The sequence below is a fragment of the Panthera onca genome, chromosome C1 (assembly GCF_046562875.1).
Source record: "Panthera onca isolate mPanOnc1 chromosome C1, mPanOnc1 haplotype 2, whole genome shotgun sequence".
NCBI classification, from domain to species: domain Eukaryota; kingdom Metazoa; phylum Chordata; class Mammalia; order Carnivora; family Felidae; genus Panthera; species Panthera onca.
In genome coordinates, this window is record NC_138346.1 from 29,995,892 (window position 1) to 30,067,980 (window position 72,089).

At 42.3% G+C, this 72,089-nt stretch overlaps 1 protein-coding gene across 4 annotated transcripts; it reads right to left on the reverse strand.

Moving 5' to 3' along the window:
* Positions 1–6,301: 6,301 nt before the first annotated feature.
* ZDBF2 (zinc finger DBF-type containing 2) lies at positions 6,302–38,194 on the reverse strand. Of its 4 annotated transcripts, XM_060623184.3 has the most exons (7): positions 37,888–38,194; positions 33,228–33,280; positions 32,181–32,258; positions 30,907–31,011; positions 25,362–25,489; positions 15,013–18,382; positions 6,302–14,391 (listed from the first exon to the last, which is right to left on the reverse strand). In XM_060623184.3, the coding sequence occupies exons 4-7, from the start codon at positions 30,964–30,966 to the stop codon at positions 11,005–11,007; spliced, it is 6,945 nt and encodes a 2,314-aa protein (XP_060479167.3). In that variant the 5' UTR covers positions 30,967–31,011; positions 32,181–32,258; positions 33,228–33,280; positions 37,888–38,194; the 3' UTR covers positions 6,302–11,004. The 4 variants fall into 4 exon arrangements, with proteins under 4 accessions (XP_060479167.3, XP_060479164.3, XP_060479165.3 ...); XM_060623181.3 differs by having other exon boundaries at positions 6,302–18,382; XM_060623182.3 differs by lacking the exon at positions 37,888–38,194 and adding an exon at positions 37,677–37,782 and having other exon boundaries at positions 6,302–18,382.
* Positions 38,195–72,089: the final 33,895 nt, after the last annotated feature.

Consider the following 72,089-nt stretch of genomic DNA (forward strand, 5'->3'; position numbering starts at 1 on the left):
CTTAAATGCCTTGAAGCAATAAGAATTGCAACCTTTCGTGAGAAGCTCTGTATGTAGGTATGTTGGGGCATGACCTCCACACTCAGGCGGTTTCTAATTCCGCCTTATGCGTCACTTTCTGCTTGCCCAGGGCCTCCAGCCAGCCAGAGGTGGGGGCCCTCACGGGTCTTTTCCAGGCATGCCCACAGACTTGCACGTTTGTAGGACCTTTTAGAGCCCCGGGAATGTATCAGAGCTTTTCAAATGGACACCTTGTTCCCCAGATCTGCCTTTTAAGTTTTGGCCAGACTCTTGTTTGCCCCAATTGGTATCACAGCTGCGATGTTAAACAATTGCCACTGGTTGTTTGCAACAAGGGCCCTGAGGAAGGAGCTTTTCTGGACCAAAAAAAAAAAAAAACCAGGACTACAAAGCAACTCCCCTCAAAGGGTTTTTCCAGGGAGCTGCAAGACAGGTCAAATAGGGTTAATGTTCTGGAGCTAGGACTTTTTGAGGATCTCAAGACACAGTCTGCCCCCTCCGATAGCTGTAAGGCTGCTGGTTTACACAACTACAGTGGAGCTGGGGAAAGGGTAATGGGAGCAGAACAGGTGAAAATGCCACAACCCACTGTTCCTCTGGACATGCAGCAGTTTTTCTTCCTGACTAAACATTCCGCATCTTATTGAAAGATTTTTGCTTAATTTGCAGAGTTCTGAAAGGCTGATTTTGACAAACTTTCTCAGTATTTTCATTGTTCTTACGGAAGGGAAGATTTGCAGAGGTCTTCACTCCATCACTCCAGAGGCCCCGGCCTCCATTAGAATAAATTAGGCGTAAGACGAAGAAGTTCAAGACTAGGTTGGTGGCCACAGGAGTGGAGATGATCAATGTGGGAGAAACTGTAAGTAAATATTTAATGCAACTTTGTGTTAGGATGCGGTGGCCAAGAACGAGGTGAGGGGACAAAGATGATGCCAAGCCTACTGTGTTATTCTCCCTGACTACAGGGTCATTCAAAGGCTGGGGTGATTCACAGGCAGTGTGGACTCTCGTCCCTCTTCCCATGCCCAAGATGAGCTCTCAGTGCCTCCAGTGTTCATCGTGCCCTTGCACCTCAAGCACATATCTCCTGAACAATTTCCACACAGTTTTACTGTGGTTCAGAAGGAAAAGAAAATTACTTTGGCATGAATACTGAGCCCTAAGTACTATATAGTGTAAACCATTCTCTATGTCCAAGAGAAAGGTCACATATGGAAGACTAAATCTGCTTTTCCATTGGACAGGGGTTGAGGAAGAATATCAGGCTTCATGATTATCCCTTAGCATAATTTAAGTCACAGAATCTGTACTAAAAGCACTTTAAGGACTTACCTTGCTAAATAAAAGATCTGTTGCCACAATATACCCGCACATAACTAAAAGGAATTTCTGCCCATAGTCTCACCGACGGCAGGTGAAATTAGCCGCCTCGTGACTGAAAAGGACGTAGAAAAAAGAATCTACCTATTCCTGAGAGTTTAAATTTACATAACTTAAGCCGCATCATTTGGAAGCAGTTATAATGAACATTATCTGAAAAGAAGTTAGTCATCCTTGATTAACGCCTAAAATGAAGTGGCCGTTTTTCTTCAAAATAAGCCTCATCGACATCTTTCATTTCACAGGAACTTCATAAATTTTCTACCTGAAAGAAATTATCTCCAAATAGAGGAATGTTCCTCTGAATTAGAGTAAGTGCCCTGCAGGGACCCATCCCTGGTGCCCTCCGTGTGGGCTTTGTTCAAAAGACTTCAGAGATGGTTGCTTTGTCTGTCTGTCTGCCTCTCTGTTTGTTTTTCAACGTTTATTTATTTTTGAGAGAGACAGCGTGAGCAGGGGAGGGGCAGAGAGAGAAGGGGACAGAGGATCTGACGCAGGCTCCGCCCTGACAGCAGCGAGCCCAATGTGGGGCTCAAACTCACAAACCTAAGTCGAAGTCCAACGCTCATCCGACTGAGCCACCCAGGTGCCCCAGAGATGGTTGCTTTGAAATACAGTAGCCCCCCCTTACCTGCAGGGGATATATTCCAAGACCTCTCATGGATGCCTAAAACCATGGATAGTACTGAATTATGTATATACCATGTTTTTTCCTACATATACACACCTACCATAAAGTTTAATTTATAAATTAGGCACAGTATGAAATTAACAACAGTAACTAATAACAAAATAAAACGATTATAACAATGCACTGTGATAAAAGTTATGTGAACGTGGTCTCTTTTAAAATATCTTATTGCGGGGCGCCTGGGTGGCTCAGTCGGTTAAGCATCTGACTTGGGGTCTGGTCATGATCTCACAGTTGGTGGATTTGAGCCCCGCGTTGATATCGGTGCTGACAGCTCCGAGCCTGGAGCCTGCTTTGGATTCTGTGTCTCCCTCGCTCTCTGCCCCTCCCCCACGCTCACTATCTCTCTCTCTCTCTCTCTCTCTGTCAAAAATAAAACATTAAACATTTTTTAATAAAGTAAAAATAAAATATTGTAACGTACTCACTCTCCCTGTTGATGTCAGATGATAAAACACCTACGTGATGAGACGCCGAATGGTGAATGACGTAAGCCTGGTGAAGTAGAGTTAGGCTACTATTGACCTTCTGCTGATTCGCCAGAAGGCGGCTCATCTCTCCCAGACCAAGGGGCGGGGGGGGGGGGGGGGGGGGGGGGGGTGGAATACTGAAACTGCGGAAAGCAAAACCGCGGATGAGAGTCAACTGCTGTAATCACTTAGTATATTCTTGCCACCTTTCTTTAAAAAATTTCTCCCTCCAGGGGCTCCTGGGTGGCTCAGTTGGTTGAGCATCTGACTGTTGATTTTGACTCTGGTCATGGTCCCAGGGTCATGAGATGGAGCCCTGTGTGGGGCCTGGTTGGGATTCTCTCTCTCTCTCTCTCTCTCTCTCTCTCTCTCTCTCTCTCCGTCTGCCCCTCTGCACCCGGTTCTGCTCACGTGTTCTCCCTCTCTAAAATAAAAAAATATATATATTTACTAATAAATTTTTAATAAAAAATAAAAAAATTTCTCCCTCAGGGCAAAGGAAGAGAGGAAGGGATATGGCTAAAATTGATGATCAAAGGAAACAAAAAGTATTAAAATTTAAGTTTCAATTCCTTTTTTTAAAAAAAGAGAAAGTGACTTGAAGGAAATCTAGCACTTTGTTAGTAATCTAGATGGAAGCAACATGGATGTTTATTAACTATTCTTGCTTTCTCCCTTATTTTATAAATCTCTCAATATAAACAACAATATAGATGATATACAGATATGCAAAAATTGCCCAGAAGGGACAGGACAGGTGAGCCAGTTGCCAAGTTGCAGGAATGCAGAAATGAAAGGCACATTCCTGCCCTCACAGCGTTATATTTGAGTGTTAGACTAAGAAAAGATCTGTTCACAATTATGTGACAGAGGCGAGCCAGGAAAGACCCCCTGGAGAAGGTAACACCAAAGCTATCATGAAGAATCAGGGTAGAGACCCATGTTGATGGGTCTCCATCCATCAACTAGTGAGTGGATAAATTAAATGTGACCTATCCATTCAATGGGATGTTACTTGGCAATAAAAAGAAATGAAGTACCAATTCCTGCTACAACACAGATGAACCTTGACAACATTATGCTAAATGAAAGAAGCCAGTCACAATAGGCCACACATTATATGAGTCTATTTGTATAAAATGGCCAGAATAAGACACCTGGGTGGCTCAGTTGGTTAAGCATCTGACTTAGGCTCAGGTCATGATCTCACAGTTTGTGACTTCAAGTCCTGCATCGGGTGGTCCCACTTCAGGTTGGGACCGCTTCTCTCTCTCTCCCCCTCTCTCTCCCTCTGCCCCTCATGGGATTCTCTCTCTCTCCCTCTCTCCCTCCCCCTCACTCACTTGCACCCTCTCTTTGTCTCTGAAAGAAAGAGAGAGAAAGAAAGAAAGAAAGAAAGAAAGAAAGAAAGAAAGAAAGAAAAGAAAGAAAGAGAAAGGAAGGAAGGAAGGAAGGAAGGAAGGAAGGAAGGAAGGAAGAAAAGAAAAGAAAAAGCCCAGAATAGGCAAATCCAGAGTCAGAAAGTAGATTAGTGACTGCCAGGGACTGGGATCAAGGGAGGCTGAGGGAGTGGAGGGCAACTGTTAGCTGGCATGGGGCTTCTTTTTAGTGTCAAATGCAAATTAATGACTGCTAGTGTGCATGGATTTCATTGATGAAAATGTTCTAAAATAGATTGTGATGTAACACCCGGGTAGCTCAGTCGGTTAAGTGTCTGACTTCGGCTCAGGTTGTGATCTCCCAATTCGTGAGTTCGAGCCCCCATATCGGGCTCTCTGGTGTCAGCACAGAGCCCGCTTCAGATCCTCTGTACCCCCTCCCTTTCCGCTCCTCCCCCACACATGCGCACACACTCTCTCAAAACTAACCAAATAAAAAATTGTGGTGATAGCTACACAACTCTGTGAATATACTAAAAACCATTGAATTGCACTCTAAATGGGTAATTTCTATGGTATAAGAATTCTATTTCAGTAAAACTGGTATATAAAACATAATAAAAATAAAATTTAAAAATGTTTTAAGCGTTAAGTCATTTAATCAGGTGATTCAAACACATTAAAAACGGCCCAACGGCGTCTAGGTGGCTCAGTCAGTTAAGCGTCCAACTTCGGCTCAGGTCAAGATCTCACGGCTGGTGGGTTCAAGCCCCGCATCAGGCTCTGTGCTGACAGCTCAGAGCCTGGAGCCTGCTTCGGATTCTATGTCTCTTTCTCTCTCTCTGCCCCTCCCCCACTCATGCTCATCTCTGTGTCTCAAAAATGAATAAACGTTAAAACAAATTTTTTAACTAGCCCAGCTTTCATCAACTTTTAAAGGGGACACCCCCCACACCTGTTGGGATGAGCACTGGGTGTTGTATGGAAACCAATTTGACAATAAATTTCATATATTTAAAAAACAATAAAAAAATAAATTACCAATATTGAAGAAAAAAAATAAAAATAAAGGGGCCACCCCATTATGGGGAATACTAAAATTTAGCTTTGTTTTCATTCTGCCACTTTTATTCTGCCTCACCTTCTGCCTCTTCACATGATCATCCAGCACAGTAGAAGAAATGTCCTAGCTCCAAATGCTACCTGGCCGTTGCCACTGATTATGCTGGGCAATATGGGGTTACTATTTGTTCTCAAAAGATTGTCACGCTTTGTCATGCAACTTTTTATATTCCGCTCGAGATGCTTTCTCTGTAGGAAGAAAAAGAACCTTGTAGCTGTGCTGGGTTATAAATGTCAAGTAGTACACCCAATATGAAAACGCAAAGATGATCACTTCTAAGGGTCAAGAGGTTTCTCTGACTCTATAGAGCCATCAGTGCTACTTCAAATACTCACCTAAACATATCCTAGAGGTAAGAAGGTCACTGTGTCAGACTGTAGTAAGAACCAGTTACTAGGCGACCACCATTTGGTACAGTGAAATAATCATGGTAGACAATAAGCATATTTTCAAGTGGGCATTCACCTAGTAAACTAGTTTCAGCTCAATGGACAACATAATATCATTTATTACCTGTGACCCTAATTACAACTCTCCAAAAAAATTAATAAACCCTCTATTTATCCAGTTCAAAAGAGCTGATGATAACTCAAGTATCTAATGTATATATGTATACTCATCCTTAAGAAGTCTTTTCTGTGCCCTGATAAGACAACTATCTAAGAGAGTCTATATAGAAACAATTCATCTTGATGGATCAAACCAACACAGGAGAGACTATTCGTAATAATGCAAACACAGGAAAGCAATCCTTCCAGAGAACGATGAGAAATGCTTTGCAAATGGTCTCTGTGCAGAAAGTTGAGGAAGTTTTCCATGCCAAATAGCAATGTCCTGTGTTATCTATACAGGTTTAACAATCTTTTGAAAGTTTAAGGATTACATCGCAGGTTCACTAACTTACCACTACTGAAATTCTTTCACTCGTATCAGCTAATAAACGTGAACAAGTAGAGGCTTGTGTAGTTGATGCTTAGATCCTTGGCACCCAATAGAGAGGACCGAGCACATAATAGAGGTTTAAGTAACATTTAAGTGTACACATAAGCTACTATCTTAAGCTATGATGAGTTAGATGATAAATACAACAAAAAAATTTTCAGTCACAACTGCTTCAAAGTTCAGTTGTGAAAAAATGTGTAACTATATGTTAATAACTCAACCTACCCACCATGAGAGCCCCCGTTTCAGATTATTAAAAAGTTATTCCTCTAAGATAAAGACAAAGACTGGATATTTTCAATCACCACTTTTATTCAAACTGACATCACATGGCTGCGGTTATGATACATTGAGAAGTCCACAGAATTTCTGCCCCCCCCCCCCACAAAAGCATTAACTATAAAGAAACACCAGACAAACTCAAACCGAGGGACATTCCACAAAGAAACTGGTTTGCACACTTCAAAATGTCAAGTTATTAAATACAAAGAAAGGCTGAGGAACTGCTCCATACAGAAGGAAACTCAACAGTCATGACAGTCTGTGATCCTGGATCAAATCCTGGACCTCTAGAGGACATTTTGGAACAATCGGGAAATTCCAAGTGAGGTCTATGAAGAAGAGGGGTATACCCATGTTGATTTCGATGGTATGTACTGGATCACATAGGAGAGGAATTTTAAAGAAGAATGACCAGTACCATCACCAACATTTCCTGGCTCTACAGCACGTGTAGGATAACGGGCACCTTGGATGGGATTCTCAGTTCGGTTACATTCAAGCAATCCACTGCGAAAAGACTGAGAACACAGGATAATGTGTTGACACTGAAAGTGAGAAGTCACAAAGCACAGTGGGAAGAATGCAAAGATAGGCAGTAAAGGGAGTTAGAGTCAAAGACAGAGGAAGTATAAAGCATTCAAGTATGGGATAAGGGCACTTAAAAAGGCAGATATCCAGTTGGTCTTGGAATTGGGGTGGTAATCGAGGGTAACAGGTATGAGAGTTATAAAGGAACAGCTAGCCTCAAGCCTAACAGCTTTTATCATATTTATCAGGAGACCAGCATTCTGTTACCAGCTTCATTAAAAACTAATTATAAATACTACTCAGCAATAAAAAAGAACAAAATACTGATACATGCTACAACATGAATGACCCTCAAACACACTATAGTAAATGAAGGAAGCCAGATACAAAGACCACATATTGTATGATGCCATTTATATGAAATGTCCAGAAAAGGCTAAACTATACAGACAGTAGATTAGTGGTGTCCTGGCACTGGGGATTGACTGTAATCCCCATGTGATTACATTAAATAACAACTCATTTGTAATCCCAAAATTGAGGCATAGAGCTATTTAGTGACAATCACAGTACCTAACTCATAAGGGCTCTTTGAAGATCAAATGAGATAATACAGTTTAAAAGCTTAGAACAGTGCCCGGCACTTGTAAGGGCTCAAGATGTACACGCGCACACACACACGTCCAGCTTAAAAACTTAGAAAATAAAATGCATGTAAGGAAAAACAACATGCATATAATAAATTATCAACGTAAATAAAGTAGAAGTTCATACTTTAAAGATTCAGCAACAAATGATAATTCACCCTAGACCTATTTCTTAATCAAAGTAAATAGTTCAAAATATTTGGGGAAAACTTTTTAAATATACATATAAAGTCTAAGAACAAAGGAAACTTACTATATTATTTCCCTAATATTTGGGGTCTAAATAAAGTTTCAGAAAATGTTGAGACTCTTCCTCAGCCACTCATTTTCTCAAGTTGACATTTTGATGTGTTAATTCCCTAATTATGTGATCTTTCAGTATGTTCCACATTTTATTTCTCCACATAAAAGTCCTTCATTGAATATGGACATCCATCACAGATTTTTACTTTAGTAATTTTTTATCACAAAAAGTAGGCTGTTGTTGTATCTTAACAATATGATCTGGGACCAAAAGACCCAGCAGTCAATACTATTGAGGCCAAAGGCCCCCACCTCAGTGACATACGTACGCTCGTCCACGTTTTTCTTGTCCTTTATAATATACGCTGTGATACTGGAGACACTACGGTTCTCTCTTCCCAGTAGATGTCAAATAATGATCTAGACACTGCCTCCTGAACTCAATCCTGTTCATTGACTCTTTCAATACAGGTATACAAAGTGAACAGTTGCTAACCCACTATGCCACCAGTCAAATAAATAGTTGTTTCATTTTAATCCTTTGAAATGACTACTCCATGAACATACCTGTATATCTTTGGTTAAACTATTTCCTCACCAGCATCAACATTTATATTCTCTTATTTATCATCTCTAAGACCATTTATAAAATGAACTTGTTTTTGTTACTCTCTGATTCCTTAAGTATTCCCAGAAAAACTTCCTAACATGAGGAGAAAGTAGAGACAAATTTCAATATTTGATAAATTTTATCTTGATAACTTTGAAAACAAATTTACTCTTTAAACTGCATTATAAAAAATACATTAGTCTTCACATTAGCTTTACATGGAAATATATACTTGCTTGAATATTTAAATATAGTTTCTCTTTACCAAAAAGTGTCACTCAGAGCCCTAATTACACAAATAATTTAAATGCACAAATGCAAAACACACTTCACACAATATTGTCCACATACTGTATAACTTGGGACAATTGTAATAAAAATCTATGCAAGATACTGAACAAGGACAAGAATAATAAAATATTCACTGTGGTTATAATTTAATTTTTTACTATTAAAAGAATTTAATGCATTCTTGAATACACAAAAAACATCCAACTGTTTCATCTAATCTGCAAATTAAGCAAAAATATTTTGACAAAGGGGCACATCTTACATCCTACCAAATTCTGAAAGTAATTCATTTCTAATTTAATTTAAATTATAATTTTTACAGTTTCAACTTTTCAAACTTGTCTAAAACAATGATTACAGGAACTTAGAAATATTTCCAAAATGTTAAAAAAAATAATCAGGACTGTATTATACTTTGATATTTTTAGTAGTATAAATTTTAAATATAAACCTTTTTTCTCTCAAAAAAACGGTATTTAGAAGAGTTTCCAATGTGAAAAAAGTAGTAAAATTTTTTAACTGCTTTTGATCATTTGAATTGTGAGAACTGTCCGCTCTGCATGATGTAATCACAATAGATATGACACCTCACAGTTATGGAGTACATCATTTCCATGTGATCTCTTGCTTTTTAACTTAAGCAAAAAGCATCCAGAATGCCTACTAGTAGTACTTAAGGAAACTACCGCGTCTAAGCTATAGGAGAAAAAGACACCAATACCCACAAATAGAATATTTTTACGTATTAGCTGCTTGTTTACTTCCTAATCAGTAGGACAGTTTGCTTTCCAAACGAAAATTGGAAGATTATTTTAAACTAGTGGCCCATAATGTTGTCTTAAGAAAGGGAATTAAAATAGGTTTGTATAGGAAGCAGGGTTGAAGTTGCTTTGCAACTAAAAATATAAACATTTGTCCATTTTTTTTTTTCAACAGAATAACTGTTTTAAATTTAGAAGTAAAGAAATTACAACAGAACACCATCATAACATACCCACAGGTTAAAAATGGCCCCTGAAATAAAACTACATTTAGACACCAACTGTTACACTATATTTCATTAATTCTAAAGTAACACATTTTTATCTCTGAAATCATGGTACACTGATCTAGTTTCAATTAAATATGGTTTGTACAATATAGTTGAAATTCGTGTTTCCTTTAACATTAATGATAGAATAGGATCCAGGATCCTTGTCTTAATAGGATAATTGGATGCATCTGTACCAACTGGACCAGTGTCTCTGAATAAAGGATCGAAACATATTCTGAGTATCTCAGACCCAAACTGCTTAACACCTTTTGTTTGAACTATTAAAATCAGATAGCAAGTTTAAGGAAAGTCAAACTAATGTACAAATAGGTAGTTTTTCCCTTGAAAAATTGGCCTCCGTGTAGGTCATCAGTTTCACTAGATCTTTTGAAATAGTAAGATTACAAATAGTTTGTTAATGACACTTAATGGTCTGCCCAAATTACCAAACCAATAATTTCAGTTCAAGCTGTTACAAAAAAAGATACGGTAGTGGCTGAAATATTTTGAAGAGGTAAGGCCATAAGATAACCCAGATTTTCATAATAAACCACCAACACTTCAGGTGAAGGGGAATAAAGGTGGTCGAAACCATTGATTACACTGGCAAGATCATTTTCCCATTAAGATCTAATAATGCTAAAGAAAAGCCTACAGACATTGTATATGTGCGTGTGTCCAAATAAGGAAAGTTAGAGACTTGCAGATCCAATTTAAATGAAGCAGGAGGAGTTTCTGTTTATGTATATAAAATCACTAGGCAGTTTTTAAAAACTCGATTAAAGATCATGGAATCTCATTTTCTTGAATGCTTTAAAAGATAAATTATATTTTGTTTCTGATTATTTAAATCAGCTCCATTCAAAAGTTGAGATAATTATAGTTTCTCCTTAATTATCCAGTTAGAATACGGTATTGACAATGCCACTCTGAAACACACAGAATGTAAGTACATGTTCATTTGTTCCAATTTTTAAAAAGTAAAAATAAGATAGCATTTAATGTTTGCCACATTCATTTTTGCAATATGATAACCTGCTGACATGAGATACAACCATAAAAAATAAATAAGAGGGACAGGATTTGAAGGAGAAAAAATGTATCCTCTGCTAAATTATGGATATAAATTAAAATGAAGCTCTTCTACAGCAAATGGACAAAGGATGTGTCTGAATCTTTTTTTTTTTTAAAAAAAAGGACCTTAAACACGAATTTTAAATGAATTACAAAAGTTCTGAAAAATAATGTCTGTAGCAAAATAGTTGAAGGTTAATTTTTCCACCAAAGCTGGGAAAGCTATGTGCACAAAATGTATTTCAAGTGAAGTACCGAATCCTCAGCTAGCCTGAACGGAAACGCTTCTAGGTGGCCTCATTAGCTGGCGATTTGTCTGACAGCCGAGTCCTCATCCTATCAGAGTACGGTACCTGAGAATATAAGCTTCTCAAAGCATATATTTTAACAGGTCTAAAAGGCTTTCTTCTTCTCTTCCTAGGGCGTTTTTTAGTACCATTCCGCTTTCTTCCTGCAGCGGGCCAAGAGTTCTGCACAGGTGGCTTGAGAGAACAGCTAGGGACTGCTCCCAACTGCCCCTCGGCAGCCGCCACGGACGGAACCGGCGGCCCCGAAGGAACCGAGGGAACCGGCGGCCCCGAGGGAACCGGGGGAACCGACGGCCCCGGCGGCCCCGAGGGAACCGGTGGCCCCGGTGGCCCCGGCGGCCCCGAGGGAGCCGGTGAGCCCAAAGGCATTTTCGCTGGTTTCTTCGCCTTCTTTGACTTAGTGACATCGCATTTTTTCTTAAGATGCAGTCGAATAAAGGCGCTCCTGGACTGATATTTGCGACGCAAAAAAGCAGAGTATTTTGAAATATACTTCCTAATTATATCACTTAGTTTGGTCCGAATCCAAATGGACGGTTTTTCGGAAGCGATTCTGGGTTTTTGGTGGAGAATAATTGGTTTATAAGCCTTCTGGGGGAAACCTGGCTTGCTAGTTTTCATCTTCCTTCTCTGAATCTTCTTTTTACCTTCCAGTATCTTCCGTGTGGCTGACTTGGGGGAGGTTCTGGCAGCATCGCCGCCTACAGGAGTTGACTGGAAATTACTTCCCGATGGAACTTGACTAGCACTCGAAGTCCCCGGTCTTGGCACACGTTCGGGAGAAATACGGGCCCCCGGATAGGCCATTAGCTCATCTCTTAGCGTCAAAATGCCTGTTGGATCAAAGCCTTCTGCAGGACCATCTTCATCTGAACTGGAGCTTAGGTCGCTCAAGTGAATTTGAAGCCAGTTATTTCTGTCAGATTCTGGAGGATTCGTTACAATTTTCTTATTCAATGGGTCATAGTAATCAAAGGACCTCCGCTTGTATTTGTACTGTATGCTAACATCTCGACTACTTCTGCCACCAAGGTACTTTTTAGCAAAGTTGAAGGATTCACCATTCTGAAACTTCATATTTGAAGAAATAACATAGACTAAGGCATTGGGTTGCAAAGGCTTCAAAACTTTAGTACATGTTTCAGGAAATTCAAGTGTTCCAATTTGCACTCTGTTTCTCATTTGTCTGTCTTTCTGTAAAAGTAAACGCTTCCTTGTTGGCGAGACTTCCTCTGGTCCACTTGCTTTCGTCGCTGACTCTTTTGTGAGATTGGTTTGAGTTCCATGGCTGACTTTTACAGCCTGGCATCGAGAAGCCACTCGCCAGGATTGTTCATAAGGCCTCTTTGCTGTAGGATGATGGCTAGGTTTATCTAAGGCCACTGAAAAGTCATCAGTATCTGAAATGCCACCTGCATTATCATCACCATCTGAAAAAACTTGAATTGCTGCAGTGTCCTGACTAACGTCAGCCCAGGTAATCTTTTTTTCTTTATTCAAATTTTTTTTTTTTACTTTCCTGGTCTCACAGTCGTCATCAAAGTAGCAGTGGAAACGACCTTCCTTGAATTCCTTCACCAGAGCGTTAATTTTCATGTCATCTTCTCTCATTATCTGAGACCATGTCTTGCCTACAAATGAAGGAGGGACATGAGGCAAGGCTTCGAGAACTGGTTCATCGGGATTGTCTTCTATGACCTCCTTTGCTTTTTCCCGGTTCCTTACAGAAGCAACCCTGAGAACAGGGCCTGAACGGGAATCGCCTTTTTTTCCTTTTAGGTCCGCAGACCTCTTCTTAAATCCTTCCTTTTTACTAACAGCTTGTTGAGGCTGGCCACTATCAGACTGAAGAGAGCGATCACACTGAAAACTCATCCCAGAACCGCATGGTTCGCAGCTCCTACTTTCTCGATCTGCATGTTTTAACTTCGGGTTTCCTTTACCAGCCCTTTGACGGCCTCCTGACCCAGGAGAGGCTTTGCGAGTCCCCGCAGACCCCCTCGATTCACAGTGCTTATCTTTTCGGCCAGTATTTTCGTCTTTCCTGTGACAAAAGTTGCTTCCTTTATCAGCTTTCTGAAGTTTGCTAGTCACAGGCTCAGAATTGTCTTCCCATTTAAAGTGTGTCTTAGGACTATGAGGTCTACAACTCTTAGCTTCTGAGTCAACAAATGTCACCATTTCTTTATCAGAGCCTTGCAATGGGTAAGTCACAGACCTATCTGGGGGATCGATTTGAAATTTTATTTCAGAACCATAAGACTCACAGCTGGCCTCTTGGAGAATAATATAGTCTTTCTTCTGGTTTACTACTTTGAAAGTCTCTTTGGGTTCATTTGTCATTGATGGAGGAGACGCTTCACAAACATATCCTACTTCGGAATCACAAGAGTCACAGCACTCACCTAGGTCAAAATCTTCCGTGTTTATACAATCGATTTCTTTGACAGTCATGTGAGGGGAGTCAATCACTGGCTGAAAAGGGATATCAGACTCAGCAATCACTTCACAATCACTATCACTGGTCACCAGGTCCACAAAGAGCATCTTCCGAAGATTTGCTTCTTTAACTGACACCTGAAGTTCGTTAACCACTATTTCAAGAGGAACATCAGAATCACACATCATTTCAGAATCACTAGGTTCACTGCTCTTTACTTCCATGCCAAGATGCCGTTCCTTCGGAAGATCTATTTCTTTGCACACCACTTGAGACTGGTCAACTTCTAACTGAAAATGAACACCAGAATCACATTTTATTTCAGAAACACTAGGTCCACAGCTCTTACTTTCTAGGTCAGTATGACCCCTCTTTTGCGAGTTTATTTCTTTGACAGTCAGAGGAGACTGATCAGCCACAAAGTGAACAGGAACATCAGAATCGTAACTTACTTCGAAGTCACCAAGTTTATAGCTCTTATCTTCCAGGTAAATACGGTCTTCCTTCCAAAGACTTACTTCTTTAACAGATTTTTGAAGCTGGTCAGCCACTGACTGCAGATGATCATCGGAAATAAAAGTTATTTCGGGACAAGAAACATTGCTCTTATCTTCCAAGTTGACATGTTCCCCTTCCAAAATGTGTGGCTGCTCAACTACTGACTGAAGAGGGATATCTGAAACATAAATTATTTCAGAATCGTTGGGTTCATAGCCCTTATCATCCAGACAGACATGCCCTTCCCTCAGAAGATTTATTTCTGCTGTAATAGCCTCTTGAATTTCATTGGCCACAGACTGGAGAGGTTCATTAGCATCAAAATTTATTTTAGAACCAATAGGTTCCACAATCTTCCCTTGCAAGTCAACGTGCTCCTTCCAAAGGTTGATCTCCTTAACGACTTCTTCAGTTTGGCCAGCCACTGACTGAAAAAGGATATCAGAATCATACACAATTTCAAAACCCTTGGATTCATCCCTCTTATCTTCCACATCACCTTCATCCCTCTTATCTTCCACATCACCTTCATCCCTCTTATCTTCCACATCACCTTCATCCCTCTTATCTTCCACATCAACTTCATCCTTCCAAAGGCTTATTTCTTTAACGGTTTTTCTAACCTGGTCAGCCACTGACTGAAGAGGATCCTCAGAATCAAAACTTATTTCAGAACCACCAGACCGACTGTGCTTCTCTTCTAGCTCAATATGGTCCTGATCCAAAATAGTTATTTGAGGTTGATCAACTATGGACTGAACCAAGAAATCAGAATCCAAACTCATTTCAGAACCACTACATTGGCTGTGCTTATCTTCCACATTCACATGACCTTCATTCTCAAGGTTTACTCGTTTAACAGCCACTTCAGGCTGATCAGCCACGGGCTGAAGAGAAACACCAGAACCATGGATTAATTTAGAACCACTAGTTTCAAACACTTTATTTTGCAGTCCAATATCCTCTTCCTTCCACAGGGTTGTTCTCCTAACCACTTCCTGAAATTGCCCAGTCAATGGCCGAAGAGGGTCACCATAATCAAACCTTACCTTACAATGACTAGATTCACTGTTTTTATCTTCCAGAAGAACGTTTCTTTCCTTCAAGAGGGTTGGCTGAGGTTGACCAATGACTGAATGAAGAGGGGCACCGATATCCACATTTATTGCAAAACCTCTCGATCCAGTACTTTCACCTTCCGGGTCAACACGGTCCTCCTTCAAAACAGCGATGTGAGGTGTTTCAGTCATTGACTGAGGAGGGACGTCAGCAAACATTATTCCAGAGCTACTGTATTTGTCACGCTTTTCTAGAACATGTTCTTCTTTCTGAACACTGATTTCTTCGACAGCTATCTGAGGTTCAGTCACTAAATAATGAGGTACATCAGAACCTGTTTCAGAACCACTAAATTTAGCACTTTTACTTTTGAATTTAACAAGCTTTTCTTTCTGAAGCCATATTTCTTTAACAGCTATTTCAGGCTTCTGAGTCACTGACTGATGAAGGTGGACACCAGAATCCAAACCTGTTTCATAAACACTTAATTCACTTTCCTTATCTTGTACGTTTATGTGTTCTTTCTGATGGCTTGTTTCTTTCACAGCTATGTTAGGATGATCAGTCACTAAATGAAAAGACATGTCAGGTTCAGCTATGTTAGGATGATCAGTCACTAAATGAAAAGACATGTCAGGTTTCAAACTGATTTCAGAAATACCAGGTCCATTACCTTTATTTTCTAAGTGCATGTGCTCTTCTTTCTGAAGGTTGACTTCTTGAAGGGGATCTTTAGAATGTCCAGTAATTGAATGAAAAATATAATCCAAGCTTAATTCAGAAACACTAGGTTCATTTACCTTACTTTCCAGGTAGATCTGCTCTTCTTTTTGAAGATTTAGCTTTTCCAAAGCTATTTCAGGAGAGTTAATCACTGAATGAGGAGGGACATAAAAATCCAGACTTATTTCAGAACCACTGGGTTCCACATTCTTCCTTCCCAAGTGGATATAGTCTTCTTTCTGAACGATTACTTCTTTAACAGCTAGTCCAGGTTGATTCATTCCCGACTGAACAGGTATGCCAGAGTCAAAAGTTACTTCAGAAACACAAGGCTTAGGAGTCTTATTTTCCAGAGGACTAGGTTCCTCCACATAAATAGCTACTTGAGACTGGTCACCTCCTGAGCGGGAAGCAGTATCAGAATCAAAAGTTATTCCAGAACTATTTGAACCACAGGGATCTTCCAAATTAATGTGCCTTTTTCTTATTTCTTCAATGTCCATCTCAGACTGCTCAGTACCTGACCTAGCAGGGGGATCAGATTCAAAAGTCAGCTCAGAACTGGAGCATCCATAGCTCTTAACTTCCATATCAAAATTTAACTCTTTCAGGCTTATTTCACCCAGAGCCCCTTGACGCTGATCACTAACCGATTGATAAAGAGAAGCATTAGAATCAAAACTCTGATCAGAATTGCTAGACTTAACACTCTTATCCTCCAGGTCAACAGGTACTTCTCGAAGGTTTACTTTTTTAACTATTACTCCTGATTGGCCAGCCATTAATCGAGCATCTGTGTGGAAACTCATTTCAGAACCATGAGAATCATAGTTCATATCCACAGGTTCATTCTTCTCTTCCAGAAGACTTATTTCTTCAACAGCCCTCTGAGATTCATCCATCACTGTGTCAAGAGAGACCACATAATCAAGATGTTCTTTAGCACTACTGGATGTATGGCTCTTATCTTTCAGATAGACACGTCTATCCTTTAGGTTTCTTTCTTTGACAACCAGTTGGGGATGGTCAACTACTGACTGAAGAGAAACATCATTATCAGTACTTGTTTCAGAACAACTAGATCCATAGTTCTTATCAACCAAGCCAATGTGAACCTTCTGAAGTTTTGCTTCTGTGACAGCCACTGGGAGTTGGTCACCCAGTGACTGAAGAGGCAAAGCAGAATCAGTACTTATTTCGGAGCTACTAGACCCATAGTTCTTATCAACCAAGTCAAGGTGTTCCTCCTTAGAAAGGTTTCCTTCTTTTGCAGGCTGTCGGGGGTAGTCATCGGCTGATTGAAGTAAGGCATCACAATCAAAATTAATCTCAGAATCACTAGATTCATAGCTTTCATCAACCAGGCTAATAGGCTTTGCCTTCTGAACACTTACACCTTTAACAATTACTTGAGTCCGGTTGGTAGCCAACTGAAGAGAGCCAGCACCATCAGAACTTATTTCAGAAACATAAGATTTATCGTTCTTACACTGCAGATCAGCATATACTTCCTCTGAAATATTTACTTCTGTGGCCGTCACTTTAGACTGGTCAGTCAGTGAATGAAAAGAACTGCAGTCAAAACTCATTTCAGAAGCTCTCGATTCATAGTTTTTATCTTCTTGGTCAACTTGCTCTTCCTTCCAAAGGTCTTGTGCAGCCTCTTCGGGCTGATTACACGCTGACTGAAGATAGCCACGAGCAAACTTTGTTTCAGAAATCACTGAGCTCTTCTGTTCCAAAAAGGCTGACTTATTAAAAACCAAATGCTTTTCCTCTTGGGTCTGATCCATACCCGAAAAGAATTTCTCACGGTGCTTTGCAGCAGCATCTTCAAAGAGTCCTTTATTAGAAGGCATACCAGTTTTATTCACATTGATTGCTTGGTTTACAGCCAATTTGGAAAGAGATTCAGATTTTAAAGAGCCTTCAGTACCCATAAATTCACGGACTTTAGCGCCAGTTGACAAAGTTTTACACTGAGACTTTACATCTTCCCGTATAATCAATTTATCTGAATTTGTACATAAAGATTTTCTGTCTGATTCTTTAGGTTTCTGATATGAAACTGAAGAAGTTTCTAGATTGGACGATAGCACAGAATTTCTAGAGCCCCTGTCTGGCTGTTCAAGGTATCTGTCAACTTTGTTTGGGTCACATTTTCTGACTGGACCCAAACTGGCTGCTGCTGGTGACCTAGTCGTTTTAGTTGTAACTGGTCTGTCATAGGAACTTCCAGGTAAACAACTAGCAGGAGCACTAGAAATCACCGAGGGACATATTAAGCTCTGTCTATTATTTGTAGCTTGACCAATACCAACTGGATTAAATTCTTTCACACCACTCCCAATTTTATGAACAAACTCCAAGGGCTGCTGCTGTCCCTTCTCCAGTTTTTGGATAACTGATGGTCTAACTGAAACCCCCTGTATGTATTCCTGAGATTTACTAGGTCTAGAATGTAACTCTTTACTAGGTTCAAAACCCTTGGTGGAGCTCTCTCCTTTGACACCAGCGGCATCATCAGTCATTTCTTCAGAAATACAATCATCAACAGGAACCACTTCAGAGGGTGACGCAGTAGGTGACACGGTAGGTGACGCAGTATTCGTAAGAAGTCTCTCATTTTGCATTGATCTAGAAACCAAGGAGAAAAATCCATAAATATATTCTAATAGAATGTTAAGGTAAAGGCATAATAAAGGTTATTTTCTTTGCGTCCTGGGCCCAGTTGTTAAGGGGACAAAGAATCAAGGCAATCCCATGAGGCTGTACACTATGTGTGTTTTCAGGTTAGGTAAATCAGTGCAGGAGATGGAGGGAGCTCCACCAATTGCTACTTAATAAACACAAATGGCAGGGCACCTGGGTGGCTCAGTTGGTTGAGTGTCCAACTCCTGGTTTCAGCTCAGGTCATGATCTCACAGTTCTTGAGTTCAAGCCCCAAGTCAGGTTCTGCACTGACAGCACAGAGCCTGCTCAGGACTCTCTTTCCCTCTCTCTCTTCCCCTTCCCCACCCGCAATCTCTCTCTCAAAATAAACTTTAAAAAAAAACTTTTTTTTTAATTAAAAAAGAATAAAATCAACACAGATGGCTCCTAAACATGAAAAGCTGTTCTTAAAAAAAAAAGCCATATATCAGAGCGGTAAACAGTAAAAAGTTTAACATCAGTCACTTCACCTTCCAGCCTCCGGTTTTCTCCTAGAGAAAGAATATAGTATTATTTTCCCCCAAGAAATTGTTTTGAGGAGTACATTAGTTTTGCTACGTAAAGAGCATTTTTTAAAAGACCCGGAAAATAGTAATCATTCACAAATGTTAGTTTGTGAATTCACAAATCTTAACACATTGTCGTTTCTTTTGAAGTGTTTATTTAAATTCCAGTTAGGTAACATAGAGTGTCATATATTAGTTTCAGGTGTACCATATAGTGATTCAAGAATTTTCATACATCACCCGGTGCTCATCACAAGTGCCCTCCTTAATCCCCATCACCTATTTCACTCATCCTCCCACTCACCTCCCCTCTGGTAACCATCCGTTCTCTATAGTTAAGAGTCTGTTTCTTGGCGAGTCTCTCCTCTCTTTTTCCCCTATGCTCATTTGTTTTGTCTCTTAAATTCCACATATGGTAAAATCATGCAGTATCTGTCTTTCGCTGACTGAATTATTTCGCTTAGCATAATACTCTCTAGCTCTATCCACATGGTTACAAATGGCAAGATTCTGTTCTGTTTCGTGGCTGAGCAGTATTCCGTTGTATATATATACCACATCTTCTTTACCAATTTATCAGTCAATGGATGTTTGGGCTGTTTCCGTAACTTGGCTATTGGAGATAATGCTCCAAACACAAAAATAAATTCAAAATGGATTAAAGACCTAAATGTAAGATATGAAACCATTAAAATCCTAAAGGAGAACACAGACAGTAACAACGTCTCTGACATCAGTAAGAACAACTTCTTCCTAGGTATGTTTCCAGAAAAATAAACTATTGGGACTTCACCCAAGAAAAGCTCCTACACAGTGAAGGAAACAATCAACAAAACCAAAAGGCAACCTACCACTCGGGGTGCCTCAGTGGCTCAGTCAGTTATGTGTCTGACTTCAGCCCAGGTCATGATCTCAAGGTGTGTGAGTTCAAGGTTTGTGAGCTCTGTGCTGACAGCTCAGAGCCTGGAGTCTGCTTCGGATTCTGTGTCTCCCTCTCTCCCTCTGCCCCTCCCACACTCATGTGGGCGCACGCGTGCTCTTTCTCAAAAATAACCAAACGTTAGAGAAAAGAAAAAGGCAACCTACCAAATGGGAGAAGATACTTGGAAATGACATATCTGATAAAGGATTAGTATCCAAAATATATAAAGAACTTCTACAACTCAACACACCAAAAACAATCCAATTGAAAAAAAAAAAAAGGACAGAAGACAGGAACAGACATTTTTCCAAAGACACATTACAGATGGTGAACAGACACACAAAAAGATACTTATTATCGGGGAAATACAAATCAAAAACCTACAATGAGATATCACCTCACACCTGTCAGAGTGGCTTAAAATCAACAACACAAGAAACAACATGTGTTGGCGAGGATGCAGAGAAAGGGGAACTCTCTTGCACCATTGGTGGGAATGCAAACTGGCGCAGCCACTCTGGAAAACAGTATGGAGAAAGTTAAAAACAGAACTACCCTATGATCTAGCAACTGCACTACTAGGTACTTACCCAAAGAATACAAAAGTACTAATTCAAAGGGCTACAAGCACCCCAGTGTTTATAGCAACACATTGTTTTGGCAAGGGTGTCATGACAGGGGCACTTTAATACACTGTTAGTAGAGGTATAGGTTAGTTTAATCTCTATGAACAATAATCTGGCAATGTCTATTAAAATTAAAAATGCCAAGAGAAGTCTAAGGAGGCATGACAAGTTAATGGAACATGGTTATCCTAGGAGGGATCTTGAAACAGAAAAAGACATTAGGTAAAAACTAAGAACACCGAATAAACTACAGAACTTAATGTATTAATACCGGTCCATTAATTGTAACAAGTGTACCATACCAGTGTAAGTTGTTAGTAACATGGAAACTAAATGGGGAGGGTATACAGGAACTCTGTGTACTACCTTCTCAAGTGTTCTGTTGATCTAAAACTGTCCTAAAATGTAGTCTATTAAAAATAAGTTTTTAAAAATACATTAACACCTAAAAGGTACCTTTATTAAATATTTTTCAATTTGCGAGATGCCTCAATCATCTAAGAGAAATGTATATACGTGTCAGTCACATGCAACTTTTTTTTAAAGCTTTTTTATTTTTCAGTAATCTCCACAACCAACGTGGGGCTCAAACGCACAAGCCCCAGATCAAGAGCCACATGCTCCACTGAATGAGCCAGCCAGGTGCCCCACAACTTCTTTTTAACATATCATAAATATCATGATTTCTTTCCCCTGAAAATTTACCATGATTAACACTAAAATAACACTTTTTTTGGCACTTGTAAAATTAAAAAGTTAACCCAGATATCAGAATCATATGACGGGGCCAAAAAATTCCAAAATTGTTCATACTTCTGAATTCTCATCAATAAAACTGCAGGAGAAATGCCACTTAACCCTAGTTTCTCAGAACCCCTGAAGACCATCCCCATGTATTTGTCTTAAAGACTGTCACGACAATCTGAAAATAAAATTAATCTTGTAACATTTGGCAAAGAAGAAGAAGGCAGTATCATAAAATCAAACAATTAGGCAAGATCCCAAAAGTCATAGGGTTCACCATCTAGATGCTTTGATTTACAACTGTATTTGCACATGCTTAAAATTAACAACTAAACCACAATCTACATTTCTACTCATTTTAAACTCATTTTACACCAAAAAGCCCTCTAAAAACCTAACTGTTAAAGATTCAAAACCCCTTTTACATAACTCTTGTGCTACGTTTCTGAAATCTATAAATAAAATTTTAAAACTATATATCAAATCTATGAAATGTGATCAAAATGGAAACCTCACACTTTTAAATCTTCCACTAATAAACGATTTGGTAGACACAAATGAGTTAAATGAGCAATTAATTCAGGAAGACAGAAAAAAATAACCAGGACACCTGGGTGGCACAGTTCAAGCCTCTCACTCTTGATCTTGGCTCAGGTCATGATCTCACGGTTTGTGAGTTCTAGCCCCACAAAGGGCTCCACACTGGGATTCTGTCTCTCCTCTCTGTCCCTCCCCCGCTTGTGCTCGCTCTTTCTCTATCAAAATAAATAAACAATAATAAAAAAAAACTTAAAAAAAAAAAACAAAAAAATAACCAAATTCCCCCCCACCTAGGAAATCTGAGGAAACAAGAAAAAGAAAAACCAATAAATAGAAAACAAAAACAAACCAAGAGCTGATTTTCAAGAAGGCTAAAATAATACAAAAACCTGCAATGTCTAGATAAGAGGGGAAGAGAGAAGAAACTTTAAAAAACAAACTCTGTAATTCAGAATGCTTGTAAACATAATATGTTACATGAGATTTAAAAACCTCAAGGTAAGAAAATGGAATTCAAAATCAGATATATAGATACAAAAATACAGGAATTTAGCTTACGTTACAGTTGACATTTTTTTGTTTTTAATCTGCACACCAAATGTGGGGCTCGAACTCACAACTGGAGATCAAGAGTCCTGTGCTCTACCAACTGAGCCAGCCAGGTGGCCCTAACGTGACATTTTATCAGTGGAGATAATATATGGTTATAAAAAATAATAATAATAAGCCCTACCTCATACCACGTATAAAAACAAATTCCAGGAAGATTAAAAATATTTAAAAGTAGTGGCGCCTGCGTGGCTCAGTCAGTTGAGCATCCAACTTCGGCTCAGGTCATGATCTCACGGTTTGTGAGTTTGAGCCCCTCATCAGGCTCCGTGCTGACGGCTCGGAGCCTGGAGCCTGCTTCAGATTCTGTGTCTCCCTCTCTCTCTGCCCCAACCCACTCGCATTCTATCTCTGTCTCTCTCAAAAATAAACATTAAAAAAAAATTTTTTTTAATATTTAAAAGTAGAAATAAGGACATGAAGGAAAAGTCATGAAAGAAGCCATAAAGGAAAAGTCCCCTTGTATCGAATTATGCCAAAATGTTTAATTTCTATATAGTAAAAGACAATACACACAGATGAAAGACACTGGACAGATTTTGAGAAAATAATCAACCTATTTAAGATACAAAGGACTATTATCTATAAATATTGCATCCAAATCCAAAATATACAAATAACTCAATAGGAAAACAGGCAAATCTACAAACAATTCATAAAATAAACATATGGCTAATAAACATATATAGAGAGATGATCTATTTTATTCGTAAGTAAATAAAGGCTAATTAAGGGACACATGGTTTTGGCCTGTTATGTTAGGAGGGTAAAAGTTGCCAATCCCAGTGTTGGCAAGAGTGATAAGAAATGAGCTTTCTCATAGACTACTATGAATATGTATATAATAGAAATTGCATATAAATTGGCATAGCCTTCTAGGAAGTGTCTCAAGATTTTTAAATTTACACACACACACACACACACACACACACACACACACACCTGGAGCAACAAAATAAATTAATAGTAAAGGATTAAAACCCACAAAAGACATATCCATGAGTTTATAATGATATAAACAGATAACTCAATAAATAAGTGAGACAACCAGAAAGCCCTTCTTTGTAGAGGTAGAATTCTGATTAATACATGTAATATCTGTTTCAGGGAAGAATCATCAATCAATGTTTAATACAAGCGAGTGGAAGTACAATGAGAAAGAGGATATTTATTTACATAGTCTCAAAGTCCTTGTCATTAATTATAATGGGGAAAACAGGAACATTACAGTAGAGAAGCCATCTTAAAATTAAGTGATCCAAGTTAACATCACCAGCCATGAGACATGGCAACATCATGGGTCTCTGGATACGTTGAGAAGGGCACATCAACTATAATTTGTTCTTCTCCCACACGCATAACCTAAGTTTAATCATGAGAAAATGTCAGCCATACCCCAATGTAGGGACATCATACAAAATAAGTGGCCAGCAGTGTCCAAGCCTTGAAAGCAAAAGACTAAGCAACTGTTCGTGATTCAGGGAGTCTAAGGAGATGGAACAACTAAATGCCATATGTGCTCCTGGACTGAATCCTGGTCCCAAAATAAAGGACATTAGAAAGACAACTGACAAAATCTGAGTAAGATTTTGTCTACAAATAGTATAGCACCGATGTAATTCCATGGATTTGATCACTGTGATGTGACTATTTTAGATTTAACATCTGAAGAAGTCAGGTGAAAGTTATACAAGAATTCCTTGTACCAGTTTTGCACTTTTTTGTAAGCCTGAAATAACTCCAAAATGAAAGGTTAAATAATAAAAAAAAATTATGTATTTTTTAAGGTCCAGAAACTTTAGCCCAGAAGTTCAAGTTCTAGAAATGCACACCACAGAAATAGCTGCATGTACAAATATGTGTGTTGAAGCACTGCTTATACAAGCTATAAACTGGAAATTTATACTCACCACAAGATCATCTTTCCAACAGCTAAAAAATAACATTTTTAAAAAATGTCCCGATTTAAACTTTTCATCATTCGCTAAATTCTAGGTTGTGATCTGCAAAGCATTCAAGTTTACCCTTTTTCTAGAAACTGCTGGTCACTATCTCAACAATTAATTCTGCACAGATGTGCTAATAATCTATTTTGCTTTCTCATATAGCTGTAGCTGCAAACTCACCACACTATTTAGTCCAATCTTCTACCAATGTTTTCCTTTAACTCTTAAATGTTACCAAAAAATTTATTTTTATTAAAATTTCAATCAAAATTGATACAAGCTCTCAAGATACTGACAGATCATTAAAAAGCCAATTCTACTTGAGGTCTCTTCTATTGAGTTAGCAAATAGTTCAATTAATGTGGAACAGACTTAGTTTTTACTTAGACCACCCTTACTCTCCATTACTGTCACCACGTTGTCTGTTACTAATCTTTTGAAAGTAAGCATTGGGTCGCCTGGGTGGCTCAGTCAGTTAAGCATCCAACTTCGGCTCAGGTCATGATCTCGCGGTTCGGTTCGTAGGTTCGAGCCCCACATCAGGCTCTATGCTGACAGCTCAGAGCCTGGAGCCTGCTTCAGATTCTGTATCTCCTTCCCTCTCTGCCCCTCCCCTGCTTGTGCTCAGTTTCTCTCACTCTCGCTTTTACTTTCTCTCTCAAAAATAAACACACGTTACAAAAAATTAAAAGCTATTTTTGTCCCCACCTTTTCCCCAGCTTACTCCTATGACATTCTTAATAGAACACCTTAATGATATAGAATTATTTATTGGCCTAAGACATTTATTTAGAGAAAAGTATGGTGTAGTCCATATCTTTTACAGTGAAATTGCTTATTTAAGCTAGGAAAAATTTTTAAAGAATTGCAAAGAGAAGTTACTAGATAAAAATCTCACTGTATGTTCCTTAATTAAAAGATTTACTTTAAGAAGTACTAGAAAGTTAACACAACCATCTACTGTAACATACAGTAACTGCGGACTAATATGGTCCCACTCAGCTACTTTACCTGCTTTCTTGAGAATGATATGGGTGGTGCCGGAGTACATCCTGCAAGAAACGTTCCATCAAACTAGTGGTACCCATCCGCTGTCGATTCTGTGTAGTCAAGTATCTGTGCTGAGCACTGGACATATGCTATTAAAAAAAAAAAAACTGAATAGTTTTACACAGGTAATACTCATTAGTAGTGAGTTTCACAAATGGATTCGTTTATATACTCCTGGTAGAAGTATAAATTGACATGAACATTCTATACAGCAATTCTAAAATATGCATCTAAAAATCATACAAGGACCTTTCCCTTCAATATAATAATTACATTTCTCTAAATCTGTCCTAAGGAAATCATCTTAAATGTGGATGATTTTTGCAAAAAAAAAGCTTAACAACAAAAAACAAGAAATCTCCAAAATGTCTAACAGTAAAATATTTAAATTATACCCTAAGATGTAATACTGTACAGCTACCTAAATTAATACAAAGAATTTTAAATAATATGGAGGAATGTTACATATTAGAAGAAAAATGGAAGATGCAAAAATCACATGTGTGCTTTTACCTGTAACTATAGTTTTAAAAGGTATAGACAAGTTAATGGAAGAAAATAAACCAAAATTTTAAAATCATTAACATCTGTGAGGTACACTTAGAGGTAATTTTAAATTTTTTCTTACAAATTCTTATTTTTTGGGGCGCCTGGGTGGCTTGGTTGGGTGGCCAGCTTCAGCTCAGGTCATGATCTCACAGTCTGTGGGTTCGAGCCCCGCGTCGAGCTCTATGCTGGCAGCTCAGAGCCTGGAGCCTGCTTCCAATTCTGTATCTCCCTCTCTCTTTGCCCCTCCCCTGTTTGCTCTCTCTTTCTCAAATAATAAACATTAAAAAAAAAATTTTAATAAAAAATAAATAAATTCTTGTATTTTTCCCAAGCAAATATCTTTATAATAAAAATCTATTAAAAAAGAGAAGAAAGTTGAATCACCCTCTTGGGGTGTCTGGGTGGCTCAGTCAGTTAAGCATCTGGCTCTTGATTTCAGCTCAGGTCATGATCTCACCACGGGATCAAGCCCACATCAGGCTCTGCACTGATGTCTTCCAAAGCGTCTATACCGACCTGTACCCTCATCAGCAATGTGTCATGGTTTCCAGCCCTCCATTTCCTCATCAACACTTGCCATTGTCTCTTTAATTTTAGCTACTGTAGAACGGGTTTAATGTTGTATCACTGTTGCTTTACTTTGCAATTTTTGTGATAGCTTTTCGTTTTTAGTGGTGACCTGCATATCTTCTTTCATGATTTGTCTGTTCAAGTCTCTTCCTGTCTTCCAAATGCATGTTCTTTTTTTTTTTTAACGAAGTGTAAAAATTATTTATTCTCGACATGAACTCTTTGTTCAATTATATGTGTTTCAAATATCATCCTTCTCTCAATGGCTTATCTTTTCACTTTTTCTTTTGGGGGCAGAGGGTTCATAAAGTTTATTTTTGTGAGCGCACACACACATGCACAGTAAATCCACAGCTTTCCCGGCAATAGTTACAGGACACCTCTCCACCTTCTTAATCATCTCCCATTTTTCTTTTTCAGTGCTTTTTGTTACTAGTTTAGGATATCCCTCCCTGACTCAGAATCATAAAGATTTTCTGTTTATTTCTAGAAGTCTTGTTGTTTTTACCTGTAATATGCACATCTACAATCTACTTGAAATTGGCATTTGTATCCAGGATGATTTAGTAATAGAGTTTCATTTCTTCTCCATATGGATATCCAATTGACTCAGTACCATTTATGGAAGAAAGTCCTGTCCTCACCATTCTTTAGGGCCGTATTTGTCACAAATCAAATATCCATGTATGTGTCTGTTTCTAGAGTTTTTGGTTTCCTTCCATGGTCTTTCTAACTTTACATCGCTGTCTTAATGATTGTAGTTTAGGGGCGCCTGGGTGGCTTGGTCGGTTAAGCGTCCGACTTGGGCTCAGGTCATGATCTCACGGTCCGTGAGTTCGAGCCCCGCGTCAGGCTCTGTGCTGACAGCTCAGAGCCTGGAGCCTGTTTCACATTCTGTGTCTCCCTCTCTCTCTGCCCCTCCCCTGTTCATGCTCTGTCTCTCTCTGTCTCAAAAATAAATAAACGTTAAAAAAAAAAAATTTAATGACTGTAGTTTAGTAATAAATTTTGATACCTGGTACATGAAGTCTCCTGACTTTGTTCTTCTATAAGATTATCCCGGTTTTTCCTAGCCTTTTGCGTGTGCATACATATTTTTAGAACTGGCTTAATTTTCATTACAAACAACTCTTCTAGGGGCGCCTGGCTCACTTAGTGACTCTTGATCTCGGGGTTGAGAGTTCAAGCTCCTTGTTGAGTGTGGAGACTACTTAAAAATACATGCTTAAAAAAACTTTCCTGGAATTTTGTTTGGAATTTCATTAAATCAATATATATGTTTGGGGAAAACTGACATGGTTATAATATTGATTTTTCCAATTGGTATATCACACCAATTATTTAATTTTTCTTATATTTCTCTCAGTGTTTATGGTTTTCTACATAAAAACCTTATACATATTTTGTTATATTTATTCCTAAGGAGTTCATGTTCTTTGATGCTATTATTAAATACCTTTTTTAGATCTCATTTTCTATATGCTGTTGGATATAAAAATACAATTTCTTTTTATGTTGCCCAACAAGCTTATTAAACTCACTTATCAATTCTAATAGTTTACCTAGATATCTTCAGGTTTTCTACATCTACAATCACACTTTGTGCAAGGTACAATCACAGTTTTGTTTCTTTTTATCTAATATGTACCATTTTAATTTCTCTTTATTTCCCTTGCTAGAACCTCCGATAAAATATTGAATAGTTTAATTCAAGCATCAAGTCTATTACTTAATACAGTACTGATGCATTTGGATTTAATCTTTGTTTTTATTTTTAAAACTGTTTTCATTACTCCTGCCTTTGCGATGTCCCTATGTCTCTTCTTTCTTTCCTTCTTGTGGACCGCTTTTTATTATTCCAGGTTCTCCACTTCTGTTAAGTTGGTAGGTAGTTATAGGCCAGGTTCTTTTTCTAGTCTGTTAGTGGTAACAGATTATCACAAGCAACCCTGACCTACCAAGATCTAAAATCACTTGCTACTTTTACTCTCTTCTTAAGCAAGGAATTAACTCGATATACTTTCCTTCCAGTTTATATGTCATCGTTGTCAATGCCACAAGATATCATTCATTTAAATCACCTGCTACCTTTCCACTGATCTTCCTGACTTCCCGTATCTCTAAGCTTCCAACTGAAATCATTTTCCTTCTGTCTGAAGAACTCTTTTTAGTATTTCCTTCAGTCAGGGTCTGTTGCCAGTAAATTCCCTTAATTTTCGTTTTCTGAAAATATTTCTATTTCACCTTTTTTTTCAAGGATATATTTATTAAGCATCGAATACTAAATTGGTAGTTGTTTTCTTTCTCTGGGTTTCCATTGTTTCTGTTGAATCTTCAGCTACATCTGGGTCCTCTATTTCTCCACTGCCTTTAGAGTTCTCCAAAGCCATGAAATTTATCTCTTTATTTAAGACTTTGTACTTAGTGCAAATTACTTCAGCTGTCATCAACAGGGTCTTTTTTTAAGTCTTATTTGAGAGAGAGAGAGAGCGCGCACAAGCAAGCAGGGGAGGGGCAGACAGAGAGAGCATCCCAAGCAGGCTCTGTGATGTCAGCACAGAGCGCAACATGGGGCTCCATCCCATAAACCATGAGATCACGACCTGAGCCGAAACCAAGAGTCCTTCACTCAACCAACTGAGCCACCCAGGTACCCCCTCAACAGTCTTTTTAAGTGCCTGCTTAGTACAGGAGTATCCAAATGTCTAAAAATTATTTTAACCCTTTGGCAAAAAGTTATACTGAATGCTTACTGAATAGAACTTGTAGTTAAAGATTCAATGTTTTAGTAATGTCAAAAGTTCAACAAGTAATCGTCCAAGTCAAGTGATGACATCATTTTATCGATCATGACAGAAACACTAAAGACAGCTTTGAGATTTATTATCTGCCGCCTCGTGTTTATAACCAGCATTAGAAAGTTTTTTTCTGTTAAAAGGCAGAGATGTAGAAATCGTAATTACTTTTCCTTAGTATGAATTTAAATGATGACTGTTGATAACTAAACAAAACAAATGCCACTGAACAGAATTTTTACGCAGGACAAACTTGTCTTAGGTATCACTTGAGATAGAATAGTACAGACTAACAGGACCAGAGCTTCCTTATATTACTCCTTCACCTATGATACAATTCCACAGCTCAGACCCTGAAGAAAACCTTGAGGCTCTGCCAAGTGAACAATTCTGGTCAGAAGACCCACAGCTACTATTACTATGAATACTGATTTCAAAACGTCCATATACAATTCTTCCCAAACTCTTCCAACAAAAAGAAAGGGACACTACTCAATTCATTCTCTGAAGCCAGCATCACCCGAGTTCTGAAACCAAAAACATCACAAGAAAAGAAAGCTACAGACAATATTTCTTACGAATATAGACGCAAAAATCCTCAACAAAATACTGGCAAGCCAAATCCAGGAACATACAGAAGGATTAAGCACCATGACCAAGCGGGATTTAGCCCAGGGATATAAAATTGGCTTAATAGCTAAAACTCAATCAATATTAATTGCTACAGACTGAATTGTGTCCCCCAGGCCCCAAACTCTTATGTTGAAGTTCTAACTTTCAATGTGACTGTATTTGGAGACAGGGCTTCTAGGAGGGCATTAAAATCACAACATATAAAAAAATTAACTGAAAATGAACCAGAGACCTAAATGTAAGAACAAAAACTATAAAATTCTCAGAGGAAAATACAGGGCGTAACTGTTCATGACCTTGGACCCAGCAATCTTGTACAACCCCAAAAACACAAGCAACAAGAGGAGGGGAAAAAATCTAAACTCTAGCAACATTTAAAACATTTGCGCATGGAAGCATAATCTTCTAAGTCCTTACCTTATTCTACAATGTCTTACAGCATCTAATTCTCTAGATTCTTCACCTATCACCTCACACCCGCCCTCCACCTTACCAGCACTCTGGCCTCATCGGCTCCTGGCTTTTAACCAGCACGCCAACCACCCTTCTACCTTGGGGTCTCTGTCTTTACTCTCTCCTCCCTCTACCTAGAAATTCTTTCCCCAGATATAAGGCAGCCTGGATCCCAAACTTCATTCAAATCTCAACTCAAATGTCACTCCTTAACCTTATCTGGCCGCCCCACCTGAAAGTGCACTCCCTTCTCTATTTTATTTTCCTCATAACATTTATCACAATCTGACTTATCATGTATTAAGTTTATATGATTATTTATTTTCTGTCTTACTATACTACAAAAGGGATGTGGATTTGTCCCTGGCTGTATCCTGAGAACTTTAAATGGTGTCTACCAATTAGAGGATTCACAACAATCTGTTCAATGGGTGAGTAAATGAGTTTAATAAAATGCATGACTAGGTCCTTTGAGGTGTAACTGTTTATTAACAGGATCCTCTCACCTGTTCCAGGTTATTATAGCGCACACAGCAATAGCTGCAGTACCCCTGTCTGTTCTGCATGCTGAATAACCAAAGTCAAGTGGCTACTGTCCGGGAATACTCCAACTGGAAAAAAGAAAAAACGGGAAAAAAAAAACAAACAAAGAAACAGTTAAGTCCTTACTACCCTGAGGAAAATACCCTTGGTAATATCAGAGAACAGAAATTCATTCTTGAGTACAATGCACCCTTATTTTGAATAATTATGAAATTAGATAAGTCTGCCAAAAGCTACTGAATCGATCAGTGAGCCTGGAGGAGAGGGGGAGAGTTGTGCACCTTCCAAAAAAGGGGTGTGTTGTTGACAGGTGGAGACTGGACTCAATTTTTTATCAATTTTCTGATAACTTGTTACGGTTATTAGGAATTGGTTCAGTACTCAATCCGTAAAGACAAATTCCTACCTCTATGTTGTTGTTATAGTATATTCACTATATGCGAATGAGGCTCAGTAATTTTCCCATTGTGTTCCTACATAAAATCTGACGTTACATGAATTCTCATTGTTATACCTAACATCTACTTCCGTCACGGGAGTAAAGATGCATGTATTTTCTGCTTAATCCACAAAGGTGCAGATTTTAAGATAAATTACCTGACAGAATTACTAAAAATCAAAATAACTCATTTGGGTCTGAAACACAAGACACTTTTCTCCTGACAACTACATAAACCAAATAAATATGAGGAATTTCTTCCAGTTGGTGCAATGAGATCTCTCTACAAATAAAAAAAGTCTCCAAGTTTCTACCGCCTTGAAACTATCATCCTTCAACATTACATACTGCAGTGGTTCCCAACCCAGGTTGAATAGCACAATCATTCCCCAAAATTCTGATTTAGTAGGGCTGAGACAGCCTAGAATTCAGAATTTTTTTCATTTCCCAAGTAATTCTGATACACAACTATTTACTCACTGACATAAAGTATTTACAGTTAATGATTATTTTAAATAATTCAATATAATTTTAAGGTTTTTGCTGTTTTGTTAAGATGAAAACAGAATTTTAAGAAATAATTTCATCAAGTTTTAATTCGAATCATTTTAAACATTCTTGTCTGTTGAATATGTAACAGAACCATCCTATAATGTGTAGAATATTTCTGATAAGATGATCCTGCAATACAAAAAGTTTACTCATTAAAATCAATATTTAGAAATGAAGTCAAGCCTGAAAATCAATGAGAACAGAAGAGCTTTATTAAATCAAAATGCTACTGTAACATGCACTCACCTGTTACTTTTTATTACGACAAACTTTGACTTTCTGGCTTCCACACTTACAAGGAAGATAAATCAATTAAACCAGCCTCTGAAACAGAGAATATATAAAAAATGACTTATTTAAAATTTGGTCTTTTTTCCATTATTTTACTTCATTTATTAACCTGAAACAACAAAATGAAACAAGCTTTAAGCTGTGTGTATAGATATAGCCAATTTTCAAGCTGAGAGAACCCTAGGGCCTAAACCTGAACTTTGAAAATCATAAAATAACAAATTTTCTAGTGCTTTATTCAAAATATATTTAAAATGGGGGCACCTGGGTGGGTCAGTAGGTTACACGTCTGACTTCAGCTCAGGTCATGATCTCACGATTAAGCCCCGCATCCGGCTCTGTGCTGACAGCTCAGAGCCTGGAGCCTGCTTCGGATTCTGTGTCTCCCTCTCTCTCTCTCTCTCTCTGCCCCCTCCCCAACTTGTGCGTTATCTTTCTCTGTCTCTCAAAAATAAATAAATTAAAAAAAAAAAAAATTCGAAATGTATTTAAAACAATCATTGAATGAAAGGCAAAATGAAAGTATTAGTCTAATGTCACACACACACACACAAAATTGAAATTCTTTATAATTTTTTTTGATCTTTGACACATACAGCCTTTAATTCCCATGCCATGATTATCTGCATTTCTGTCATCTCATGTCACATACATGCCACTGAGACAGTGAGCTGCCATGACTCTGAAGCACCTGATTGGCATTTTTCAAACTTTGCATGCTAGGAACCCCACCTCAAAAACTGACTAAATCAAAACCGCCTGGTGGGGAGCCAGGCACATGCCTATTATGCATATTTAAAATGCTCTAAGGTGATTCTGAGGCAGGCTGAAGCAGTAACATAAGTCATCATTTTTTACATACTAATAAAATTCTTACTTACTAAAGGGATCATTTCTTTGGGGCCTGGGATTATATTACTTTTCATGACTGAATGGGTCTTTTTATTCCAATTCTGAATTCTACTGGTACCTGGTATTTTCATAAAGTAACAAGTCACTTACCTTGAGCAGAAAAGGGCAGGTATTTCATCAGTTGCATTAGTCCTGGAAAACATCTGTAAATTAAAACAATTAAAAAAAAAAAAAAAAAAGATTAGCCCCCTAAGTGTCTACCATAGGCCAAGTAACTATCCCCAAGTCATAGATAAGTTTGAAAAGTAACCCAATTATGTGTCAATGGGAGAAAAAAATACTAACTCTTTAACACAAAGCACTTTACATACTGTGACTCATAGACTCCCACATGACCTCCTAAGATGCTCTGGGACAGAGCAATTGTCATGGCCCACCCATATAACCCACCATCGAGTATTTCAGATCTTTGGGTTCCAGGAACAGCAGCTGGAAAATAAACTGGATCTCTGGTAAGGGTAAGAACACGATGCTACAAACCCATATGAGCTTTATAGGAAATGTTTGAAAGAAATATTTACATGGAATTAAGTGTGGATCCTGGACGAACCACACAACTCGGTTCTTATGTTACTTTCGGTGAAAAACACTGTCAATTCTTGATCACCTATCAATTGACAATTAGGCCAAATTATCAATCTTGTTTATTCTTCCACATTGTTGTTGGCAATGTGTTGATGACCCTTACCCAGGATCATTGGTTAACAAAAAACTCCAACAATTTGGTTCAAAAGAGGCTGTGACAGCGCTGTATAATCAAGGAATAAATACTTAGCACCTACCCCGTGCAGATGCTGGAAGCTTTAAAGGATAGAAATAGACAAGCTTTCTTGCTCTCAAGAAGTTTAAAATGGCACTAGGAAACGACTGAGAAATGCCTAAGCACAAACAGTAAGTGCCAAAATGTCACAATGGATATAGTTTTTTAACTGGACATTGGAAAATGTGTAGGGTGTACTTAAATAAAGATCAGGAAAAAATATTCCAAGTAACAAAAAAGCAAAAGTACAAAAGCAAGAAAGCAAAAGTACCTTTAGAGACAGTAAACTGACAAGTTAAGCTGGAGCCAAGACTTCACTTAAAAATTTAAGGGGCAATAAAGCAAGAAACGTAGATTCAGCTTCAACATGATCATAGTTAAAAGAAAACTTAAGAATTTAGACCACATATTCAGACAGTGTGGGGGTTTTTTTGTTGTTGTTTGTTTGTTTTTGGGCTTTTTTGGAAAGCAGTATATGCAGAGCTTTAAGAAAATTCTGGAACAGTGGTTCTTCCCTATTCAAAGGAGCTTTTCACAGGGTAAGTTAAACTATGCGGCACCATTTTCTAGGATATTAGAGTATTAGTTAACACCCAAATTATCCAAATACAAAGAATCAGTATCCCTTAGAGCAAAGATTTAGTCTCATTTATGCTTGCAAATTAGGAAAACACACAGTAATTTTTTTCTTTCAAATATTACTTTTATTAATTTTTATTATGAAAATAAAACATACCATGGCACAATTATAAAAATAAAGATCACTAAAATCAGTCATAATCCCACTACCCACCATTAATATTTATCATATATTCTTTGTTCTAAATATGTATTTACAAAAATGGTATGGTACTATATTCTACGTAGCCTGCTGACTCTCACTTAACCGTATATGATGAGCACTCCTATATGATATGATATATAATTCCAAAACCGAATTTTCAATGACTGCATATCAGTGTAAGACAAAAGCTGTCTTATCTGACAAGACCCAGCAGTCGGTGAATTACCTATTTAAAAATTAGGAGAATTTTAAAAATAGATACACACATAAATTAGAATTTTGTCTAACTTCAGATATATGAATGTATACATGTTTCATTTAAGGTCAACTTAAGCTTTTTTGTTTCATTGAGATTTTTTGTGGCTAGGACAGCTAGAGTTCCAAGTCATATTTTTTTCATATTTTCATAAACCACACCATAATTTACCATCAACAAGTTTCCACTTTGGTTCCTTTCAAACAGAACAAGAACTTACAGGCATTTCTAAAACTGAGAGCAGCATTTGATTAACGTTTACGATTTCCCCCAAACTTTTACAGTTGTCACACCCAATTAAGTACTCTTGCAATGGCCTTTTTTTTTTTTTTTTTGAGTGCAAAGCATTCAAATTATTTTTCATAAAAATAATAATGCTCTAAAAAAGGACAATGCTCAGACTCTATTTCTTTGGTTTATGAAACACTTAAAAGAGCATAAACCGATCTGAGGCAGTGAGCAAAGATCTCTGAGACTGCCTGAGGTGACTTCAGCACATATGTCTCAAACTGCATCTATTTTTCTTTTGGGACTATTTCTTGCACACCTGAGCTCTGGACCTGCTGCAGAGATAAACACATCGTTGCAATGAGTTCAGAGTTGTAGTGCGTGTTTCCCAAACCACGGTATTTTGAAATAAGAGCTAACAAAATCCAGAATCCCTATGGGAAATATTTTTCAACTGTCACACAAGACAGACACCAACTTAATATTAAATATAAAAAGACAATAGAAAGGCATTTGATTTATTGAGTAAGATCACCCAAATTATCTGTCTAGCAACAGGAAAACAACCGGGGAGCAGTCACAAAACAATGGCTAATTGAAATAAAAAGACCATCTTATTAATTCAGTGTCCCTTTCTTTACAACATTAATTTTCAGCTTCCCATTTGTTTGGATTATCCACCTTATGTTTATGCTGCCTTTCCTCTGGTGACAAGCATTATCCTCCATTCAGTCTTAATAAAATAATAATAGCTAACTTTTAGTGAATACTCAATCTGGGCTAGGCACTATGTCAACAGTTTCATATGCATTATCCCATCTGAATAGCAAACACCCTTATGAAATTGGTGTCCCGGTTAACTCCCACTTTACAAATCAGGAAACTGAGGTTTAGAAAGAAGCAGTATCTTGTTCCAGGTCACACACCAATAACCACTGTAGCTGGGATTTGACTGTAGGTCAATCTGAGCAGTTTATGCTCTTAACCTCTTAACTTCCATAAAATGCTTCCTCTCTGTATTTTCAGGAATGCTAATTGATTGTTTTAATATTAAGGGAAAACAAATAATTAGGGATCTAATTTGTTGCAATAAACACTGTCACATATTCCAAAGAAAAGAGTAAAACTAACGTTTAGCTTAATTGCATCATTGCTCCCATTCTGAGATGAGTGCTGACAGTACCTTGGATTAGTGATTTTCAAACTTAATTAGCGTAGCACCGAGGAAGCAATACATTTTATATCACAACCCCGCACACACACGCAATCACACATGTACGCACCCTCACGCGCATGCACCCCACGCACGCAGTGGTCCACACACACACACGCAGTTAAAACAAAGCTTACAAAATATCCCCATTACCTGTAATGCATTCTGGTATTTACTAAGCTATCCTCTTTTGTTTTTTTTTTTTAAGTGCTAGTTATGACCCACAAAATTAATTTCACAATTCACTAATGGGTGAAACTGCAATCTGAAAAAAACTGCATCACATTATTAAGCCAAACAAACAATATTATACAGAAGATGGCTGTTATCCTGAATTCAGCTTATTTCTATCCAATACCTTGGCCATTGCGGTGATACTTTATCAAATCTCTAACCACTTTCTTTACTAACGTTGGCCACTGGCCAAAGTGCAGGGAGAAGAAGAAAATTCTTGCCTTCCAGGCTCTGGGTCCAAATCAGTGCACGTTAAGAAGGCAGCAGAAAAACGTTTATGCACTGATATAGAAATGACCACAACGCACTAAGCAAAAAAAGCAGACTACATTAGCATTCCCCTTTATGTAACACGAATATGCACTTACGTACCCCAAATTGTTAATACTGACTCCCTTGATGATAAGATTGCTAAGGGCTTTTTCAGTGGGTTTATTTTTTTTTTTCCTGATAGTATATAATTGCTGTCAAACAAATTAAATATAATTCTATTCTGGGGATTAAAGACGTTTAACAGCCAGCATCTCGTTATGCATTTCTTCCCCGCGCTGCCAAAATCATCGCGTCGGATAATGTTAGGAGCTGCAAAGGGCCTTCTAAAGAGCACGTAATAACGACGGCGTAATCTGAGCAGATTTACACAACTGTTGCACGACGATAGTAAACGATCGTTAACACAAAAATCTAACGCTTCCAAAATAAATCCCAATCGCCAAAGGCTGATAAGGGCCTAGGTCTGGGGACAGCTGGACATAGCGCAGGGCAATGGGGGAAGGGGATTTGTGGACAGGTGGCTTCGGATCTCGGCCCCACAGGTGCCCCTACAAGTCCCCGCGGGTACAAAGCCCCAAATCCGACCTCCGCGAGCCGCCCCCTCTCCACCTCCCAGCCCCAGGCCGCGTCCGCGGGCCCCTCCGACCCAGGGCCCCCGACAGAAGCGCAGGGCAGCCTGCGCCCCACCTCCACCCCACGCCCCAGCCACCTCGATCCGGGCCCGGAGACGCCGGCCCCGCTCCCGCAGGACGGGCAGAAAGGGACTGGGGACAGGAGAAGCCGAGAAGGACCTGCGAGGCGGGTGCAGGAGCCGGGCGAGCGGTCCGGCCGTCCCTCGGGAGGAAGAAGGCGCCCGGGGCGCGAGGCGAGCAGGCCCCACCCCCGGCCGCGCGCACGGAGCCCGCGGGCGTCGCCCCGGCTGCGCGCCGCCTCGGCTCGGCCCGCCCCGCCCGCGCCCGCGCCCGCCGCCGCCGCCGCGGTGCTCTGCGGCGCGGTTCTCACCTCCGCGGAGGCCTCCCGGATTCCTCCCGGGCTTGGGCGCAGGCCGAGGACCGGTGGGCGCGCTCCCTTCCTATTCTGGTTCCATGGCGGTGCCCGGACCCCCCGGGCCGTCCAGGGCGCCGCGGCCGCCCGCTGCCTGCTGCCCGCAGCCCGCGGAGCCAGACAGAGGAGCCCCCCGGCCTCTCCCGCCGGTGTGAGACGAGGAGCGAAGTGCGAGCGTCACTCGCAAGACCCGGGCCCCGAGTCACGACTCAGCCCACGTAGACATCCACCGGGAACGTAGCGCTGCAGTCCTGACTGAGCTTTGACGTCAGGGAAGGTGCGAAAACAGGGCCCCTTCTGACGCAGGAGCCGCGCACCGCCCCCTGCCCACCCCCGCCCCCCAGCGCTGGAGCCCCCTTCCTCCCGCCCCAACCCTCCCCTCCCGCAGATCTTTTAAAGCGAACACTTCCACCGGGGTCAGGGCCCCACTCTGGAGCTTGTAAAATCAAACCTGTTCTAACCAAAATGACTGGGCTCACAGCGGAGTTAGGACGCGAGATAGACACGAAGGTTTTAGCATTTGAGGGCCCAGAGGGAAATTGCTTGTCAATTCCCAGCAACAGACGAACCTCGAAAAGAAAATTCCGCTGAGAGGGCTCGGCGTTTGCGCCGTTCGTGTGTGTTTGCCGCAGTGAGCTGCAGCAAACAAAAGCTCCTGTTTAATGAGCGCTTACTTTGTGCTAGGCACTGTGTTTAAGGTTTATATATGTACTCTTGCATTTCATCCTCAAAGCAACCCTTTAGAGGCTCTTACTAGGAATCCTATTATTCCCAGTTGACAAAGGAGACAACTGAGGCTTAAGGAGGGTAGGTATTCAAAGACCTCCCCTGCACATGAAAGGGTTACGAATATTAACCGAAATCCCCTCAGTCATTCAATGGTATTCTGTACCACCCACTGCGAATATGGTGGTGTGCAAAAACAGCTGACTGTAATGGGGGGGACACAAACCAGAATCAATCACAATACTGAATATATCATTAAAATCTGTGATAAGGAAAATGAGCATCCCTAAAATGGAGAGAGCCTCCGATTAAAGAGCTTATGTTTTAGGTAAAAATAATCTTAGAATGAGCTACCTTGTACTTTGGCTATTGTTGTCATTGTCATTACATTTTTTAAATAAGCTTGTGACTTTGTCCCTTTTTTTAAACTCACCATTGCTTTTGCTTCCACAGTTTCCATTCTTTGTGTATTACTCAGCTCTTGCCTCGCCCCCTACATCTTTCTCCGACTTTAAACCTGGGCTATTGCAGCTATTTAGATTTTTTTAACACACCAAATATATATATATATATATATATATATATATATGTATACTGATTTTTTTAAGGCAAGCTTTTAAGGTACATCCCAACCTTGGAAATGGTGAAAGAAAACCCATTATACATTAACCCAGCCACTATGACATAATGCATTTCACAGATGCGAAGACACACATTTTTCACACTTCAACATCTCAGAAATCAAGATGCATTTTACGAACCGGTCTCTTAATATTATTGGCCAGGTAGCTGTATTAACCTGGATGTCAGCACCTCCACATATAGAAAATTGAATGTGGCTTTTCACATTGTCCTTATTTCAACTGAGTTGAGTGCATTGTTTAATAAAACCCACAACCCTTAAAGGAGGAAATTAACAGCATATAAAAAAGAGATGGGACTGGCTAAAAGAGCTTAGGCTTCTGAGAAACCCGAGTTCCTTACCAAGTACATTAGTTCTTCATGCGTTTTGGAAACCTACAAATAAACAGTTAAATAAGCCTAACACACACACACACACACACACACACACACACACACACACACACACTGAAATGACTTAGATATTATTTCTGATGGTATGGTTTGTCAATTACAACCCCTCTAAGTTTGGGTCAAAAAAAAATCATTGAAGGAAAATGAATCCTGTGTGTTACCGGGAAACAACCCATTGACCTCTTCTGGTTAGATCAGACAATGCCAGCCTGGAAGCCTCCGGAATAGAATCAGCGACTTGAGGGAAAAAAAAAAAAAAAAAAAAAACCCTAGATTCAGTAGTAGGGCTCTCTTAGGAGTTGATACACCTCCAACACTTTTGGTGGCCCAGAAGACAATACTGGATGGAAAACCACAGCCATCAACAACTGATACAAAAAGTGTTTTAGAAAAGGTGGGTTTTGAATGCAAAGAAATTTTGGAACCTCTTAACCAATTGTATTTACATCTCCCTTTATATGCACACACAAGATTGATACATAATAAATCTAAGTCTGAAAGGGTTATTTCATGAAGTATGAAATAAAACACTAAATTACAAAAAAATCAACGTGTTTTAGTTTAGTTGATAGCATTTTTTTTTCAACATGATACTATCATCTAAAAAATTTTTTCTTATTTTTAGAGAGAGAGAGAGAGATTGTGCACGAGTGGGGCAGAGGGAGACAGAGAATCATACGCAGGTTCCATGCTAGTGCAGAGCCCCCACAAAAGGCCCGATCTTAGCACCCTGGGATCATGACCTGAGCCAAAATCAAGAGTCAGGCACTCAACCAAATGAGCCACCCTGGCGCCCCTATCATATAAAATTAAAGGAAGTTTCATCCTGCATCCAGTTAGTAGTCCTTCCAGACTACATTTCTGTCTACTGGCAATGGGTACTTTTTTTGGCAGAGCTTAATTATCTGTAAGGTTAAGCTTTAAACTTTTTCAGATCCCCACAATCCTTTATTAATCCATTATAGAGCTAAACTCATTCACTAATATTTCTTTAAAGGACACTAAGTATCAAGGTTGGGTTTGTATGTTCCCTCCCCAGGGAGAAAAAAGATCCTATGTATGTGTTATTTCACATTCTTTCTTCAAAGGAAGAATAAAAACTGCTATTTTATGTCCAGAAATCATTCTGATAATGCTGATGTTTTGTAAGCTGTTTAAGCTAACATTAGGCTAATGTCTGAAGGACAAAGGGAAAGCAGAGATCTCATTCCTGAATCATAAAAGAATTTAGATTCTATCAGTTTAGAGTTTATTTTTCCCTAAAATTCTATTAGTGCACATATACCTATTCATAGTCAGGCGAAGTTATTATGAAGATTTTACCCATTAGCCAGGCTTCTTTTTTTTTTTTTTTTTAAATAGGCTCCATGCCCAATGTGGGGCTTGAACTCACGACCCTAAGATGAAGAGTCGCATGGTCTACCAATTGGGCCAGTCAGGTGCCCCTACCCTGGCATTTTTATAAACAGTATATGGAGCACCTGGGAAACTCAGTCAGTTAAGCGTCTGACTCTTGATTTCAGCTCTGGTCATGACCTCACAGTTTGTGAGTTTGAGCCCGCTGTCAGTGCAGAGCCTGCTTGGGATCCTCGTTCTCCCTCTCTCTTTCTGCCCCTTCCCAGCATGTGTGAGAGCTCGCTTGCTCTCGCTCTCTCTCTGTGTCTCTGTCTCAAAAATAAATAAATAAACTTTAGAAGTATATAAAGAGTATAATGTCATGTTTAATAGAAAAGAATTCACTCATATGCCCCATCCAAATCAAAATTTTAAATTTAATGAGAATGATCACAAGGTATCTCCATGCATTTTGTCTTGTTCTTGATTCCTCTCTGTAAGATAGTCCCCATCTTTGACAAAAATGTCATTCAAAAGACAGAGGGTAAGGGTGGTAGTTGGAACAAGGAACAAATAGGTTCTTGGAAAAGGAAGGCCAGTTAAAGTCTATAGTTTAAAGTGGCAGAGGTATATGGTGGACACACAGAAAACGTTGGTGGATGTCAGTGTGGGGAGAAGAGAGCCGGGAGAGAACTCTGCAAATGAGTTTAACTAACCTCATCTATCACACGAGAACTTAAAACTGACTGAAGTCGGCAAAGCGCTACAGAGCACTATGAGCCTATTTTTAACGAAACATACAAATGATCCGCCGGAACTAAAGACAAGAAAAAGCTTTTTAGTAGTTGCTCCTATCTGTCTGGAGTAGATATGGACAAAGGAGTGGCAGCAGGACCAGCGACTAATATCATAAAAACTCTAATATCATAACATGTTCCCCCGTTGATTTAAACTTATGTGCAATGAGATCTAACTTCTTTGTCACAGTCTTCCCATTCTGTTCTTCCTTTAATCCAGTCAAGCCAACTCCTTCCCACTTTTACATTATGTGGATACCTCTGTGATACATCTTCTTTTGAAAAAAAAATTTAAGGTCTCCTTATTTTTGAGAGAAACAGCATGAGCGAGGGAGGAGCAGAGAGAGGAGACAGAGGATCCGAAGCAGGCTCTGTGCTGACAAACTGCCTATGCTGGGCTCAAATTCACAAACTGTGAGATCATGACCTGAGCCCAAGTAGGATGGTTAACCGACTGAGCCACCCAGGCACCCCTCACCCATAATACGTCTTTATACAAAGACATCAAATAGGGCATCCTTTGTATAGTCTTTTTTTCTAATAATTCCTTACCAATTCTTACCATAGTCTACTCTTTCTCTTTTTTCTTTCACTCCTTCCCCTCTTTTGTTTCTACTAGCACGTTGTTTCTTTACCTTGTTTTTTTTCTTGCTATCAGAAAAGCACAATTTATAATCCTGAAAGATAATGCCCCTAACTTCTGGTGATAATCAGGACTAACCACACACTTGTTCCTTCTTTTTTTTTTTTTTCTTTTACGTTATTTATTTTGAGACAGAGAGAGAGACAGAGGGAGAGGGAAACAGAGAAAACGCCAAACACAGGACTCCAACTCAGTAACTGAACCGTGAGATCATGACCTGAGCAGAAACCAAGAATAGGACACTCGACCAACTGAGCCACCCATGCACCCCCTTCCTTTTTGAGAAAGAGAGAGCACAAGCGGGGTAGGGGCAGGGGACAGAGTATCCCAAGCAGGCTCTGTGCTGACAGCAGCGAGCCCCACGCAGGCTCAAACCCATGACCCAGGAGATCGTGACCTGAGCAGAAGTCAGACGCTCAACTGACTGAGCCCCCCAGGCACCCTCACTTGTTCCTTCCTTTAATTCAAAATTCATTTCAAAGTTTATGCCCTCTGGAGCTTTAACTTTTAAAAAAATAATTACTGTTGGCTTTTATATGATGAAATCATCAATATGAGAACTATATTCTTGAGCCTTTCCCTCTATTTAAACTCCCCTGCCTCCCCCACCTCAATTGTTTTCACTGGTCAACTTGCAACACTATAGAATTATTCCATTTATATATAGTTGCCATAAGGATGATTTTAGAGGCTAATATGAATTCCATAGACCCCATTTTTAAAAACTAACACTCAAAATATATTTGACACTCAAATATTATTTAGGAAGAGCTCTGGAATACATTAGGTGACAAAAAAGCAAAATGTAATGAATTTTGTGCGAGAAAGGCAGAACTAGGAATATATAATTATATTTCCACAAAGAAACTCAGAAATGCAACTCAGGAAATAATAAAATCAATCACGGCACAAAGGAGGTTGTAAGAAACAGGGAGGAAGAAGGTGGGGGAGAGTGACAGTGTCGCTGTGCACTTACCATGTTATGGCTTAGGAGTCTTCTGGATTTTTTTCTGCTTAAAATAGTGGCTAAATAAAAATTTAAACTAACAGACATTAGACAGTGGAGAAAGAAAGTTTTGATGACGGGCTCTGGAGCAGGAGCCCCACCAGGGGGCTTGGGGAAGGTCCAGAGAGGAATTCTGATATCCTCAGAAACACCAGGTACACAGTTTGCAACTAAATGGACTCCAGGGCCCCTTCTAGGTGACCGTACAGTGAAAAGCAAACTGGAGTCAAAACTGGAGTCTTTTTTTTTTTTTTTTTTCCAAAATCTGAAGGGGCCGATGCCCTCTGAACCTGGCCCACCTAAACAATTTTAGTTCAAACCACCGCAGGCCTGAGCGCAGACCATCCGCCACCTGACAGCCCTGTATCGTGGCTTCCTGGTAGCAAAATAGAGGAGCCAGGCTACGGAGGACTTACTGACTTCTCGGAAAGAATTCTGGCTCGCTGTTGGAGAGGGCCTCACGGCAGGAGGCATCGCCCCTGCCGGCACAGGAGTTCACTGCTAAAAGTGACCTCACCTCCTGCTCAAGCTCTTACTCAAAATTATCCCTTGGACTCAACCCAGTTGCATCGCTCCACACTTATGCCATCCTTCCCGACTCCTGACCCTGAACTTCCCCGGGATCGTTTACAACAGGATCATCCACCAAATGTCTATTTCCACGCCCCCCCCTCCCCCACCGAGCTAGCAACGTGCCTCACCCAGGATCTTACTATATCCTATCCTGCCTTCAAACTCCAAGTGACAAGCTGCGTGGTTGCAAAGCAATGCTAGGAAACCTGGGATCGGTAAGATAAATGACAGGATCAGAAACACGTATCTTGACAGTATCTCTCAAAATTCGCCCTCCAATGCAAGTAGTTAAGCGCAAACTGGAGCTCGGCCTGGGGAGGTGAGTAGGATCTGCTTAGACAGAGAAGAACATTCACGGAGGGAAGTGAGGCACACAGAAAAGGTTCACAGGGGCTCATAAAAAAAATGTATCTTTGAGGCTGTCACTTGAAATGTACCCTCAACTACAGCTAGACTCCATGTTTAATTTTCCGTTCACAAGACTGGCCCTTTCTGTGTGTCATGCTGTGCGTCTTGGCTGATTCTTGTTAGCGCCTGTCAGAATGGTAGTTAGACCACTACCATCCACTCACCACACCCCTTCACTTCACCAACCCAACTTTCTTTTTTTTTTTTAATTTTTTTTTAATGTTTATTTATTTTTGAGACAGAGAGAGAGCATGAACAGGGGAGGGCCAGAGAGAGAGGGAGACACAGAATCTGAAACAGGCTCCAGGCTCTGAGCTGTCAGCACAGAGCCCGACGCGGGGCTCGAACTCACGGACCGTGAGATCATGACCTGAGCCCAAGTCGGACGCTTAACCGACTGAGCCACCCAGGCACCCCAACCCAGCTTTCTAAATCTGCTTCATCATCAGACTTTGCATAGCCGCCAACAACCACTCATTCTTTGCCTAGCAACCTTACCACCCATACGTTTAAAGCCAAAGACCATGCACCCGTCTTCCCCAAAGTCATTCTGATACTAGCAATATTTACAATCGACAGAAATGGCAGCACAGAGTTTAACTGCCTGCAATTGTGGGGCTTGAGATCCATAAACCTACCACCATCCTACTTTCTACATGCATATCCCACCGACATAGTTCTGAGATCGCCTATCAGTGAAGGTTAAGCAGCCGAGAAAAGGTCCAACTCGCTTCAATACTTCCATTATACCAAGCTCCTAAGATTTCAAACAACCGTTCTAATTAGGGGGCCCTCTGGATAGGATCTGTACCAACCCTCACTGCTAAACATTATTGGCATTTTTGCTCCATCCCAACGGAGATGTTTGGCCTTCATACAGCACACAAAAGTCCACGAAAAAGAAAAGAAAACTATGCTTAGGATCCCAATTTTGCCTGAAGCCACGTACTTCAGGATTGGGCTTTTCTTATGGCCCTAATAACAAAAATCAGTGTCACCTGTACCTGGTGTTGCCCTACGAAAATGGGATTCCCATTCAATCCTACTCACACCGGGGTTTCCCATGACTATATATCAATCTCAAGAAGCACCATTCCCTTCAACCTCACTTTGGCAAAAGCATAGACGTGACCCTATTTTCATTCCCTTTTGGGGAATAGGTCACATCGTTGGGAGTTGCAGGCTTTTCAACCAGAGTCACTGCCATCAATAGACAAAATCAAGTCACACAGAACTATCAACGAACGTCTAAGACTTTATCTAATGTTGCCCAAGGTTTTGAGGCATTATATCTATGCAACAGGGATCACGATTCTTTGACCTGTATGTATGGTACAAATCCCTAACTTATTTTCATGGCTGGCTGGGAACCAACTTCCAAGTTAGGCTAATTTTACTAATGGGTGTGTTTTCTCCTTGTTTGCCTCTTAAAATATTTCAGTAATGTAGTTCCCTACTATTATACTTGTTTTGTAATATTTTATTTTATTGTGGTAAGAACATTCAACATGAGATATACCCTCTTAACAGATTCTTACTGTACAATGTAGTATTCTTGTTTCTGAGCACAACGTTGCACAGCAGATCTATAGAAGATATTCATCTTGCATACCTACTAAGGCTAACATATCTGCACAGTTCCACCGAAACACCTTGAGATGCCTGAGCATCACAGGGCCAATAGTAATAACTATGTTTTCTCAGGGCACCTGGGTGGCTCGGTGGTTAAGCGTCTGGCTCTTGATTTTGGCTTAGGTCGTGATCTCACGCTTCATAAGATCGAGCCCCATGCCAGGCTCTGCACTCACATCGAGGAACCTGCCTGGGATTCTCTCTCTCTCTCTCTCTCTCTCTCTCTCTCTCTGTCTCTCTCTGCTCCTCCCCTGAATGTGTCCATGTGCATGCTCTCTTGCTCTCTCAAAATGAGTATAGTTTAAGTCTATTTATTTATTTTGAGAAAGAGAGAAGGAATGCGCAAGTGAGGGGCAGAGAGAGAGAGAATCCCAAGCAGGCTCTGAACTATCAGCCTGGAGCCCAATGTGGGGCTCTAACTCATGAATCACAATATCATGACCTGAGCTGAAAATAGGAGTCCAACACTTAACCGACTGAGCCAGGCTCCCCAATGAATAAACATTTTATAACTATATTTTCTTAGGTATGTGGAATTAGGAGGTATTAGACCCAGGGAAACCACCCACCCTGGATTAACTAATTCCAAGCAATAACAAATTGCCTACTAGCAAAGCTTTGATATGCAAGTGAACCAGTCCCTGACTCCACATCCCCAACACCCTTTCAAGCCACCTCAACAGCCCAGGACTCAATTCCCTGCCCTAATCACTACTGGGCAAAGTACCAGACAACTGGAGACCATCCTATAGCCCAGAGTCCACAAAAACTCTGCAACTCTCCAATAATGGCTTGTACGCCTTGCTTACCTTGTTTAGCATTCCTTCCCGAGAAAATCTCCGTTAATGCTCCTGCCTGCAGTCTCCCTACCCCCTCTCTCTGCTAATCATGCAAACTCCTTCCCCAGTGGCCTTTCCAGCCAGCCTGCCATCTGTTTCTAAGGGACGTTGGTGAGTGTAATGAAAATATTTTCATTCACGGCAATCACTTTATGTCCACGTCTCTTATGATTTCTCCTCAAAACAAGTCCACGGTACATTATTAGAACAATTGGTGCAGGCAGCAACGACGTTACACACGAGAAAGAGACAACATCTCTTTCAACTGTTTGGACACATCAGCTAAAGCGAGCAGCCATGGTCACTGCCTAAAGGGCGCGTTCGTTGTTGACACGCTTACTGCGTGATGACTACTGAACTGTGCTCTTTTATCAGGTGTTGCCATGATTTCCCAGACTAAAATTGGAGAGCTCAAAGGGCTGAGTGCTTTTTGGCACTTGCACAGCCGCTCACGAAGCCTCCGCAATACAGCGTCTCCTAACATACCACACAGAGTGCCTCCAAGAGTGTCCGGTAGGCTAGAGTGTTGGCTCTGGAATCGTATTAAGTTCTTTTCTGGGCATAGTGGTATGAAGGCAAAATTCACGAGCGGGAGAATTTTGGAAAATTCCCAAACATGTAGATTTACACCAGACCCCGGAACAAACACATTAACCAAAGAGGAAATCAAAACAAATCAAAAAGTACCCAGAAACAAACAAATAAACACAAAAACAATGAAGATTGTAAGATAAAGCAAAAGGAGTTCTCAGCATAATGTTTTATTAAAAATGGCATTAAGAATGAACAGGGGCGCCTGCATAGCTCAGTTGGTAAAGCCTCCAACGGTTGATATCAGCTCAGGTCATGACCCACAGTTCCTGGGTTCGAGCCCCACATCCACTTCTGCACTGACAGAGCTGAGCCTGCTTGGGATTCTCTCTCTCTGCCTCTCTCTCTCTCTGCCCCTGCTCTCCATCTCTCTCAAAATAAATAAACTTTAAAAAAACGAAAAGAATGAAGAGAGATCACAAATAACACTCTAACATGAACAACAGGGAAAAACAGAAAAAACAACCCCCAACACCAAATATTAGCAGTATGTACAAAAATAATATCTCAGCAGAAATCAGTGAAATAGACAATGAAAGGACAAAAGAAAAGATCAACGAAATAAGAGTTCCCTTCCTAAGAAAATGAAAAAAATTGACAAGTTTTAGTTAAACTAACCAAGACAAAGGAGGGAGGACCCCAATTAATAAAATCTAAACGAAAGAGGAGACGTTTCGACGCCTACCATGGAAACGCAAAGCACCAGAAGAGACGACTACCACAATTACCTGCCAGGGAAGGAAAGAGCCTGGCAGAAGCAGTTAAAGCCTAAGTGTGTGCCTCTCCTTTACGTCGCTTTGCCCGCTGCTTCTCCAGAAATCCCCCGTACTGGCTGCACCCGCAGTGCCCTCTGCCCTCTGCCTGCTGACCCCAGGCTGCTTCCCTCCCGGCCCGCCGGCACTGCCGCGGCTCCTGTTTGGGGGAGAAGGAGCAAATACGAGCTTCTTCCTTCAGGGCCATCATTTCCCTGTCGGTATCCCACTGTTTCCGCTCAGAACAGTAGCAGGCCACGTATGGAGGCCCACGGGCTGGCGGCATCAAGGATCACCCCACGCAACCCAGGACGCACAGCCTGGGACTGGTCCTGCTCACCAACGCGACCCCAGGGCGGCGGCCACGGCCTGGAGGGAAACGCTGCTGGTGGCGCACTTGCACTTGATGGTTGCCGCGCGGTGTCGCCTTTGATCGGGGTGGCTAAGATCCTCCAGACTAAACTGGGGGGAGCTCCAAAAGGGGAGTCCTCCCAAGCTGCCCCCAAGAGTGCTGTGAGGAGGGCAAACCCACACAGCCCCGCACGGGACCCAGCTGAGGCTCAAATACGCCGTGTGCTATGGCGCCTGGTGCCGCCTAGGAGCGCCTCTGGGGCTGAGGAGCAGGGTCGTGGTGCCATCAGGCTGCACGGTGTGACCTACCAGGGGCCACCGCGGAGGCAGAACACTCCGTGACCCTTGCTAGGATCGTGAGATGGACATTGCTGGGATCATAGCAATAGATACAGGGACCCTCTGCCTGAGACCTCACTTCGGGAAGAGACCGCCCTTCCCTCCAAACACAGAGCAGAGCCCTGGCAGTGATGGAAAAGTGCTAAGAGGAAACCAAGGGGATTCTGGTTAAAGCAACAGAACAGGATTCTTGCTAAACACAGGACACGGTGATCAGATGTGGAAAGCAGGGCTTCAGCTCAAAGCTGAACTAGCAGAGTTCTTGTTAAAAGTGGATTTTACAAGGACTTGCACGAATGACACTAGGAAAAAATTCCAGAAACTGTCTAAGGTATGGCAAATAAAAAACTGTCACAGAGGAGGCAGAGGTACAGTGCGCAGTATAGAGCACTGAGGTGCTAAGGGTTGCTCCCCAGGGAAGACACCACCTAAAGTGGGGTGCATGGTCCCCCCTACTGCTGCGTACAATGCAGAGATTGTCACCATGTGTAGAGAGGTGGTTCAGTGTGACACACACAGATCCACCTTACGGAAAACAAATGTTCACCCACACTCATTCAGATGGTGAGATAGGCTTTATTAAGGACTTCAGCGATAGGTATAGGGACCTCTGCCATCAGGGTTCATGCTGGGGGAGAAACTGGCTCAGCTCCAAATACACCCTCAGCAATCCTTACTACAGAACTTGGACTATTTAATGAGTTTTCTTTAGCCGCTGCGCTTGTGACAATTTCTTACACAGCAATAAAACAAATTACAGTAATCAATGTGACATCTATTATTATATTTATTACACAAGCAATACACAAATATTATCCTTATAAAGTTTAAATTTTTGACCTATGAGACTATATCAGGGTTTAAAACTTTTGCACTTCAATGCAAGAATCAACCGAATAAAAGACAAATGACAGAAAAGGAGGGAGGGTACCTGGCTGCCTCAGTCAGTGGAGGATGCAACTCTGGATCTTGTGGTCAAGAGTCCAAGCACCACGTTGGGTGTAGAGAGTACTTTTTTAAAAATGTTGGAATGGTCAGAAAGGAGAACATAATTGGGAAACATATCTGATAAGAAGATTCCTGTTCAGCACATTTCAGGGACTTCTACAACTCAAAAAGGTCAAAACAAATAGCCCCATTAAAATATGGGCAGTAGATTCAATGGACATTTCTCAAAGATGCTTTAAATTGCCAACAATTTATGAAAAAAACGTATGAAAAACGCATATGAAAAAACGCCCAACATCGCTAATCGGAGAAATGCATATCAAAACCACAATAAGAGGCTCCTGGGTGCCTCAGTCTGTTGAGCACCTGATTTTGGCTCAGGTCATGATCTTGAGGTTCCTGAGTTCAGACTCCACATCAGGCTCATTGAGATCAGCGCTGAGCCTACTTTGGATCCTCTGTCCCCCTCTCCGTCTGCCCCTCCCCTGCCCATGCGCTCACTCGCTCACTCTCTCTGGCTCTCACTCTCCCTCTTTCAGAAATAAATAAACGTTAAAAAAAAAAAAAAAAGACAACCAGGGGCACCTAGGTGGCTTAGTCAGTTAATCATCCGACTTCAGCTCAGGTCATGATCTCACTGTTTGTGAGTTCAAGCCCTGCATCAGGCTCTGAGCCTGGAGCCTACCTCAGATTCTGTGTCTCCGTCTCTATCCTCCCCTCCCCTGCTCACGCTCTCTCTCAAAACTAAACATTTAAATTTTTTTTAAAGATAAGCACAATGATATATCTTCTCACATGTATCAGCATGACCACTATCAAAAGAACAAAAAAATGACAGTTGTTGCAGGGGGGAGGGAACTGAGAGGTAGGAACATTAGAGCGCTGTTGACATAAATGATAATTATGTACCCCTGGTAGAAAACAGTATAGAGACTACTCAAAATTATGAAAAGAGGGAGTATCACATCATCCAGGAATCCCACTTGTGGTATTATCCAGAACTACTAAAAGTAGAGTCTGAAAGATACTTGGTCCCCCCTGTTCATTGCAATTGTTCACAATTGCCAAAGGATGAATCTATCCCAAATGTCAATTGCTAGTTGAGTGGAAAGAGAAAATGGGGTGTAAGCATACACTGGAATACTAGGGCAGCCTTGGGGAGGGGGTGCCTTTTCCCGTGCTACAGGGTGAGCGCACATAGAGGACATTATGCTCAGCACAGTACCCCAGGCAAAGAAAGACAAACACCGCATGTCCCACGTGGATACAGTAGAGGGCTATTGGTAAGATCGCCAGTACAAAGAATGGAGAATGGTGTCCCCGCACGGTGGTACCACAGTATGGCTTCCCACAGAGTGCCACTGTTACGGGGCAGTCCACCCAGTGACACTTGTTAAGGATGGTAATGTGGCCTTCACTCAGAAGCACTGCAGTAGATACAGGGACCTCTGCAACCGGGCTTTACAGCGGGGTGGACAGGACTCAACTCCGAATATAGCAACACCACGTGTGCAATTGTCGCCAAGGGGCAGGATTGAGGACAGTGGATCAGTAAAAAAATTTTAAGAGAAAACATCGAGGATAAAGAAGGTTCTGGATAAACCAGCTCTGAGGAGTCTTCTGAAAGACGGGTTGAGGTGATCAGACATGAGTGGAAGATGGTAAGGATAATGACCCGAATGAATATCCATCCATGTGATCAGAAGTGAATGGTGAAGATTCTGGGGAAACAGACTTAGCAAGGTGAGAGTTAATACTCCATTTGAATGGGAAGTGCACAGAGAGTCTATGAGAAAGTTCACGTGCCTGACCCAGATGGTGAAACAAAGAATCCTCATCATCAAACAGCTCCTGGAAAGGCCTGGAAATGCCGAAGGCAGTTGCAGTACGGAACAAAGGTACAATGCCGCCTAAGGAACCACCAAGGGGCGCAGGTGCCCTGCGATTTCCTGACTCACGGAGTCAGCACAGTTGCTGGGGTGTAAGGTGCCCCATGGTGCCAGGATGCGGTGCATCACAATAGACCTGTTAAAGGAAAAGGTATTCAATGACCCTTGTTAAGATGGGAATCCAAACTTTATTCAGGACTTATCATTAGTTATATCACCCGGGAGATGGGGAAGCGTGACGATCCTGATCGCAAACCCAGGGTGCTCAGATGCAGATATTTCAGTGAAAATTTCTTAGCAGGATTTGCTCATGCTCGGATTTTACCAAGAAGTGCACAGCTGACCCAGGAGAAGCTTCAGGAACCTGAACGTAGTTCGGGAAAGACTCTTTGTTACCAAAGCCTACCCTGGTCCCGGGCCGCTCCACACTAGGGAGAACCATCCCGCGTATGGTACCACCTCCCGAACCGCGGGGTGGCGCTGAGTAGGACGCAGTGCAGTGCTGAGGGACGGAGCCAGGTAAGGCGCTGCACGTGACGCGGGGCAGGGGCAGAGGTACAGAGCAGCAGTGCGTTCCAGAGCCACCTGTTCTGCACAGACCTCAGTAATGAAAAAAAATACGTAATGACACGCGTTCAGATGGTCAGAAAAGCCTTATTCCGTTCCTTCGCAATACACAGGGCGACCTCTGCCATTGTGACCTGCAACTGGGGAGGACACGGGCTCATCTCCAAATCGACCCCGGGCACTTCTGACTACAGAACTTGTACAAATAAATGGGTTGCGTTTAAGCCACTGTGTGTGTGTGCCACTTTGTAACTATTAGAAAACTATTACAGTAGGGTCGCCTGGGTGGCTTAGTCCACTAAGTGTTCAACTCTTGATCTCAGCTCAGGTCATGATCTCAGGGTCCTGAGTTCAAGTTCACCATTGGGCTCCTTGCTGGGTGAGAAGCCTACTTAATAAAAGAAAAAGTGGGGCACGTGGGTAGCTCTGTGGGTTAAGCCTTGGTCGTCAGCTCCAATTCTGATCTCCCAGTTCCTGAGTTGGAGCCCTGCTTCAAGCTAACTGCTGTCAGCGCAGAGCCCACATTGGATCCTCTTTTCCCCCTTCTCTGCCCCTCCCCTGGTGTTCTCTCTCTCTCTCTTTCAAAAATAATTTTTTTTTTAAAAAAGAGGGGTACCTGGGTGGCTTGGTTGGTTAAGGTTTTGACTCGATTTGGCTCATGTTATGGCCTCACAGTTCGTCAGTAGAGCCTGCGCTGGCAGGGTGAAGCCTATTTGGGAATATCTCCTCCCTCTCCCTCTGCCCCTCCCTGGCATGCGCTCGCTCTCGCTCTCTCTCTCTCAAAATAAATAAATAAACTTAAAAATTTTTTAAACAATAAAAAAGTAAAGAAAAAAAGAAAAACTATTATAGCAATCAATGTGAAATCAATTAGCCTATTTACTACACAAGCAATACACAAATGTGCCCTTATAATTTTAGGCAAAAGTGACTACAACAAATTTTAAAACTTCTGCAGGTCAAGGGAAGCAATCAATAGATAAAGGAAACTCACAGAATGGGGGATAATAATTGCAAGTCATATGGCTCATGAAAGGTTTCCTGTCCAGCACATTTGAGGAACTTCTACTACTCAAAAAGAAGAAAACAAACAACCTGACTAAACTATAGGCAGATATTTGGATAAACATTTCCCCAAAAAGAGTATAAATATGGCTAACAAGTGTATGAAAATTTGGCCAACACCATTAATCATCAGAGAAATGCACATCAAAACATCGCGAGACAAGCCTCACATGTATGAGGACGGCCATTATCAAAGGAATAGAAAATAACAATTGTGCTGGGGAAATGGGCAGGTTGGGACACATGAGCCCCTGGCGTGAATGTAAATAGTGCTCCAAGATAGAAAACAGTATGGAGGTTACGCAAAAACACAAAAGGGATAATATAATATGATCCAGGAATCCCTCTTGCGGTATTCATCTAAAACTAATCAAAGTACGATCTTAAAGAGATATTTGAACCTCCATTTTCATCACAGGATTATTCCCTGCTGCCAAGTGATAGAACTAATCCACGTGTCCATCCCTAAATGAATGGACACAAAAAATGGAATGTATACATATAAGAAATACCGTGCAGCGTAAGAAACAAAAATTCTGACACATACAACTACATGAATGGACGTCAAGGACATCATGCTAAGAGAAATAAGCCAGTGTCAAAAAAGGAAATATGGGGGCGCCTGGGTGGCTCAGTCGGTTGGGCAGCCGACTTCGGCTCGGGTCATGATCTCGCGGTCCGTGACTTCGAGCCCCGCGTCGGGCTCTGTGCTGACAGCTCAGAGCCTGGAGCCTGTTTCAGATTCTGTGTGTGTGTGTCTCTCTCTCTCTGACCCTCCCCCGTTCATGCTCTGTCTTTCTCTGTCTCAAAAATAAATAAACGTTAAAAAAAAATAAAAAAAAAAAAAAGAAAATATGATTTGTATTATATAATGCCACTAATTTAAGTATCTAACATAGACAGAAGTTTTGGAAACAATGGTAGAATGGCAGTTACCAAAGGCTAGGGAAGGAGAGAAGACATATCACTGTATTGATTGTGGGATTTCAAAAATGCAGGATAAAACACTGAGGTAACTTTTCAACACGAAATAATTTTACTTAACACGAAATGTACTTAAAAATGTTCAGATGAGGGCACCTGGGTGGCTCAGTCGGCACAAGTCATGATCTTGCAGTTTGTGAGTTCAACCCCACATCGGTTTCTGTGCTGACATCTCAGAACCTCAGATTCTGTCTATCCCTCTCTCTCTCTCTCTGTGCCCCTCCCTGCTCGAGTTCTGCCTCTAAAAAAATAAAGCGTTAAAAAAAATGGTTAAGATGATAGTTAACAAAAATTAAGTATTTTTTCACAAAAAAAATCCTCAAAAAAGGCATAAATGTCAAGGGGGGAAAGGAAATCATAGGGTCTGTCTCTTGGGCTCTCAGCTATGGCTCACAGTCTAGGGGAAGCAGCAATTTCCATGTAGCACAATATCACAAACATTTAAGACTGACTGAGAGATCCTCCCCCAAAGATGCCAGAATAGAGTGTCTCTTACCTTCCCACACTGGGTGCCTCCTCGGTGCGGTGCGTGATGGGCTAGATGTCAATCTGGAATCATATGGCGTTCTTCTTGGGGCACAGTCATATGAAGACAGAAAATATTACCAGGAGAAAAACAGAAAACTTGACAAACCTCTGGAAATCGTACCTCAACTCCAGAACAACCAACAGGTGCGGCAAGTAAACCAAAGGGAAGACAAATTATCTTGACACAATCAGAAATGAAAATACCTCATAACAAAGTGTATGAGATGCAGTAAAAGCAGTTCCCAGAAGACATTTGTTAAATTTTTAAGTCTATTGGGGCGCCTGGGTGGCGCAGTCGGTTAAGCGACCGACTTCAGCCAGGTCACGATCTCACGATCTCGCGGTCTGTGAGTTCGAGCCCCGCGTCAGGCTCTGGGCTGATGGCTCGGAGCCTGGAGCCTGTTTCCGATTCTGTGTCTCCCTCTCTCTCTGCCCCTCCCCCGTTCATGCTCTGTCTCTCTCTGTCCCAAAAATAAATAAATAAAAAAAAAAATTTTTAAGTCTATTTATTTATTTTGAGAGTGACAGAGATAGCACAAGTGGGGGAGGAGCAGAGACAGAGGGAGAGACAGAAGCTTAAGCAAGCTCTGCGCTGCCAGCGCAGAGCCCAACGTGGGGCTGGAACCCACGAACCGGGAACCCATGACCTGAGCCAAAACCAAGAGTCACACCCTGAAACGACTGACCCACCCAGGCGCCCCGATATTTGTACTGAAAAGTACTAAATAAACAACAAAGAAAGATCTCAACTAACAACCTACATGTACCCTCAGGAACAAATAATGTGACAATCTACTGAAATTAGCAGTAGGAAGGAAGTAATGTGGGTGGAGCAGATATCTAGAAACTATAGATGAAGAACAATGGGAAGAACAACGACATAAGAGTTCCCTTCCTAAGAAAATGAACAAAATTGACAAGTTTTAGTTAAACTAACCAAGACAAAGGAGGGAGGATCCCAATTAATAAAAATCTAAACGAAAGAGGAGACGTTTCGACGCCTACCATGGAAACGCAAAGCACCAGAAGAGACGACTACCACAATTACCTGCCAGGGAAGGAAAGAGCCTGGCAGAAGCAGTTAAAGCCTAAGCGTGTGCCTCTCCTTTACGTCGCTTTGCCCGCTGCTTCTCCAGAAATCCCCCATACTGGCTGCACCCGCAGTGCCCTCTGCCCTCTGCCCTCTGCCTGCTGACCCCAGGCTGCTTCCCTCCCAGCCCCGCCGGCCCTGCCGCGGCTCCTGTTTGGGGGAGAAGGAGCAAATACAAGCTTCTTCCTTCAGGGCCATCATTTCCCTGTCGGTATCCCACTGTTTCCGCTCAGAACAGTAGCTGGCCACGTATGGAGGCGCACGGGCTGGCGGCATCGAGGATCACCCCACGCATCCCAGGACGCACAGCCTGGGACTGGTCCTGCTCACCAACGCGACCCCACGGCGGCGGCGACGGCCGGAAGGGAAACGCTGCTGGCGGCGCACTTGCACTTGATGGTTGCCGCGCGGTGTCGCCTTTGATCGGGGTGGCTAAGATCCTCCAGACTAAACTGGGGGGAGCTCCAAGAGGGGAGTCCTCCCAAGCTGCCCCCAAGAGTGCTGTGAGGAGGGCAAAACCACACAGCCCCCCAGGGGACCCAGCTGAGGCCCAAATATGCCGCGTGCTATGGCGCCAGGTGCCGCCTAGGAGGGCCTCTGGGACTGAGGAGCACGGTCGTGGTGCCATCAGGCTGCACGGTGTCGCCTACCACAAGCCACCGCAGAGGCAGAATACTCCGTGACCCTTGCTAGGATCGTGAGATGGACATTGCTGGGATCATAGCAATAGATACAGGGACCCTCCGCCTGGGACCTCACTTGGGGGGGGCGGGGAGACCGCCCTTCTCTCCAAACACAGTGCAGCAAGGGGGAAATAGGCCTACAGAGCAGAGCCCTGGCAGTGATGGAAAAGTGCTTAAGAGGAAAACAAGGGGATTCTGGTTAGAACAGGTCAGAACAGGATTCTTGCTAAACACAGGACAGCTGCTACCCAACATATTTCAGGAACTTTAACAACTCAGCAAGATCACGACGACATACGGATCCATTAAAATATGGGCACACTCTCTCTCTCTCTGCCTCTCCCTGGCTCAAACTCTGTCTCTCTCTCTCTCTCTCTCAAAAATAAATAAACGTTAAAAAAAATTAAAAGAAAAAAACGCCTGGGTGGCTCAGTCGCTTAGGCGTCCAACTTCAACTCAGGTCATGATCTCACGGTTCCTAGGTTCGAGCCCCGCATCGGGGCTGTCAGCACAGAGCCTGGATCGGCTTTAGATCCTGTGGCTCCCTATTTCTCTGCCTCTCCCCAGATCACACTCTGTCTCTGTCTCTCAAAAATAATTAAACATTTTTAAAAAATTAAAAAAATAAAATATGGGCAGTAGATTCAACAGATATTTTCCCAAGAAGGTATACAAATTACCAACAAGCATATGAAAAGATGCCCAGCATCGCTAATCTTAAGGGAAATGCATATCAAAACCACAATGATCTGTTAACTCACATGTCAGCATGACCACTAAAAAGGAACAAAAAAATGACAATTGATGGGAGGGTGCAGAATTGAGAGAGGGGACACAAGAGCACTATTGGTATGAGTGTTAATTATGTACCCATGACAGAAAATAGTAGACAGTTTGCTCAAAATTATAAAAGGAGGGAAGATCACATGACCCAAGAATCCCACCTGTGGTATTAGCCAGAACTACTAAAACTAGTGTCTGGAACATTATTAGACCCCTGTGTTCATCATAACATTGTTCACAACCGCCTAGAGATGGATCTATCCCAAATGTCAGTCGCTAGATGAATGGAGAGAGAAAATGGGGTGTATGCATACACTGGAATACTAGGGCAGCCTTGGGGGGGGGTGCCTTTTCCTGTGCTACAGGGTGAGCGCACATAGAGGACATTTTGCTCAGCACAGTACCCCAGGCACAAGAAAGACAAATACTGCATGTCCCACAGGGATACAGTACAGCGGTATTGGTAGAATCGCCAGTGGTGCCCCAGTAGGGTGATGCCGCGGTGTGGTTTCCTACAGAGTGCCACTGTTACAGGGCAAGTACACTAATGACACTTCTAAGGGATTGTAATGTGGTCTTCAGGTACAGGGACTTCTGCAATTGGGCTTTACACGGGGGTGGCGGGTGGACAGGACTCAACTCTGAGTATGGCAACACCACGTGTGCAATTGTAGCCAAGTAGCAGGATGGAGGACAGTGCATTGATCAAAAATTCCTAAGAGCTAATATCAAGGATAAAGAAAGTTCCGGATGAACCAGCTTGAGAATTCTTGCTGAAGACATGTCCAGGTGATCAGACCTGAATGGGAGATGGTAAGAATGATGAACCCGATGAGATATCCATGCAAGTGATCAGAAGAGGAGGGTGCAGGTCCTGGGGAAACAGATCTATCAAGGTGGGAGTTACAACTCCATTTGACAAGGAAGTGCACAGAAAGTCTAAGAGAAAGGTCATGTGCCTGACCTAGGTGGTGAAACAAAGAATCCACGTCACCACGCAGTGCCTGGAAAGGGCTGGAAGGGCCCAGGTACAGCGGCAGTCCGGCACCAGGGACGGTACTAACATACGGTACCGAGGTACGATGCCGCCTACGGAACCACCGAGGGGCGCGGGTGCCGCACGGCATCCGAAGCTGCTCGCTCACGGACTCAGCACAGTTGCTGAGGTGTGTTGTCGCCTAAGGCAGCGGGATGTAGTGCATCACAATAGCCCCGTTAAGGGAAAGGAGTATTTAAAGACCCTCGCTAGGACAGGAATGCAAACTAATCAGGACTTAGCATTAGTTATAAGGACCCCTCCAACTGGGAACTTACAGTGCAGGACAGACTGAGACCAACAACAAATACAGCATGAGCAGATGGACATTTGGAGACAAGGAGCCCGTGGGACACCGCATGGAAACTACTACGAGGAACATCAGAGGAAAGGGGGGTTCTGGCTAATCCCATCTAACAGGAGGCTTGCTGAAGACAGAAGGGGGTGACCAAATATCACCCGGGAGATGGGGAAGCGTGACGATCCTGATCGCAAACCCAGGGTGCTCAGATGCGGATATTTCAGTGAAAATTTCTTAGCAGGATTTGCTCATGCTCGGATTTTACCAAGAAGTGCACAGCTGACCCAGGAGAAGCTTCAGGAACCTGAACGTAGTTCGGGAAAGAATCTTTGTTACCAAAGCCTACCCTGGTCCCGGGCCGCTCCACACTAGGGAGAACCATCCCGCGTATGGTACCACCTCCCGAACCGCGGGGTGGCGCTGAGTAGGACGCAGTGCAGTGCTGAGGGACGGAGCCAGGTAAGGCGCTGCACGTGACGCGGGGCAGGGGCAGAGGTACAGAGCAGCAGTGCGTTCCAGAGCCACCTGTTCTGCACAGACCTCAGTAATGAAAAAAAATACGTAATGACACGCGTTCAGATGGTCAGAAAAGCCTTATTCCGTTCCTTCGCAATACACAGGGCGACCTCTGCCATTGTGACCTGCAACTGGGGAGGACACGGGCTCATCTCCAAATCGACCCCGGGCACTTCTGACTACAGAACTTGTACAAATAAATGGGTTGCGTTTAAGCCACTGTGTGTGTGTGCCACTTTGTAACTATTAGAAAACTATTACAGTAGGGTCGCCTGGGTGGCTTAGTCCGCTAAGTGTTCAACTCTTGACATCAGCTTAGGTCATGACCTCGGGGTCCTGAGTTCAAGTTCAGCATTGGGTTCTGTGCTGGGCATGAAGCCTACTTAAAAAAAAAGAAATGAGAGGCACCTGGGTGGCTCGATGGGTTGAGTCTCCAACCTTGGCTCACCTCATGATCTTCTGATTCGTGAGTTCGAGCCCCACATCAGGCTCTGCGCTGTCAGTGCAGCACCCACTTCAGATCCTCTGTTCCCCTCTCTCTGCTCCTTTCTTGTGTGTGTTCTCTGTCTCTGTCTCTGTCTCTGTGTCTGTCTCTCTCTCAAAAATAAACATTTTTAAAAAGCGGGGGGCAACTTGGAGGCTCGATTGGTCAAGCGTGTGATTTCGTCTCAGATCATGATCTCATGATCATGAGTTCATGAGTTCGTGAGTTCAAGCCTTGCATTGGGCCCTGCACTGACAATGAAGAACCTGCTTGGGATTCTCTCTCCCTCTCTCTCTATCTCAGCCCCTACCCCACTTGTATGCATGTGTGCTTTTTCTCTCTCTCAAAAATACATAAATAAATAACTTAAAAAAAAAAAAAAGAAACAAAAACCTTGACCAGTACAACTGCATGAATGAACCTCACGGACATCATGCTAAGAGATATAAGCCAGTGTCAAAAAAGAAAACGTGGTCTGTATTGTATGATGCCACTCGTTTGAAGAATATAAAGCAGACAAAAGTCCTGGATATGACAGTGAATGGCAGTTCCCAGAGGCTGGGAAGGAGAGTGGGGATATCATTGTATTGAATATAGGGTTTCAGATGTACAAGGTAAAAAATATTTACGGAAGTTTTCAACACAAAATGAACATCCTTAACACTAAATGTACACTTAAAATTGTTAACATGATAGCAAAAATTAAGTATTTTTTCTCAAAAAAAAAAACCTTAAGAAAAGTATAAATGACACAGTTGGGGAGAAGTATTTCATAGGGTGTTTATCTTGGGCTCTCAGCTATGTTTCATAGTCTGGGGGAACCAGCAATTTCCAACTAGCACAATATCCTAAGATTGAAGACTGACTGAGAGATCTTCCCCAAAGATGCCAGAATACAGTGTCTCTTACCTTCCCACACTGAGTGCCTCCTCGGTGAGTGATAGGCTAGATGTCAATCTGGAATCATATTGCATTCTTCTTGGGGTACAGTCGTATGAAGACAGAAAATATTACCAGGAGAAAAACAGAAAAGTTGACAAACCTCTAGAAATCGTACCTCAACTCCAGAACAACCAACGGGTGTCGCAAGTAAACCAAAGGGAAGACAAATTATCTTGACACAATCAGAAATGAAAATACATCATAACAAAGTTCATGAGATGCAGCAAAGCAGTTCTCAGAAGTCGTTTGTACCTAAAAGCACTATATTAACAACACAGAAATAACTAACAACCTACCGTAACCTCAGGGACGAATAGCGCAAACAGCCTACTAAAATCAGCAGTAGGAAGGAAACATTGTGGATGGAACAGATTTAGGAACTATAGATAGAAGAACAATAGGAAGATCAACGAAATAAGACTTCCCTTTTTTTTAATGTTTATTTATTTTTGACAGAGTGCAAGCAGAGAAAGGGACAGAGGGAAGGAGATACAAAATCTAAAGCGGGCTCTGCGCTGACAGGCTGACAGCACTGAGGCCTATGTGGGGCTCGAACTCAAGAACCTCAAGACCTGAGCTAATGTTGGACACTCAACTAAGGAAGTCACCCAGTTGCCCCAAGGGTTCCCTATTTAAAAAGATAAACAAAATTGACAAGTTTTAGTTAAACTAGCCAAGACAAAGGAGGGAGGACTCCAATTAATAAAATCTAAACGAAAGAAGAGACGTTTCGACGCCTACCATGGAAACGCAAAGCACCAGAAGAGACGACTACCACAATTACCTGCCAGGGAAGGAAAGAGCCTGGCAGAAGCAGTTAAAGTCTAAGTGTGTGCCTCTCCTTTACGTCGCTTTGCCCGCTGCTTCTCCAGAAATCCCCCGTACTGGCTGCACCCGCAGTGCCCTCTGCCCTCTGCCCTCTGCCTGCTGACCCCAGGCTGCTTCCCTCCCGGCCCCGCCGGCCCTGCCGCGGCTCCTGTTTGGGGGAGAAGGAGCAAATACGAGCTTCTTCCTTCAGGGCCATCATTTCCCTGTCGGTATCCCACTGTTTCCGCTCAGAACAGTCCGCAGGCCACGTATGGAGGCCCACGGGCTGGCGGCATCGAGGATCACCCCACACAGCCCAGGACACGCAGCCTGGGACTGGTCCTGCTCACCAACGCGACCCCACGGTGGCGGCCACAGCCTGGAGGGAAACGCTGCTGGTGGCGCACTTGCACTTAATGGCTGCCGCGCGGTGTCGCCTTTGATCGGGGTGGCCTTGATCCCCCAGACTAAACTGGGGGGAGCTCCAAAAGGGGAGTCCTCCCAAGATGCCCCCAGGAGGGCTGTGAAGAGCCCTGGCCTTGCACAGCCCTGCTCGGGACCCATCAGGGCCCAAACATGCCGGGTGTCGTGGCACAAAGTGCCCAGGTAGTGATGGAAAATTACTAAGAGGTATTTACTAAGAAGAAACTAAGGGCTAAAGCAACAAAGCAGGTTTCTTGCCAAACACAGGACATGGTGATCAGATTTGGAAAGCAGGGGTTCGGCTCAAAGCTTTCCTAGCAGGGTTCATGTTAAAAGTTAATTTTACTAGGACCTGCACAAATGAGCCTAGGAGAAAGTTCCAGAAACTGTCTAATATACAGCAAATGAAAAAAACGTTGTCACAGAGGAGGCCAAGGTACGGCACGCAGTACAAAGCATTGAGGTGCTAGGCATTGTTCCCCAAGGAGGACACCACCTAAAGTGGGGTGCATGGTCCCCCCTATTGCTGCATACAATGTAGAGGTTGGTACCAAGTGTAGAGAGGTGGTTCAGTGTGACACACACAGATCCACCTTATGGAAAACAAATGTTCACCTACACTCATTCAGATGGTGAGATAGGCTTTATTAAGGACCTCAACGATAGGTATAGGGACATCTGCCATCAGGGTTCATGATGCAAGAGAGACTGGCTCAGCTCCAAATACACCCTCAGCAATCCTTACTACCAAACTTGGACTATTTAATGAGTTTAGTTTAGCCACTGTGCTTGTGACAATTTTTTACACAGCAATAAAAAAATTACAACAATTAATGCAAAATCTATTATTATCTTTATTACACAAGCAATACACAAATATTATCCTTATAAAGTTTGAAAAATTTGACCTATGTGACTGTATCAATCTTTAATACTTTTGCACTTCAATGCAAGAATCACCCAAATAAAAGGCAAATGACAGAAAGCAGAGAGGGTATCTGGCTGCCTCAGTCAGTGGAAGATGTGAATCTTGATCTTGTGGTCAAGTGTTCAAGCCCCATGTTGGATGCAGAGATTACTTTTAAAATGTTGGAGTGGTCAGAAAGGAGAACATAATTACAAATCATACATCTGATAGGAAGATTCCTGTCCAGCATATTTCAGGGACTTCTACAACTCAAAAAGGTCAAAACAAATAGCCCCATTAAAATATGGCCACTGGATTCAATAGACATTTCTCCGAAGATAGTTTACCAATTGCCAGAAGCATATGAAAAAACGCCCAACATCCCTAATCAGAGAAATGCATATCAAAACCACAATGAGGGCATCCTGGGTGGCTCAGTCTGTTGAGCACCCGATTTTGGCTCAGGTCATGATCTCATGTTTCATGAGTTCAGGCCCCATGTCAGTCTCCTTGAGATCAACATGGAGCCTGCTTTGGATCCTCTGTCCTCCTCTCTGTCTGCCCCTACCCTACTCATGCGCTCTCTCTCTCTCTCAGAAATTAATAAACATTAAAAACAAAAAGGATAACCACAATGATATATTATCTCATGTATCAGCATGGCCACTATCAAAAGAACAAAAAATGATAATTGCTGGGATGGGAGGGAATTGAGAGCTAGGAACCTTAGAGAGCTGTTGGTGTGAATGATAATTATGCACCCCTGATAGAAAACAATATAGACACTACTCAAAATTATGAAAAGAGGGAGCATCACATGATCTAGGAATCCCGCTTGTGGTATTATCCAGAACTACTAAAAGTATGTGGACCCCCATGTTTATCGCAACATTGTTCACAATCGCCTAGAGATGGATCTATCCCAAATGTCAGTCGCTAGATGAATGGAGAGAGAAAATAGGGTATATGCATACACTGGAATACTAGGCAGCCTTGCTGTGGGTGGGGAAGCCTTTTCCCATGCTACAGGGTGAGCGCACATAGAGGACATTTTGCTCAGCACAATACCCAAGGCACAAGAAAGACAAATACTGCATGTCCCACGGGGATACAGTACAGCGGTATTGGTAGAATCGCCAGTGGTGCCCCAGTAGGGTGATGCCGCGGTGTGGTTTCCCACAGAGTGCCACTGTTACAGGGCAAGTACACTAATGACACTTCTTAGGGATTGTAATGTGGTCTTCAGGTACAGGGACTTCTGCAATTGGGCTTTACACGGGGGTGGGGGGTGGACAGGCCTCAACTCTGAGTATGGCAACACCACGTGTGCAATTGTAGCCAAGGAGCAGGATGGAGGACAGTGCATTGATCAAAAACTCCTAAGAGTAGAGGTCAAGAATACAGAAGGTTCTGCATAAACCAGCTCTGAGGATTCTTGCTAAAGCCAGGGCAAGGTGATCAGACCTGAATGGAAGATGGTAAGGATGGTGACCCCAATGGATATCCATCCATGTGATCAGAAGTGGACGGTGGAGATTCTGGGGAAACAGACTTAGCATCCTGAGAGATGTACTCTATTTGACACGGAAGTGCACAGAGAGTCCAAGAGAAAGTTCATGTGCCTGACCTAGGTGGCGAAACAAGGAATCCTCCTTACCTATCAGCGCCTAGAAAGGCCTGGAAATGCCGAATGCAGTTGCGGTACGGTACCGAGGTACGGTACTGAGGCACGGTACCAAGATACAACGCCGCCTAAGGATCCACCAAGGGGCACAGGTGCCTTGCGGTATCGTCTGCTGCTCACGGAGTCAGCAGTTGCTGAGACGGGAGGTCACCCATGGTGCTGGGATTCAGCGCATCTCAAGAGTCCTGCTTAAGGCAAAAGGTATTCAACGACCCTTGTTAAGATGGGAATGCAAACTTTATTCAGGACTTACCATTCGTTATAAGGACCCTTCCAACTGGGGCTTCACAGACAGACTGGGGCCAACTTCAAATACAACTTGAGCAGGTAGGTATTTGGAGACAAGGAGTCTGTGGGACAGCGCATGGAAATTACTCTGAGCAACATCAGGGTAAAAGGGGGTTCTGGCTACACCCACCTACAGGAGTCTTGCTGAAGACAAAAGGGGGTGACCAAATATCACCTGGGAGATGGGGAAGCGTGACGATCCTGATCGCAAAGCCAGGGTGCTTCCATATGGACGTTTCAGTGAAATAACTTAACAGGATTTGCTCATACTCGGATTTTACAAAGAAGTGCACAGATGGCCCTAGCGGAAGTTTTAGGAACCTGAATATAGTACAGTGAGGCAAAAAACCTTTGTAACTGAATAGTATCTGGGTACAGGGCTGTGGGATGGGAGGGAGAACCATCCCGCATATGGTACCACCTACGGAACTGGGGTGTGTGCTGGGTAGGACGCAGCGCAGTGCTGAGGGACGGAGCCAGGAAGGTGCCGCACATGATGTGGGTCAGGAGCCAAGGGTCAGAGCAGCAGTGGGGTACAGTGTATAATGTCAGGCACAGAACACAAAGAAAAAAAAAGTAATGACAGTTGTAAAGATGGTAATTATTCAGGCATTATTCAGGTAAAGAAGGCATTATTCAGGACCTTAGCCATAGATATAGGGACTTCTGCCCCTGTGATTCATGACTAGGGGAGAGACCTTCCCCAACGCCATGTACACCCTCCAGCAGCTGTGACTACAGAATTGTGACTATGAACGAGTTCCTTTAACCGCTCACATTGTGGCAACTTGATACATAGCAACAGAAAACTAATACAGTAACCAGTGGGAAATCAATTCTTATATTTATTGCAGAAAAATACAGAAATACATGGTTCTCATAAAAATTTGAAAAATTGACCTATGGCTCTACATCAAACTTTAAAATGTCTACACCTCAATGCAGAAATCCGCAGAGTAAAAGGTAACTCACAGAAAGAGACAAAATAATTGCAAATCATACACTGATTAGGGAACTTCTTTCTTTTTAAAAAATTTTTGCGAAGTTTATTTATTTTTGAGAGAGAGAGAGAGAGAGAGAGAGAGTGCAAGCAGGGGGAGGGGCATTTAGAGAAGAAGACACAGAATCCAAAGCAGGCTCCAGGCTCTGAACTGTCAGCACAGAGCCTGACATGGTGCCGGAACTCAGGAAAAGGGAGATCATGACCGGAGCCGAAGTTGGACGCTTAACCGACTGAGTCACCCAGGTGCCCCTGATTAGGGAATTTCTATCCAGCAGTTTCCCGGAACTTCTACAACTCAACAAGAATAAAACAAATATCACAATTAAGCTATGGGCACAGGATTCAATAGATAGTTCTCAAGAAAAAGGTATAAGCATAACTAAGAAGTATACGAAAAAAATATTCCACATCACTACTCATCAGCAAAATGCATATCACAACCACAATGATACATCTTGCATGTATCAGATGGCCATTACAAAAGGAACAACAAATGACAATTGTTGTGTGGAGGTGGGGAGAGGAGATGAAGAAGTTGAATCATAAGAGGCCTTGATGTGAAAGTAAATAATTCACCTAAATACTTTATCCATGTAAATGGAAAACAGTAGGGAATTACTCAAAAATATACAAAGAGAGAACACCACATGATCCAGGAATACCATCTGTGGTATTCATACAAAACTACTCAAAGCAGAATCTCAAAGAGATGTTTGCATGCCCTGTCTTTTCACAGCATTATTCACTGATGCCAAGTGGTAGAACCAATCCACATGCCCATCGCTAGTGAATAGACAGAAGAAGTGGGGTGTATACATACAATTGAATACTATGCAGCTTTAAGAAAATAATAAATCCTGCACATGCGACTACATGAACGGACCTCAAGGATATCATGCTAAGAGAAATAAACCGACATCAAAAAAAAAAAAAAAAAAAAAAGTACTAGGGGCACCTGGGTGGCTCAGTCGGTTAAGCATCCAACTTCTGCTCAGATCATGATCTCACAGGTCGTGGGTTCAAGACCCGAGTGGGGCTCTCTGCTCTCAGCAAAGAGCCTGCTTTAGATCGTATGTCCTCCTCTCTCTGCCCCTCCCTTACTTGTGGGCTCTCTATCTCCCTCTCAAAAATAAATACACATTAAAAAAAAAAAAAATACTGTATGACCCCACCCATTTGAGGAATCTAAAGTATTTAAAATACATAATAACAAAAGTAGAATGGCAGTTATCAACATCAAAAGGAAGCAGAGAGGCAATATCAGCATATCAGTTATAGAGCTTCAAAACTCCAAGATAAAAAAGATTTAAGGAGGGGCGTCTGGGTGGTTCAGTTGGTGAAGCTTCCGACTTTGGCTCCGGTCACGATCTCATGGTCGATGAGTTCCAGCCCCCTGTCAGGCTCTGTGCTGACAGCTCAGAGCCTGGAGCCTGCTATGGATTCTGTGTCTCCCACTGCTCCTCCCCTGCTCATGCTCTGTCTCTCAAAAATAAATAAATAAATAAATAAATAAATAAATAAATAAATAAATAATAAATAAATAAATAAAGGAAAAAGGGGATTTAAGGAAATGTTCAAAACAAAACGAACATAATAGCCTATGATAACCGTTAGAGAAATATTTTTTTACATACAAAAAATCCTCAGTGGCTTAAATGATCCAGGTCGGGGGAGAGGTAACTTAAAGGGTCTGTATCTTGACCTCTGGTGTGGGAAAGCAACAATTATGCAAATAGGTCACTATCCTAAGATTCATGAGACCAGATATGACAGAGTTGGGGACCACCGCGCTATGCTACCCAGGGTCCGTGCGGTTCAAGGTCTCCAATTATAATTTGTACCCCTTGCTTACCCAGTTTTCTTCCTTTTCAAACTAGTATCTACCCTAACGTGGAGCATGAACTCAGGGCCCCCATATCACGAGTCGTGTGCTCTACCCGTGGAGCCATCCATGCATCTCCTTGCTTACCCCATTTCTGCCTGAGGCAATTTCCAATAAGACTCTCACCTACAGTGTCTTCCCATCTTCCCTCCCCACCCCCCCACGCCCCCCCCCCCACCCCGCACAATGGCACCTGCTGATCACGCAGAATGCCGCCCCAGGGGCCCTTCTCCTCACCCTTGTCAAATGATTCTAAGAATCCTTGAGTGTCAAAAAATTTTTTTTTCCCTTATAACAAATCATTTTTGTGTCTCTGTGTGTTCGTATCTGCAAAAACGAGTCCAGGATATATTATTAGAATGATCAGTGCAGCCAGCGGGGTTGATTCACCAGAAGAGGACGACACACCTTTGGGCTACTTGGGCTCATCAATGGGACCCAGCACCACAGCCGCCACCTAAGGGGCACTGCAGCTTGTTGGCATGCTTGTTGCTTGATGGCTACTTCATTCTGTTGTTTTCGGCCCATACTGCCAATTTTCCCAGTCTAAACTCCGTACTCCCTGAGGTGTCATAGTGAGTGCAGCTTTCAGAGCCACACCCCAAGGCTCTCCAAGAGCCACTCCACGCAGAGTGCCCCAGGGGTGCCTGGTAGGTTATGTGTCAAGGTTGGAATCCTATCAAGTTCTTTCCTAGCCACAGGGCTGTAAACACAGAAACTGCAGGCAGGAGAAAAAGTGGAAAACTCACAAACCTATGGATATTGAACAACAACGCAAGACAATCAACTGGTCACAGAAGTCAATCAAAGGGAGAACAAAAATAAGGAAAACGATACATAACAATGTTTAAGAGATGAGGTAAAATCAGTTTTCAGAGGACATGTGTACTAAAAACACTACGTTAAGAATAGAGAAAGATCTCATTAACAATATAATGTTAACATCAGGGAAGAATGGCAAGAATGCCTACTAAATCAAAATATTTAAAATAATTTTTTACATTTATTTTTTTTTAATTTTTTTTTAACGTTTTATTTATTTTTGAGACAGAGAGAGACAAAGCATGAACGGGGGAGGGCCAGAGAGAGAGGGAGACACAGAATCTGAAACAGGCTCCAGGCTCTGAGCTGTCAGCACAGAGCCCGATGCGGGGCTCAAACTCACGGACCGTGAGATCATGACCTGAGCCGAAGTCGGACGCTTAACCGACTGAGCCACCCAGGCGCCCCTACATTTATTTATTTTTGAGGACAGAGTGAGACACTGCATCAGCAGGGGAGGGACAGAGAGAGGAGACACAGAATCCAAAGCAGGCTCCAGGCTCCGAGCAAGCTGTCAGCGCAGAGCACAAGCGGGGTTGAGCCATGAACCCGTGAGATCATGACCTGAGCTGAAGTCAGACGCTCAACCTTCTGAGCCACCCAGGCGCCCCATCAAAATATTTTTTAAAAATTAGCAGTAGGAGGAACGCCTGGGTGGGTCATTCAGTTGGGCGCCCAACTTGACTCAGATCTTGATCCCGCAGTTGTGGGATCCAGCCCCATGTTGGGTTCCATGCCAAGTGAGGAGGCTGCCTGGGATTCTCTCCCCCCTCTGCCCACTCCCCTCCACGTGCACCCTCTCCAAAATAAAAATATTTTAATTTTTTTAAAAACGTAGAAGTAGAAAGGAAACAATACGGATGCAGCAGAAATCAAGGACATTAGGGAGAAGGACATTAGAAAGATCAACGAAAGAAGAGTCCCTTTTTTTAAATAAACAAAATTGACGAGTTTTAGTTCAAATACCAGGATGAAAGAGGGAGGATTCCAACTAATAAAATCAAAAATGAAAGAGGAGACAATAAAACTCCAATGACAGACGTATCCTCGTGGCCTACCGGCACTGCCGCGGCTCCCGTTTGGGGGACTAGGAACAAATACGAGCTTCTTCCTTCAGGGCCATCATTTCCCTGTCTGTATCTCACTGTTTCTGCTCAGAACAGTCCGCAGGCCATGTATGGAGGCCCACGGGCTGGCAGCATCGAGGATCACCCCACGCAGCCCAGGACGCACAGCCTGGGACTGGTCCTGCTCACCAATGCGACCCCACGGCGGCGGCAACGGCCGGAAGGGAAACGCTGCTGGCGGCGCACTTGCACTTGACGGCTGCCGCGCGGTGTCGCCTTTGATCGGGGTGGCTAAGATCCTCCAGACTAAACTGGGGGGAGCTCCAAAAGGGGAGTCCTCCCAAGCTGCCCCCAGGAGTGCCGCGAAGAGGGCCAGCCCCGCACAGCCCCTCATGGGACCCAGACGAGGCCCAAACACGTCGTGTGTGTTGGCGCCAGGTGCCGGCTAGGAGCGCCTCTGGGGCTTAGGAGCACGGTCTTGGTGCCATGAGGCTGTACAGTGTCGCCAACCAGGAGCCACCACAGAGACAGAATATTCCGTGACGTTTGTTAAGATGGTGACACGGACATCGCTCGGATCATAGCAATAGATACAGGGACCCCCCACCTGGGACCTCACTTGGGGGTCGGGGGAGGATACCGCCCTTCCCTGCAAACATAGCGTGACAAGGGGGAAATATGGCTACAGAGCAGAGCCCGGGCAGTGATGGAAAAGTGCTAAGAGGAAACCAAGGGGATTCTGGATAAAGAAACCGAACAGTATTCTAGCTACAAACAGGACAGGGTGATCAGATGTGGAAGGTGGGCACTCTGGTCAAAGCTGAACGTAGCAGGGTTCTTGCAAAAAGTGGATTTTACAAGGACATGCAGAAATGAGCCTAGAAAAAAAGTTCCAGAAACTTGTCCAAGGTAGGGCAAACGAAAAAAACGTTGTCACAGAAGAGGCCGAGTATGGTGTGCAGTACAGAGCACCGAGGCGCTAAGTGTTGCTCCCCAGGAAGGACACTACCTAAAGAGGGGCGCATGGTCCCCCTCATTGCCGCATACAAGGCAGGAGTTGGTACCACATGCAGAGCGGTGGTAGAAGGTCACACACGGATCCACTTTACGGAAAACAAATGTTTACCCACACTCAGGTGACAACTCCATTTGACAAGGAAGTGCACAGAAAGTCTAAGAGAAAGGTCATGTGCCTGACCTGGGTGGTGAAACAAAGAATCCACGTCACCACGCAGTGCCTGGAAAGGGCTGGAAGGGCCCAGGTACAGCGGCAGTCCGGCACCAGGGATGGTACTAACATACGGTACCGAGGTACGATGCCGCCTACGGAACCACCGAGGGGCGCAGGTGCCGCACGGCATCCGAAGCTGCTCGCTCACGGACTCAGCACAGTTGCTGAGGTGTGTTGTCGCCTAAGGCAGCGGGATGTAGTGCATCACAATAGCCCCGTTAAGGGAAAGGAGTATTTAAAGACCCTCGCTAGGACAGGAATGCAAACTAATCAGGACTTAGCATTAGTTATAAGGACCCCTCCAACTGGGAACTTACAGTGCAGGACAGACTGAGACCAACAACAAATACAGCATGAGCAGATGGACATTTGGAGACAAGGAGCCCGTGGGACACCGCATGGAAACTACTACGAGGAACATCAGAGGAAAGGGGGGTTCTGGCTAATCCCATCTAACAGGAGGCTTGCTGAAGACAGAAGGGGGTGACCAAATATCACCCGGGAGATGGGGAAGCGTGACGATCCTGATCGCAAACCCAGGGTGCTCAGATGCGGATATTTCAGTGAAAATTTCTTAGCAGGATTTGCTCATGCTCGGATTTTACCAAGAAGTGCACAGCTGACCCAGGAGAAGCTTCAGGAACCTGAACGTAGTTCGGGAAAGAATCTTTGTTACCAAAGCCTACCCTGGTCCCGGGCCGCTCCACACTAGGGAGAACCATCCCGCGTATGGTACCACCTCCCGAACCGCGGGGTGGCGCTGAGTAGGACGCAGTGCAGTGCTGAGGGACGGAGCCAGGTAAGGCGCTGCACGTGACGCGGGGCAGGGGCAGAGGTACAGAGCAGCAGTGCGTTCCAGAGCCACCTGTTCTGCACAGACCTCAGTAATGAAAAAAAATACGTAATGACACGCGTTCAGATGGTCAGAAAAGCCTTATTCCGTTCCTTCGCAATACACAGGGCGACCTCTGCCATTGTGACCTGCAACTGGGGAGGACACGGGCTCATCTCCAAATCGACCCCGGGCACTTCTGACTACAGAACTTGTACAAATAAATGGGTTGCGTTTAAGCCACTGTGTGTGTGTGCCACTTTGTAACTATTAGAAAACTATTACAGTAGGGTCGCCTGGGTGGCTTAGTCCGCAAAGTGTTCAACTCTTGACATCAGCTTAGGTCATGACCTCGGGGTCCTGAGTTCAAG

Excerpts from the sequence above, each read along its gene's own strand:
- ZDBF2 (XM_060623181.3), bottom strand. The coding sequence starts at position 30,966 with ATGCAGAACAGACAGGGGTACTGCAGCTATTGCTGTGTGCGCTATAAT. Across the intron at positions 25,490-30,906 it reads GCTATAATAACCTGGAACAG|CATATGTCCAGTGCTCAGCA; the intron begins GTGAGAGGATCC and ends TTTTTTTAATAG. Across the intron at positions 18,383-25,361 it reads TATCATTCTCAAGAAAGCAG|ATCAATGCAAAATGAGAGAC; the intron begins GTAAAGTAGCTG and ends CTTGGTTTCTAG.